This window comes from Mastigoproctus giganteus, chromosome 14 (genome assembly GCF_048544385.1).
Source record: "Mastigoproctus giganteus isolate SK-2022 chromosome 14, ASM4854438v1, whole genome shotgun sequence".
NCBI classification, from domain to species: domain Eukaryota; kingdom Metazoa; phylum Arthropoda; class Arachnida; order Uropygi; family Thelyphonidae; genus Mastigoproctus; species Mastigoproctus giganteus.
This window is the reverse complement of record NC_143588.1, coordinates 111057159-111129247: the sequence shown is the minus strand read 5'-3', so window position 1 is coordinate 111129247 and position 72089 is coordinate 111057159. Positions and strand designations below refer to the sequence as shown.

At 37.7% G+C, this 72089-nt stretch overlaps 2 protein-coding genes across 3 annotated transcripts; both read left to right on the top strand.

Annotated features, from left to right (window-relative positions):
* Positions 1-36161: 36161 nt before the first annotated feature.
* LOC150075558 (uncharacterized) lies at positions 36162-37802 on the top strand. Its single transcript, XM_090388357.1, has one exon. It carries the CDS (start codon positions 36184-36186, stop codon positions 37462-37464), a length of 1281 nt encoding a protein of 426 aa, XP_090244483.1. The 5' UTR covers positions 36162-36183; the 3' UTR covers positions 37465-37802.
* Positions 37803-54628: 16826 nt separating this feature from the next.
* LOC150075557 (uncharacterized) lies at positions 54629-63420 on the top strand. Of its 2 annotated transcripts, none has more exons than XM_090388724.1 (2): positions 54629-54738; positions 62019-63420. In XM_090388724.1, the coding sequence occupies exon 2, from the start codon at positions 62149-62151 to the stop codon at positions 63193-63195; it is 1047 nt and encodes a 348-aa protein (XP_090244850.1). In that variant the 5' UTR covers positions 54629-54738; positions 62019-62148; the 3' UTR covers positions 63196-63420. The 2 variants fall into 2 exon arrangements, with proteins under 2 accessions (XP_090244850.1, XP_090244849.1); XM_090388723.1 differs by having other exon boundaries at positions 54629-54897.
* Positions 63421-72089: the final 8669 nt, after the last annotated feature.

Sequence of the window (72089 nt, the reverse complement as noted above, 5' to 3'; positions counted from 1 at the left end):
TGTTTAACTTAAAATTGAACACTCATCGTTCAGAAAGAGTGTTTGGTGTAATTTTTGTGTGTTTCGTGATAAACATGGCAAGGAAATAAGGACCTAAGTTTTGAAAAAAGAAGTGCTATTATAACTCTGTATAAAGAAAGTTATTTCATGCAAAATATTGGCCAAAAGCTAGGCATTTCATTTAACGGAGTACAAACTATCATTCGATGATTCCAGGAGACTGGCAGTTTAAAGGACAAACCATGCTGAGGATGACTGTGTGTAACAGTGGAAGCATAAGATAAGGCTAACACAGATTTCTAAATGCAACCAATGATTTACTGCACCTGAAATCTGACCTGAGTTCAATAGGAACAGAGAAACTTCATGTCAGCATCCTCTGTAAAACTTCATCTTAAGCATGTGGGACTTCATGGTTGTGTAGCAGTCCAACAGCCCTTATTAAAACCGGAAAATCAAAAAAAAAAACAGTCGGCTTGGACTAAGAGCCATCAACATTGGACAATTGAAGAGTGACAAAACATACTGTGAAGAGATGAATCTAAATTTGAAATTTTGGATCCAAGCATAGAGTTTATGGGAAATGATGATCTAAAGAAAAAATGCTGCCAAATGTTTAGTGCCTAAAGTCAAGATTGGTGACAATGCCATCATGAACTAGGGTTGCATCTGTTTTTCTGGAGTGGATTACATTGTCAGATTTGAAGAAATTTTAAGGAAAGGAGGCTATAAAAACATTCTTGAACATAATGCAATATCCTCTGGACTCCAACTTTGTGGGAGAAATTTTATATCACAACAAGACAATGACCCAAAGCACAGCTCTAAGCTATGCAGGGTGTTTCTTGTAACTAAACAAGGAATGGGTCTTGCAAATTATGGTGAGGCCACCTGAATTGTTCGACAAGCTAATAGAGGTTTCTGGGATCATCTAAACTGTGAAGTCCATAAAGTCTACCCACCTTACAAAAACTTGCAAATCACTTGGAATAATATTAGCCAAGACACTATTATATAATTAATCACCGGATTACCACATCTGTGTAAGGCAGTGATAAAATCTCTTGAAGGATATTTTGAGGAAAACAGTATAGTTGTTAATATTAATTAAATTTTTTTTTTGCTGTAATTTTTCAGTTAATAAAAAAAAATCTTAAAACAGTTTGTATTTGTTTTTTTTTTTTTATATATTAAACCTTACATATCATAGCTAATTTGAAAAAAAAAAAAATAATGAAAACTGTTGTGATATGCTGTGATTCCAAACTATTCCATATACTTCTCTTTTATACAGTAATTATCCTGGCTGAGGCAATTGAATCTGTTTCGGGCTTATAATTTGTCTAGACTGACAATATGAAATTATTGCCAAAATTCAAATTAAAATTTAAAAAAAAAAAAAAAAAATTGACAAAAATCACAGAAACAGAAAAGGCCCATTCTTACTTTCTTTGGTGTAGTAATATTCTATACATTGATTCATTCATGTATCATTTAATTCAATTTCATCAACGTGTGTATCAGAAATCCAGAGAATTTATTCTATTTAGTCTTTTGTAAACTCAAATTAAAACCTGTATTGTGGCATTACTTAAAAACCCAGTTTGCAGTACTGTACCAAACAGGCAACAAGGAATGGCTTGCTCTCATAAGCCATTCCTTGTTGCCTGTAATCAAATGTTTGACTGTAATCAAAGCCTACTGTTTTACACATAGCATCAACTACAAGTGACGTTACGTTCACTACTGAGCTTGTAGGTTTTGCTTTTGTAGCCTTCTATATAATAATAATAATAATAATAAATTCTGTTTATTAGTTATTTTCCATTTATTAGTTATAAATTCCATACAATACATTGAGGCAACATAAAGACAAACAAATCACTGGTTGCAGGTTTGTCCAGAAGCATACTGAACAAAGTGACAGAATGACCTAGCCTTATCTAGATGTATCATATATAATGATCAGAATTACACCGACAATGACAAGTGTGCCCCGGGACAACCAATGAAACAGCTATGGGGGCCTAAAAGATAATAATTTTGTAAGCCCCTATATATAATAATCTAAGTGCTTACCACTTTCTTTACAAATTTCTATGCAGTGTAACCTTTTAAAGAAAGCTGAAATAATTGAATTTAAAAGTACAAAAGTAGACAGTTCTTCGTGTATATATTGCTATATAAAGCATAGTATGTGAAAGATGACTGTAAAATGGGATAGGGGAATTGATTTTTATGGTAAATATATGATTTTTATAAAAATATAAATATTAAGCGTTGATTTTCAAGACAAAATGGAAGTCTATTTGTACGTCTTATTTTGGATAGACATAATGCACATGATTTTGTATAATAGAAATAATTTTTTTTTAATTGTATGCTGTGTTTATACACTAATTAAATTTTTAATTTAAAAAAAAATCCTTTTAAACAAAAAAAAAAAATTAAAAAAGTGAACTATAGAGTTTGAGCTTAAACAAGTATTCGGGAAATAAAAGAAAAATTTCTTGTTTCATAGAGATAATGATATCTTAAATGCTGTGTGTCTTATAGAGTATTTTGATTTTTCTTGATATTGCACAAGTTTTCTTTTTCTGTTTAGTTTTTATTAAAATAACAGAAGTGAATGTAATTTATGACTAGCGTGAATTGAGAGTGATTAATCAAAGAAACATTGATTATAGAAATAAAATTAGTAATTCTGACAATGCACAAACAAGTAAGAAATACTGATCTAGAGAAATAACCTCTGAAATAAATCTGTGATTTGGTGTGGTGAGCAGCATTACCTTTTTCACAAATTTAAAACCCTTTAACCTAGCAATAATATTGTCCACTTATGGAAAGCACTATTTAACCAAAAGTGTGTGAGCAAGCAACTTGTGAAGGATTTCACAGTTTGAGCATATAATAATGATGCCAGTTTTGTAATCTATATGATTAGAGTGCCATCATCCAAAGGTGCCATCTGTGTTGCAACACTCAAATCTTGCAAAGATGGCATCGTTATTATAATGGCTTATATCATGAAATCCTTTGTGACTTATCTGATCATGCACTTTTGGATAAATAATGCTTTAGATAAGGCTATTATTCACAGTTTTGAGTGCCACTACCCAGACAGCACTGTTTCAGTGGTGGCACTCAAAACAGAATAAATAACAGTTTTTTCTACTGGGAAAGTATTGTTTATTCAAATGTGGCCGACTAGTCAAACTTATAAAGGATTTCACAATTTGAGAACTTATAATTGTGTAATGGCATTTTTGCAAACTTTTTGTATCTTGTAAATTTACTGTATGATGAAGTGACACTTTTAAACTACGGAATACGTGTGTAGAAGCATTAATTGCACAGAACATTGGCATTACTCCAGCTATGTCAATAATTACAAAAAAAAAAAAAAAAAAAAAAAGAAAACCTCTGAAAAAAATAAATTTATTAATTTTACCTGGGTATTGTGACGAATATTATAAACATGAAATAGTGATGTAAATACATATCCTTTTTTTTCCAAGTATCTTGTGGTATTCACTACATGAATATTCTGCACAGCTAAAATACAAAAACAATTGAAGTATGTTCCTTCTTGTGCCCATCTATTATTGTGAGCATTTTTATTTTTCTTTGCATATTACCATCTCTATATCACTTGCAAATTAATTCATCTAAATTCAGCAAAAAAGTCACCGCGGGACATCCTATAGTATTCCAGGTAATATTCCAACTATATCATTCCCCTACCCCATTGTAGAATTGTAAAATAGGAAGATCTGTTGGTTTTTTTGCATAATTTTCTCAGATCTTGTAGCAATTGCATACCCTGATTACTGTCATCAACCATCTTGCCAACCATTGTGTCATCTATGAACTTAGATGTTATCACATTATCAAATACAGACATTAAGCCTGGGCACCTCCGTAGCCAGGTGGGAAGGAGCAGCAGTGCATAGCACACGCTTCTTGATTAGACCGGGGTTCAAGTCCATCATCACCAAATACGGAGGATGTGGAAAGGTCAGGGAATGATCACCGCATATCCTGGAGCAATATGGCCTTAGTTGCTAATGCTCCTAAAAACCAAAAAAAAAATAAAATAAAACATTAAGCCTGATATGCCTTCATGAATATGATAAATACTGAAAAGAGCTATCCACACTATAGCCCTGAGGGACTACTAATATCAGTCCAAGAAGAACATAGCCCATTGATAATCTTCTCTCTTAACCATCCCTTTATCCTTACTGTAATGTGCCCCTAATGCCACACTGCTATTTGTACAGCAGTTTTTATGTGAAGCAGCATCAAAAGATATTCTGATGTCTTAGTATGTAATGGAAAAATTACATTTTGCATCCAGATCCTTTGTTACTACATCAAAATATTCAGTCAGATTGTTGAGACAATTTTGTTCCTTAACAAATCCATGCTGTCATTTGTATAGCTCCATTCCTGTGTAGAATGTCCTATATTACTCTTTTAACCAGTAACTATTTTCTCCTGGAACAGAAGGAAGGCTTACAGGTCTATGTGAATATAGATGCAAAATATTTATTTAGCTTGTCAGCAACCTGAACAGAATTATCAATAGTTTACCATTCATATCTAGAGGGGCAATGTGGTTCAACACTTTACTTCTAGTGTTAACATGAGGAAAGAAGTATTCTACTTTTCATTGTATTCTTAGCCAAAGACTTAATAATCTTCCTTGGCTTTCCTATCCTCCCCAAGTAACTGGAGGGACCTTGTAGGTGGCACACTTGCTAAAGTCACAGTCCTCCCCATATTGGGTGGAAAAGACAGTTCAAATCCCCTCAATGATGCAAGGAATTTTTATAGGCATTTTTCACAGTGTGGCTGAGTTAGTGGGTCTTGGGCAAACAGTGTAGCTTGGCTTTCTCTCCTGGAAACTCAGGGTTTTTTGTCCAGCAAATAAACCACAGAACACATAATTTACAAAAATATTGTATTCATAGTGGTAAGGCTTAGGTGCCTGGTTTCCCACAGTTGGGCCATCAGTACCCTTCTGGAGGAAATGGTACTCTGTAAATGCCGGAAGTGTGTTGTTGATATAGAGTTATATATGGGTGGAATCCCATGTTTGGCCTAAAACCCTACAGCAACCAACAAAGGAATTTTAATGCTGAACAGTTTATAGTTTATACTTAGTGTAGTCCTTTATCTGCCAGATGATTTATAATCATCCCATGCATTTTTTTTTTTTTTTTCTCAGCAAGTAGCCCTATCAATTCACCTGGCAACCATTTAAGTTTATATTTTGAATATGTTGTGCTAACTGCTGATTTTGGCAATAACTGCATTTAGAAGTTACAGTTTGTGATGTCATCAGTTTGTTCTATTGAACCAAATTTAAAAATTGTTTGTGACCAATGTAGTCTCCTTTGCACAAGCAAAAATCCCTTGATGGTAGTTATACCTTTAAGAAGGTCCCACATCAGTATATCATGATCACTGCTATCTAGTGGCTTATATGAATTTTCTTAAAGCATAAGAGCCACTGCAGATAATCATGTAAAGTGTTGATTTCTCTCAGTGTGCGGAGTACATGAATTGCATGAGTAGCACGATTATAATTGTCCTTCCCACCCCAGGCGAGAATTTGAACCCTGTCAATGTGAGGACCTTTTTATGGGCTTTTTTCACTCTGGCTGGCTTAGTTGGTCTGGCATAGATACTCCTTTATCCTCCAGAAACTCAGGTATTTCATCCAACAAAATAGGCAAATTGACAACACACAAAATTAGTGGACCTAATACACAATGGCATATAAGTGAATTCTTGGGTGGCCCTAATGTGACAGGCTTGGTTTTTTTTTTAAATCAACGTGGAGTATGTGCTAGACATTAGCAAGCATGAGATATGGCAGTTGATGGGCACCCATACTTACTGCGATATACAAGAAACTGAACCATCCCTGGTCAGATGAGCACCAATACTGGGATACCAAATGAAAATATTTCTTGCCTGGTCTAATGAGTCCTGTTTCCAACTATCTCATGCTGGTGGGCACATCTACATTTGGAGAAAAGGCCTGCCATCGGAATGCACTTTTGGTGTTTGACAGGCTGAAGTACCCTTGTGAAGTGTTTAGTTTTCAGGACCTGTTTTCCCGGTGTGCTGTGGTACTCATCACGGGCTTGATGAGAATGCCTATCGTTGGCGACAAAATAGATCCTTTTGTGTTGTCAGTGTACCCAGACAATGCTGCATCTATTAACAATGTGCCATCCCACAAAGCCTTGAAGGTTGCTATCAAGTTTTAAGAACATGAATGAATTTTTCATCCTCCTATGGCTGCCTGACTTGCTGATCTCAACTCAATTGAGTGTGTCTGAAACCTACCCGGAAAAGGACATTAGATGCTATGACCATTAACTAACAATGTGAAGGAATTATTTGAGATATTGTAGAACACATAACAGTACTGTAGGATACTCTGCAATATCTTTCGGTTATTCGGAGATGTGTACAGGTAGTATAAAATGTGCCCACGGTTGTTAGGTAAAGAAAACCATCTATACAGTACAGGTAGTTCTTGACTTTACGAGTTAATTCGTTCCTAGCACGTGCACTCGTAAAGGGGAATTTATTTCCCATAGACTTAAAAATATGGGTTACCTTATCAACAACGAAATTAGCTAATTAGTTTGTTTAAACAATGATTGATTTATCCAAAGGAATGAAAACGTAGCCTGTAAAATCAAGCAAATTATAATAAATTATTTATTAGCATTAGCATTAGTAGAGGCATATGATGCAAGAAAGCAAGCTTATGCAGCATCAGCCAAAAAAAAAAAAAAAACTTCCATTTCACCCCTCCATTCGAAATACCTGTCCAGCTGAGCCTTAAATTTATTTAGGCTATCAACTTCCACAACAAGGGATGGAAGTCTGTTCCACCAACCAACTACTCACTGGCCATAGGCAAATTTCTGCACATCTATCCTACATCTTTCTTTCCTCGATTTGAATTTATGCCCTCTCAGGTGATTATTCTGAACAAGAGGCAGAATCCCATCAGCATTGAGCATGCTCAAACCATTCAAGGCTTTATACACCTCTATCAGATCCACCTCGCCGGTGCCTAGTCTCCAGACACTGTAATTTGCAAAACTTAAGCCTTTCTTCGTAAGAGCAACCCTTTGTTCCATTCACTAATCTTGTTGCCCATCTCCGTACTTGTTCCAGCAGCTCTACATCCTTCTTGAAATGAGGCCTCCAGACTCCTCATATCTGCCTGCACAATTACCCCCAGGTCTTTTTCATTCTCTACCACTGTCAGTGTGGTACCACAGAGTTGATACATTGCTCTGGGGTTGCTGTTTCCCATATGTAGTACTTTACATTTGTCAATGTTAAACTTCATTTGCCACCTCTCAGCCCATCTGCTCAACCTTTCCAGATCCTGTTGCAGCAGCATAGCATCACTAGTGTCCTTAACAGCCGTGCCAACCTTTGTATCGTCTGCAAACTTGGACATTAAGCTTGATATACCATCATCAATATTATTTATAAATACAGAAAACAATAATGGACCCAACACTGAACCCTGAGGGACTCCACTAATATCATTAGTCCACAATGAGCAGTGTCCATTGATTACCACTCTCTGTCTTCTCCCCCTCAACCAGCCCTTTATCCATAGCAGCAATTTGTCTCTAATGCCACACTGCTCCAATTTGAGCAGCAGTCTTCCATGTGCAGCAGTATCAAAAGCCTTTCTAAGATCCAAGTATATAATATCAAGTTATTCCCTGCATCCAGTTCTTTTGTGACTGCATCATAGTATCCAATCAAATTGGTCAGGCAAGACTTCCCCTTAAGAAATGAACAATGACGAAGAATGTTTATTCTTCATCATCATTGATATTGGCTCGGCACTGGTTGATTTGTTACACAAGGAGTCATGTTCAGAAATGCTTCAAGAGGCGTTTATTTCCAAGATAATCTCTTTTTATAAATTTCAATAGCATGCATAAGCATTTTGGAACGCACAAATTGGATTAACAAGTTTACGAATCTTAAAAAAAAAAAAGGAATGAAGAGAAGATTCTGAAAATTTATGTTTTTTATACGATTGAAGATTTCAGTAAAGGGCAAACACATTTCACCATAATGTCTGTATTTTCGCAAATGCAATAACATCGAGTTTACTACCCGTGTATAATTACTTGCAATAACAGAAAAGCCCAATAAACCGGAAAGTGCAAATTGTTTTATGGCCGTGACTTCCAGAAATGTGCTTTAGAAAAATATCACAAAGCCATTCAAAATTGGTTTTTATAACATATGATAATGATGAAAGTGTAGTGCGTTTATTGATTTGAATTGGTAACTAATACAATTTTCACTGTTCAAAAAACGACCTTGTAGGGAGTTATATAGGAAAAATTTTATTTGAGGTCGCGGAATGAATTATTATTACTATAATTAGCCATATTGTGCAAGGAAGCCTGAGACTTATGCTGCACCAGCCAAAAAAAAAAAAAAAACAGAATTACCCTGGAGAGAGAGAAGTAGAAGGGAATCACCAAGAAGGAGAAGAATAATGATATCCAGCTCTGGACCCTAGGTGTGCCAAGCCCATACTCATCAGATGTGAGCCCCTGGGGATGTGTTATTGGGTTCACATTGCAATATTTTGGCGATACGATGGTAATGGATTAATATTGTAAAGCGGGGTGTATTGTATAGCTACGCGCGTGGTTTTAAATGCGGTATTTAAGAATGTTTATCATTCATTTTTCGCAATTAATGGTCATATTTTCGATTTTGTTGATACTTGATACTTGAAAGAAAAAAAAACTAAAGCGAGAACCGCCTGTACATGCACACGCTGACTTTTTTTCAAGCTATGCTATCGCCAATAGCTAGTAGGCCCCTTTAGTCCCTTAAAACTTCTTTCTGGTATTATCTCAATGAGGAATCAAAAGCATGCCATAGGAAGTGCTGGTACCATTTACAATGTTTACTCCGTTTTTTTTTTACAGTTTTTGAAAACTGGATGGTTTTGAATCTATACCTCAAATAGCTCGTTCCACTTTTCAGTTTTAAATTACGTTTTGATTTGACTGGGAAGGTCACCATAATAGACTAAATTCACTCTCGTGTTCCTGATTGATTGATTTATGAGTTCTTGGCGGAAAGGCTACTGTGTCTAAAATGCACCTTGAAGGTTTTATACGACAGTTCTCTTTGTGCTTGTGTTTTGCTGGAAATACTTTAGAAGGATCAAGAAGTGGGATCATTTGATTTCATATTTGGTTATAGAAGTTTATTTCCTTGAGGAACTGACGTGTTCCTGGAAGAATTCTACCACATCTAGTCTTGTGATGTGGTAGATCATGTTGGAAGAAACATTTCAGATGATGCACTAAAACAATGAAATGATGTACCTGCTTTGTAAAAATATCCAGATAACCTTCAGTCCAATGGCTTACGATGTTTTGTCCATATGATCTTCCCATCAACATGAAAAGCAAGAACCAGGATTCGTCAGGCCATGCACTGTTTTTCCATACTTCCATTGTCCAGACTAGTTCCAGAACGTGTTGTTTCTTACCAACAGGAGTGTTTGGTGAAAACCGGCTGCGACAATACTTTGACTAGGTATGACGAATTGTAAGTTATTATTATAAGCCCTACGATGCAAGGAAGCCTAGGCCTTATGCTGCACAAGCCAGAAAGAAAAAAAAAAAAAAAAAAAACAATTCCTGAGTTACTGAGAGAGAGTCAGAAGTAGAAAGGAATCACCAAGAAAGAGAAGAATGATGATATCCAGCCCAGGACCCTGGGTGTGCCAGGCCCATACCAGATATGAGCCCCTAAGTTCTGAAATAACTCTTAATTTACCACTTGCACTGGGTTGGTATTTGACAGTAGTTTTTGTGTTATGTAGCACGTTTTATCAGCTGTTGATTTCAAAAATCTACGAACTTTTCCAACCACAGGATTGTCGCCTCAATGTCATTAAGTTGTTGACCAATTTAAATACACCCAGGACAGTCGTAATTTCTTTCCAAGATATTTAAAGAGGGATTTTATACTCACTTTATACCTTTGGGTGTGACAGATGGCCACCATGATTGGTGAAGGGAATAGTCTGGTTTTACCAAGAAAGGATTTAGCAGTTGCAAATGATACAAGAAAGCATGCTTATCTAGCAGCAGCCAAAAAAAAAAAAAAAAATGACACACCTCTCATTTCACCTAATCATTGTTCGCTCCAATAGTTCATCTAGTTCTTTAATTTATTTAAATTATCAACTTTCACAACAGATGAAAGTTTGTTCCAACAATCGAACACCGTTTGCTAAAGGCAAAATTCCCCACTTCTATTCTGCAATTATTATTATTGTTAGCCATAATTGCCCTTCCTCAGTTTGAATTTGTGCCCCATCATGCATGTGGTCTGAGCAAGAGTAAGAATCTCGTCACGCTTTGAATGGTTTGAGCATTGAGTTTGATCAAACCATTCAAAGCCTTAAACAACTCAATCAGGTCACCTTGCAGACTGCTAGTCTCCAGATACCGCAATTTGCCGAACTGAATCACTTCGTGGTAAGAGCACCCGTTTGTTCTGCCCACCAATCTCATTACATTTCTCTCTACTCATTCCAGCAGTTCCACATCATTCCTAAATTGAGGCCTCCAGATCTGTATGCAGTACTCAAGAGTATGCAGTATAATGGGAAATTTACCTTATCTCTGTCTGCTAGCAAAATTTCTGTATATCACTGACCAAACTCCATGAGCTCTCCTGGCTGCATTTCTTAGGGAACTTCATATCTGACTGCAAAATTGCCCCAGGTATTTTTCATTTTCTAATACCGTGAGGCAGTACTACACAGTTCGTACGTTACTCTGAGGATACTGCTACTCATATTTGTAATGCAGTACTTTGCATTTATCAATGTTAAACTTCATTTCCATTTCGGAGCACATCTGCCCAACTTTTCTAGTCTGCTGTAGTAACTTACTGTTATTAAGAACCCTGCCAACCTTTGTATCATTTGCAAACTTGGATATTAAGCCTGATAGGCGTTCATCAATATCATTGATAAATATGGAAAACAACAATGAGCCCAACACTGAACTTTGGTAAGTACACTAATAACAGTCCAGGAAGAGCAATGTCCGTTGATCACCACTTTCTGCCTTCTCCCACTCAACCATTCCTTTACCCATAACAACTTTTCCTTAATGCCAACTGCTTCAATTTGTACAGCTGGCATTATGTGCAACAATATCAAACGCTTTCCTGAAATCCAAGAATATGATATCAAAATTATTTTTAGCAACTAATACCTTTGTAGCCACATCGTGTTGACGACGATGATGATTTTTGGCGCAAAAACGTTGAAGGTTATAATGCGTTCCACATCGCAATAACCAATCAAATTGGTCAAACAAGATTTCCCCTAATCAAACCCACGTTGTGTTTGAAGCATGGGTTAGATAAAGCGGCCTTGTCGAGATGATCCTGCATTACTTCTTTTACCAGCGACTCCATTATTTTCCCTGGAACAGAAGTTAAATTCTTTGATTCGTACATCACCAGTACTTGTGGATCTCAGGGACTGGAGATGCTCTGTAGATTGTAGCGTCTCAAGAATAAACACACCCGAGTGATCTGATTATGGTGTTTAAGACTTTGAATAGATTGAGCAAGCTCAATGCTAATGCAATCCTTCCTCTTGCTGAGATTACATACATTAAGGGGCATAAATTTAAGTTTAAAAAGGATGGCTGTAGGATGTGTGTGAAAATTTTCTTTGCAGTCAGAGCAATTGATTGTTGGAACAAATTTCCATCTGTTTTGGAAGTGGGTAGTTTTGAATAATTCAGAGCTCAACAGGAGATGAATGAAGGATTTTTTTTTTTTTTTGCTAATTTTTTGTAAGTTTTGGTTCTTGCATAATTTTCGGCTAGTAATACTAATAATACCTTCACAGTCACTTAAATCTCTCGTCTTACAATGAATTTTGCATACACCGATGAGCCAAAACATTATGACCAGTGAGTCGTTATGCAAATCGAAGCAACTGCAGGTAAACTACAGCACATGCGTGGGTCAGGACACGGTTTAAAAAACACCTGATACTGAGCTCCGTAAATCAGTGTTACTCTTGTTCTTCAGATGGGAAAGGCAGTGGGCTTAAGCGAATTTGATTGTCACCTCACTGATGGCTGTGATTATTCTGGTAACTCTCTTTTGGGTTTCGTTTGGATCAGTTTGCAGGTTCATTGCAGCTAGATGTTGGGCTGCTGCCGGTGCAAGCAACTCAACAAAGAGCTCCCAGTTTGATTTATTAACTGCAAACCGGTTAAGCGTCTGTTTGAATATTGGTGTCCTGATAAGGGATCGTCGGATTTCATAAGTAATTACTCTGTGGTCGGTGTGGAGTAAATAACGTGACTGATCCCACCAACACAGTAACATCTATGCTGTCGTGCTGGTGCTTCCGTTGGATCTCAGCAGCAGGCAGTCAAAAGAGAATATGGGTACCCTTTTCTACACACTAGACTGCAGCTTGGCAGGTTTCTGTTAGAGTACAGTATACTGAAACATGAAGTGCCCTTTTCTAAATATGCAAATTAATGCAGAGTGAGATAGAGGGAGAATGCTGTCTTGACCCTGGTTTAAAATTGGGTAATGAGATCTCTTCAGTGCTGAGTTTAAATCAGAAAACAATTTCAAACTAGCACCAAGGTGGGACTCATTTCCGGCTTTAAAACCAGCACCAAGGGAGAGGAACTAGTTATCGGATTTAAAACCAGCACCAGGAGGGGACTCATTTCCCAATTTTAAACCAATGCCAAGACAGCATTCATTCTCATTTTCAGAATCATTTTAAAAGGGTACCCGATGTTTCCGTATACTCTAATGCAAACTTGCAGACTTTGTTTGTTATTTGGTTTTTAGGAGCATTAGCAACTAAGGCCATATTGCTCCGGGGATATGCGGTGGTCATTCCCTGGACCTTTCCGCATCCTCCGTATTTGGTGGTCACAGGCTCGAACCCCGGTCTAATCAAGAAGCGTATGCCCCTGCCCACCTGGCTACGGAGGCGCCTTTGCAGACTTTAGTCAGTGGAAAGATGGTATTCACTCTCTAACACAAACCTGGCGCCTCCGTAGCCAGGTGGGAAGGAGCAGCAGTGCGTAGCACATGCTTCTTGATTAGACCAGGTTTTGAGCCTGTGACCACCAAATACGGAGGATGCGGAAAAGTCAGGGAATGACCACCGCATATCCCGGAGCAATATGGCCTTAGTTGCTAATGCTCCTAAAAAAAAAAAAAAAAAACCAAACTTAACACAAATCACAAGGAATTGGCATCCTGTCAGAGCAATAGTGGGAGGAGCTACACTTGTCTATCATTGCTGGTCTTAAAGATCCATGGAATGTGTACCCGCTTGTAAAGATTAACCTAATATTCTTGCCACTTTTGCTATTTAAATAGAAGAATGCTGCCATCTTATATTTTAAGATAGGTAACACTACTGTAGTCCTAGAAAAATCAAACTCACAGCTGTGCAGTACATGAAACAGTTTCACCTGAGATTACAATGAGGAAGCACTCGTTACAATGGTAAGTTATTTTTGTTATTACTCTTCTGCTTTGTAAATAAGCTTTTTGAACTCTACGTGAAAAATATTAATTTTAAACTGCAAAACAAGTGCCTTAGTTGAAAATTTAGCATACGCTGCCCTACTATTAATATCCGGACAGTAGTGCCAAGAATGCCGTAATTCGACAGTGGAACGTTATAAGTCACGTGGTCACAGTGATACTCTTGCGGAGTTGGGAATCGACCATTACTGTTTCCAAGACCACGATCCAATGAACCTTCCTCCATATGGGCCACTGGAGTAGGCACTCAGTCAAAGTATCCATTCTAATGGGCACTCACCACCAATGATATCAAAAGTTTGCCTCTGAATGGCTTGATTGGACAACTGGTATACTTGAAAATGATTCATCGGAATTTCCTTTTCTGACGAATCAGTTTCTATTATGTCCTTTGAATGGCAGATAGAGAGTAGTGTCAAACTGCAGAGAGGAATCACTAATGTTGTGATTCAGAAAACAAGACGGTGGTGGCTGGGTTTCCGAACAGAGGATGTTCTCTTAAAATTTTCTTGGAGCACTCATACCCCTAGATTGCACTGTGAATGCCAAATATTTTCTATCCATTGTGGCTAATCAGGTACATCCCTTCATGGTGACTGTTTACCCAGAAGGCACAGGCATGTTGAGGCATGATAATGCGCCCTGGGACATTGGCCGCCGAATAAGGATGTCGTAGATCATCTCAGGGGTTACATGGATTTAGATCCTGTTGGGAACCTTCACCATGGACTGTTGCAGATCTACAAGAGACAATCCCGGTGAAAGGATACAACGTACGACTTTGCAGTGTTCAGAGACCTTATAGAGTCCATGTTGTGTGGCCATGATAATGGTATCAAGACGTGGACACACCTACTATTAGTTAGGTGGTCATAATGTTTTGTCTACAAGTGTATATCCAAAGTAGTTTCTACAAACTTGGTTATTGAAGTATTCTCACATAACCTTACAATTCTACAAAATTATGTTTGTTTTCGTAACTTTTAATTTTATAAAAAGAAGTGATAATTCTATTATGAATTTCAAATTTTATAAATTTCTCTGTCTTTCTTTTGTTTTCCTTTTTGCAGATTTCAAAAATATAGTTTTTGTATCCTTAAAAAGGAAAACAGAACCTGGAACAACATGCATATCAAGAATCCTTGACGCGTACCCGAGCATAATTGGACAAACTGGAGAAAATCTCATGTCTCAATCGACAATTCAGTACAGTTCCATTCTTGAAAAGGATATTAATGAAAGAAAGAATTATAAAAGACCATTCTCAACTGATAAATCTCTACCAACAAGAAGAAAAATTATAAATCAGCAGAACTGTACTTGTAGAACCTGTGGGAAGATATTTTTCAGTTCATGCGCAGTCAAAAGACACTCGAAAAGATGTGGTCCAAAAGGGCATTCATTGCTTCACAAACCCTATTGCTGTTTAATATGTGGCAAGGAATTTTCACAAAAAGGCCATTTTAAAGATCATTTAAGAGTTCACACCCAAGAGAAACCTTTCTCTGTGATATATGTGGAAGGCAGTTTTCCCAATCAAGTACTCTAAAAAGACATCTGGTTGTTCACACTGGCGAAAGACGTTTTAGTTGTGATATATGCAAGAAGACATTTTCTGACTCAACGAACCTGAAAAGACATTTATTGATTCACACTAATGAAAAACCCTATGCTTGTGAAATATGTGGGAAGACGTTTACAGAATCAGGTACCCTGAAAAGACATTTGTTGGTTCACAATAACGAGAGACCCTTCACTTGCGAAACATGTAGAAGAGCATTTTCGACATCACAAAGTCTAAAGCAACATTCGGTAGTCCATTTTCAGGAAAAGTCCTTTCCTTGCAATGTATGTCAAAAGGCATTTAAAAGATCAACTGATCTTAAGAAACATTTGATAGTTCACACAAAGAAAAAAAATTCTCTTGTGAAAGATGCGGCAAGTTGTTTTCAAGAAGTTCGAATCTAAAAGACCACTCAAGAGTTCATATTCGTGAGAGGTTGCTTTCTTGTGATATATGAATGTACAAAATGAATATCGCTCAAACACAGTGCCTTGTTCACTTGATCTGTGTATGGATTAGTATCCCAATAAATATTTATTACTCAGCATTTTATATCTTCTTTATTTTTAAATATATTTAAAATAATTTTTTTTTAATTTTTACATCTAACTGTAATCGTCTGCTTACATTCTACTGGATCAAATGAATCAGAAAAATAGACTTTCACCTGCTATGAGATATTGTTCACTTCTTTGCTGTTATACACTCGCTGCCTATAAAATTAGAAACTTATATAGTGTCTAGCGGGGGTGCCTTTTGCCTAAACTACAGCCTACAAACACATTGTGTCATGGATTCCATTAGGTGTTTACATCTAGCTCCGGATTGGACAATACTTCCATCAGGATATTTGTGCTGCATTGTGGTTGGTAGAGAACTGCGAAACCAAACTGCCCTTTCCAACTAATCCATGACATTCTCAATTGGATTCAAATTTGGAGAATTAGATGGGCCGGGGTACATGTTGGAAACTTTGGGAATATTCCTCCAACCATTCAGATACAATTTTGCACCGTGGGTGTGGCCTTGTCTTCCTGAAAGAATCCTGGTAAAAATGAAACATCGCAGGAGAAGTTGGCCCAATACAACAGAAACATATTCATTGGAAGTAGCATGACCTTATAATGGTATGAATGGACCCAGTCTGTACCACCTCCAGCTGCCTGGATGGTGGATACCAGACAGTCTAGATGCATGACTTTATGAAGTTCTTGCCACGGTTTCATTCTACCATTGGGGCAGAAAGTATAAATTCAGACTCGTAAGACCGCGAGCATTTTCGAGTATTAATCAGTTCACTTGTGGTGACACTATTTCAGTCAAATATTTTGAGTTTACAGAAAGAAATGGCTTTCATATATGCACACGATCGCGAAATCCTAGATTCTTCAACTCCTGCTGCATAGTTCGGTTGAAAATGGGTCTTTCTTTGTATAAATTAAATTTTCAGTCATTTCCTGCACACTGGACTATTCTGATGCATAGTACGTTTGAAATTCAATCTATTCAGTTCTGCTCAGAGACAATTGACCTTCCTTTTAGAGCTGCATTCTTTCATCTTCCCATTATTGTTCACTTTGAAATGTTTGCTTTCTAGACACCAGTGATTTTCCTTGTTTTCTCAATTGTGGCTCCTACTAAATGTGCGCCAACAATAACACCTTTCTCAAAATCTGAAAGATCACTTGTCTTCTCTATGATTGGGTCAACTAAGACGACTTCAGAAAGGCGTAGACTATTTATCTAATATAAAGGAACTTTTGATCGTACCACGTGACAACTGATATTTGCATAACATACCTTTATTAGTTGACGCCAATTGCAAAAAGGTTTCTAATTTTTTAGCTAGTGGTATTTTTAACATATGTAAAGATTAGCATAATATGAAATATTTCATTAATAATAACGAAATAAAACAACATTAACCTCTAAATCATACAATCTAATCTAAAGTATAGAAATGATTACACTGAAGGTAATGCAATGGTTCAGAGAACTGCTATTTAATAATGAGCATAAGAGACAGGTCGCAATGGATTATTGCAAATGATATCGTGATTTCGATTATTAGCATTGGCATTAGTACAGACATATGATGTAAAAAAGGTTATACAGCATCAGCCAGGAAAAAAAAACCCTTCCCATTTCACCAATCCATTTGCTCCAAATGTTTGTCTAGTTATGCCTTGAATTTATTTAAGCTCTTAACTTCTACAACGACAGATAGAAGTTTCATCCAGAAATCAACCGCACGCTAGCTAAAAGCAAACTTGGGCACATCTATTCTACAACTGTCTTTACCGAGATTTGTAATCTGAGCAAGAGGAAAGAATCCCGTCAGCATTGAGCCTGCTCAATCCATTCAAGGTCTTATACCCTTTAATAAGGTGCCTAGTCTCCAGACACTGTAATTTACAAAACTTATGCCTTTCTTCATAAGAGCAACCCTTTGTTCCATTCACTAATCTTGTTGCCCTTCTCTGCAATCACTTCCGCAGCTCTTAATCCTTCCTAAAATGAGGCCTCCATACCTGTATTTAGTACTCAAGGTGTGGCCTGACCAAAGCCTTATACCATGGAATAATCACCTCCTTATCCCTGCTAGAAAAATTCCTGTATATCATTGAAAAGACACCATGAGCTACTCTTGCAGACCGTCTACACTGCTCAGAAAACTTCATATCTAACTGCACAATTACTCCTGGTCCTTTTCATTCTCTACCACCCTGAATGTAATACTACACGGTTGATAATTTATTCTGGGATTACTGCTACCCATGTGCAGTATTTTACATTTGACAATGTTAAACTTCAATTACAACCTCTCAGCCCATCTGCTCAACATTTCTAGATCTGTTGTAGTTGAGTACATTAGTGTCATTTTGTGTCATTAACAACCCTGCCAACCTTTCTATCGTCTGCAAACTTAGACATTAAGTTTTATATATTGTCATCAATATCATTAATAAATATAGAAAGCAATAATGGACCCAACACTGAACCCTGGGGGTCTGCACTAATAACATTAGTCCACAAAGAGCATTGTCCATTGATTACACTGGTTTACAGTGTATTTGGGGTTTGAGTAAAAGTATGTGGCAGTTATTTATGCATGTTTACTGATTACTAAACCGAAGTCCGTTTGTGTCTAAGTAAAGATTTTTCACAATTCATTAACAAAATATTATATACAAAACCATTTCAGAAACTATAGTTTCTGAAATGGTTTACAAGTTTTATTCCCCCTATATTCGTAATCAGTATGAAATATTTGCCTCAAATACAACAGATTGTGCATGTTTAATCCGTAACTACACACACTGCAAGGTCATATTGCAAGGTAGCCGACCTTGACCCAGGAAGATAGATGGTCCCCCACCTTGCTCTTCCGGTCCATCAGTGATTCCCAGAGTTTTATTTTCCGAGTGAAGTCTGGGAGACTCCTGTGTGTAGTTAGGGGTTAAACGTCTGAGAATGCACTCACTTGTACAAACTACTTAAATCCACTCAACCACAGAGCTTATATAAGTGGCACATCCCTTATGCGGTCAGAGTACTCCTGTAAAATCCGTCATGAGCTCTCATTGTGTGTTAGTTTTCTTTTAGTATGGTGCATCGGCTTTAATGGCCATAATGCACCTCCCAAAGTTATTGCATTTTACTCTGATCCAAGCCCGAGGCGGGATTTGAACCGGCGACCTTCGGGTTGCCAGGCAGGCACTGTCCCCACCTAGCTAGCCCAGTCGGCACCGATTTTGTAAAAAAAAAAAAAAAATCTATTACTATGCATACTTTGACATAAAAATAGGCGATCAAGATAAATCGTGGGCACCACATAAAATATGCCATACATGTGTCGAACATCTTAGTATCCAGATCTACCATCAGCCATAAGACCGGTTCCACATGGACCTGATCTGCATGTAAAACCTCCACTAGAAATTTTGCAGTCCACACCTTCTTCTACTGAAGCAGAAGCTAAAGAGGTTAGTGAAGAGGAATGTTATCAACCGGAAAATATTTTAACACCACAGCAATTCACACAGGTAGAACTGAACGATTTAATAAGGAACTTAGGTCTTCTTAGCATTAGCATTAGCATTAGCATAAGCACATGATGCAAGAACGCAAGCTTATCTCCATTTCACCCCTCCGTTCATTCCAAATACCTGTCCAGCCAGCGCCTCCGTAGCCAGGTGGGAAGGAGCAGCAGTGCGTAGCACACGCTTCTTGATTAGACCGGGGTTCGAGCCCGTTCCCACCAAATACAGAGGATGCGGAAAGGTCAGGGAATGATTACCGCATATCCCGGAGCAATATGGCCTTAGTTGCTAAAATGCTCCAAATAACAAACAACAACAAACCTGTCCAGCCCAGCCTTAAATTTATTTAGGCTATCAACTTCCACAACAAAGGATGGAAATCTGTTCCACCAACTAACTACCTGCTGGATAAAGGCAAACTTTCACACATCTATCCTACATCTGTCTTTCCTCAATTTGAATTTATGCCCTCTCAGATGATTATTTTGAGCAAGAGGAAAAATCCCATCAGCACAGAGCATGCTCAAACCATTCAAGACTTTATACATCTCAATCAGATCACCTCGCAGGTGCCTAGTCTCCAGACACTGTAATTTGCAAAACTTAAGCCTTTCTTCGTAAGAGCACCCCTTTGTTCCATTCACTAATCTTGTTGCCCTTCTCTGTACTCGTTCCAACAGCTCTACATCCTTCTTAAAATGAGGCCTCCAGATCTGTATACAGTACTCAAGGTGTGGCCTGACCATTGCCTTATACAAGAGGATAATCACCTCCTCATCCTTACTAGAAAAATTCCTGTATATCATTGACAAGACGCCATGAGCTACTCTTGCAGACCGTCTGCACCTCTCAAAAAACTTCATATCTGCGTGCAGAATTACCACCAGGTCCTTTTCGTTCTCTACCACTGTCAGTGTAGTACCACAGATTTGATGCATTACTCTGTGGTTACTGCTTCCCGTATGTAGTACTTTTCATTTGTCACCTCTCAGCCCATCTGGTCAACTTTTCTAGATCCTGTTGCAGCAACATAGTGTCCTTAACAACGCTGCCATCCTTTGTATCATCTGCAAACTTAGACGTTAAGCTTGATATACCATCATCAATATCATTTATAAATCCAGAAAACAATGGACCCAACACTGAACCCTGAGGGACTCCACTAATAACATTAGTCCATGATGAGCAGTGACCACTGATTACCACACTCTGTCTTCTCCCATTCAAATATCCCTTTATCCCTAGCAGCCATTTTCCTCCAATGCCACAGTGCTCCAATTTGTTCAGCAGTCTTCTATGTGCAACAGTATCAAAAGCCTTTCTAAGATCCAAATACATGATATCAAATTTATTCCCTGCTTCCAGTTCCTTTGTGACCACATCATAGTATCCAATCAAATTGGTCAGGCAAGACTTTTCCTTTAAAAAACTATGCTGTGTCCGAGCTATAACTGAAGTCTTATCTAGATGATCCTGCAGTGCTTCTTTTACCAGTGCCTCCATTAATTTTCCTGGAACAGAAGTTAAACTAACAGGTCTATAATTACTTGTGTTGCCCTTTGATCCTCCTTTGTGAATTGGGTTCACATTTGCACATCTCCAGTCCATTGATAACTCACCAGATTCCAAAGAAGCTCTTATTATTATGGCTAAGGATTTGCTTACTTCCTTTGCTGCGTCCTTTAATAAAACAGATAGATCCTAAGATCAAACCTAGATATTTAAGCTCTTTTAATTTTACTGTAACACCATTGCCCTTGATTTGGGGTGGTCTTCTCAAATCAAGGGTACCTTTTACTAGGATCGAATTGATTTTCTCTGGGGAGATCTTTAGGTTGTTATGCTCTGCCCAACCTTGAAGGGTGGAGATGGCCTGGTTGGCAGTTGCTTCTAGTTGGGCTGTGTTATTGGCAGAAAAGAGCATGACCAGGTCATCTGCATCGGCCTGGGTCTGTACATTGTTGAGTTTGGTGTTCAAGAAATCATCCAGCACCAGATTCCAGAGGAGAGGCCCCAGGACAGATCCCTGAGGGCATCCCCTGAAGACTGGTCTGGAGACACTGCAGTTGGGAGCAGAGACGACAACTTGCCTGTCCTGGAGATAGATCTTGATGCATCTATATAAGTTTTCTGGGACTTGCGCCCTCCGGAGCCTGCCCAGGATACTGGGCCACTAGCAAAGTCGAGGGAGATTAGTATAAAGTATTTGGGGTTGCAGTTGGTAGCAGCTTCAATAATTGTTTCCAGTGCATCTACCGTGGAGCGTCTTTTCCGGAAACCGTACTGGTTAGGTGAGGAGTGACCAGCGTCATTGTAGTGGGCTTCTATTCTATAGGAGATGATCCGTTCGAGAAGTTTGCTGAAGACTGGCAGCAGTGCAATGGGCCGGTAAGATTGTGGCAGATCATGTGGTTTGGTTGCATTCTTCAATATAAATCTAACGGTTGCAGTTCTCCCGTCTGTGGGGAAGAATCCTTGGTGGAGACAGTGGTTTTCGGCTGTGCTAGTAGGAATAAGTTCAATAGCTTTCTGGACGATTTCTGGATCGAGCATGTCTCTGCCCGGAGCCTTCTTGTTTCTGATTCTAGATGCAGCTAAGTTGAGCTTGGTTGGGGTGAAGGGTTCTTCAATTGCAGTTGTGCGATATGTTTCATTTTCCATGCTGTAGCTGTTCCGTTGTGTGTGGGTCAGCAGGCTGCTGGAATGTAGCGTGTAGAATATTATTGATAGTGTCTTGCCATGATCTGGTGTAGAGTCCGTTTGGTAATTTTGTGGTTGATGCAACCTGGCTTCTGGGGAGCTTGTTAGTGGTCACTTTGTACACAACCCCCCAGGGATCGGCGTTCCCTTCAGTGCTTCCCATGAGCGCCTTTTGGGCTGTTTTATTGTTGTGATGTACTGGTTCCTGGTCACTCGATATTGCTGCAGTAAAGCCTCTGTTTCTTCTGGAGGCCATTTCTTCTTGCACGTTGATAGCGTTTTCGTCGGTAAATGACTTCGCGTTTAAGAGCCTGGAGTTCTGGTGACCACCAGGGGACAGCATCAGGTATGAATCTCTTCTTTTTGATAGCCTTGTTTGCAGCATTAGTGACGAGCTGTGTAATTGCGTGTTGATGCTGGTGTGGGCTGAGGTCGATAGGATTGAAGCGGCTGGCTGCACTGGTCAATTCCTCTTTAAAAAGGTTCCTGTCAGCCTTATTTAGGGCATATCTTCTTTGTTCAGTTCGGCTGAGTGACTAGTGAACGGTGTAGTTGGAAAGTTAGTACCCTGTGGTCAGAGGTGGTCCAGTCCTCACGGACTGTCCAGGAAGCAAGGTGCTGAGTAATGGAGCTTGAGGCTAAGGTGACATATATTGTAGCTTCCCACAGGTGTGTTTAGAATGACCAGGTTGCTGTTAGACAAGTAGTCTCAAGACGTTGGCCATATCTATTTCCTCTGTGATTTTGAGTTCGGCTGTACCAGGCTGGGGACCTGCATTTAAATCAGGCCCTATAATGAGTTTTGCATTTGTAGCTGGATGGTCTGTAGATATCGGGTGGCAGGAAGAATATCTTCCTCCGGTCGACAGTATATCGAAACTAAGTAGAATTGCCCCAGTGGTGAAATTTCATGGGCGCACACAGATGAGTGATTTTAGTGACAGGCAGTTCGGGATTACGAACGACGATCGCAGCCCAGGGTGTGTCACCATCAACCTGGACCACTTTAAATCTCAAGGGGTAGCCTTTTACCTCCTTGTTATGAGTGTGTGGCTCCTGAAGAAGCAGTACATCTAAGTTCTCTTCATCTGCCTTTTTGACCAGTTGTGCAGCAACAGCTTTGGACCTCTGAGCGTTATGTTGTGCTATTTTCACCGTGTGGATATTCAGGTTTGGTCTGTTACTCCCCATATTCTATTCTTGATTGTTGAGCACTTCTGGCTTTGAGATAAACTGGGCAACTGCTGTCACGGAGTGAATGGTTGGCTGGCACCTTTAGGGCCTTGCAATTGGCACATGTGGGAGGTTGAGACTTTTTGGGGCATGTAGCGTATTCATGCCCCATTTCGGTACAGTGGCCACAGGTGGGCAGATTTTGCCTGCACGTGTGCGGGGTGTGGCCGAAACGGCAGCACATGAAACTATTGGGGACGGCTACATGCTCCCTAAAGCGGTGGCGAATCGTTATCTTCGGTGGTATCCACCGAAGATAATGATTCGCAGAAACTGCTACTTAATGATGAGCATAAGCGACACACCATTAGCATTAGTTGAAGCATATAATACAAGAAAGCAAGCTTATACAGTCAGCCAAAAAAAAAAAAAAAAAACCCACTTCACTATCCGTTCACTTATAATGTTTGTCTAGTTCTGCCTAGAATTTATTTAAGCTATCAACTTCCACAACAACAATATCATAATCGAATATAGCAAACCATTTGGTTATTTCAATTATAGCAAATCATTCGATCATTATTCAGGTTATAACAAATCGTATGATTATTTCGATTGTAGCAAATCAGAATGATTTTGATAGAAAATGATTCCCTGTATAAATACCACCGAAAATAATAGTTCAGAGAGACTATTGCTTTATAATGGGCATAAGCGACAGGACATTAGTATTAATAGAGGCACACGAAGAAAGAAGCAAGAAAGCAAGCTTATCAGCCCCCCCCCCCCTCAAAATCCTTCCCATTTCCCCCATACGGTCACTCCAAATGTTTGTCTAGTTCAGCCTTAAATTTGTTTAAGCTATCAACTTCCACAACAACAGATGGAAGTTTGTCCCAGAAACCAACTACCCGCTGGCTAAATGCAAACTTCTGCACATCTGTTCTACAATTGTGTTTCCTCAGTTTGAATCTATGCCTCCTCAGGTTTGTAATCTGAGCAAGAGGAAGACTCCCATCAGCATTGAGCCTGTTCAATCCATTCAAGGCCGTATACACCTCAATTAGATCGCCTTGCAGGTGCCTAGTCTCCAGAATCTTCAATTAGCAGAACTTCGCCTTTCCTCATAAGAACATGCACCCCTTTGTTTCCTTCACCAGTCTTGTTGCTCTTCTCTGTACCCATTCTAGCAACTCTACATCCTTCCTAAAATGAAGCTTTCAGTCCTGTATGCAGTACTCAAGGTGTGGCCTGACCGTTGGCCAGACTCTGGGCTGGCCAATCCAACTTTTCCACACGCATGTCCTCAAAGGACACTTATGATCCAAGCAGCATGGCATGGCATGTTTTCTTGCTGATACAGCTATGGGCCTCACCCGAAGTATTGCCATAATGTTGGAAGTGCATAATTGTCCAGGCTGTCCGGGTATATTGCACAGCATTCATGGTTTTGTAATACTACAAAAAAAAACTGTAATAACGACTGATGGGCCTAAACCAAACCATGAAAGGGGCCCCAAACCCTGCCTCCACAAATCTTCATTGTTGGGAGAATACAATCAGGAAGGAACTGTTCCCCTGACATTCTCTACACCAAGGACCTACCATCATACTGGTAGAGTGCGATCCTCGACTCGTCTGTCCATGAGACTGTTTTTCAGTCCAGGATTCGTGCTTCTTACACAACGTTAATCGACATCTAGCATTTGTTGAGGTGATCAATTCTGTTGAACATGTCATCTTGCATGCCCACTTTTGCAATTGTCTGTTCGAAGCCCAGTGTGCATATTTATAGTAGGTTCTGTGACCTGTTGCATGCATGTTTCCCCATCCATGGAGGGGTATCCGGATAATAATGGTAGGGCAGTGTACTTACTAATCCGTGGCTTTCTCTGTTTACTCATCTCAAGATTTTACATATTTTCGGTAATTCAGAAAGCATTTGAAAAAAATTATTTTTAAAACGTTTTCACTTTTATTTTTCTGAGGCATGGAGTAAGTCGGACGAATGGAGTAAGTTCCAAATAGCAGGTTTTCACAAAATCAATCTGGTCGGAGTAATCAGTCACGGGTCGGAGCTGATGTGCTAATAATGCTCATATTTCCTGACAATAATGTATAGGACTACCGAATTAAATTCCTTTCAAATAAATACTTACGAACTTTCGTGATGCAGGATTCTCATCCTCCAACATGAAATGGCTGATTTCATTTGTCTGTATTCCCTTGAAACGAATGGATCTTGCATGCATAACTACGAGATAGGAAACAATCGATACACATTACCCCATAATTTCCATGACATTTAAATGAAAATTTTATATCTATTTTCACAGAATAATCTTGAATGTGCACAAAGAGAACTTACCTTCACTCTATACCTTTTATTCTCCTCTTCTATCTCTCATAAGTTGCATATCTTTTGCGCCTAATACATTCCAGTTACACAGGTGTAACAGCTGAGGTTCTTTAAAAACATGCAGCGCCACCAACCGTGCTGCGGTGAACATTGTAAATAGCCACGTTGTGATTTGAGACTAGCATAATGCAGGTAGGGCACGTAACGAACAGTGAGTAATGAGTACGATACAAGATAACAAATATAATTAATAATAGCAGTATGATATAACGGAAAATTAGGAATATCACTGAAGGCAGGTATATATAAAAAGATTGGCAATTTTAGTGCATAAACGGAGTTCAACCGTTTTTGAATGTAATCCTAAGGAAGCGGAAGTTAAACCGAGTTTAGTCAAATTACATGATCACAGCACTGGTAAACAAGCATATGTCGCTTAGGAAAACAGATGGAGGTAAGAAGTTAAGTAGTTCTATTAATCTGCAAAATTCTAATAGAATATTCTACAATATAAGTTTAACAGAAAACTAGAATCACAAGTTCAGACAATGGTCATTCTTAGGTATTGTATAGCATCCCAGCATTCCTCGCGCATCAGCTGTGACCCGTGACTGAAGCAATGATTGCCCTTGCCGATTCTCTGACAAAAAAAAGAAAGAAAAACGTTCTACCCGGAGTTGGCTTGGCTTGTCTACTCTCTGGCCGCCGCCATAGTATATGGCGTTAAATATTTTAAGTTATTCAGAATTTTATTACTTTTTTTTTTAATGTATGAATAGTTTTTTAACTACTGGCCGTGCTTCCTTTTTTACACCAGATTTCTTCACAGTGTGTTAATCATGCATTGTATTTTATCACATTACCGAAAATAATTGATAGCATTCATTAACACCACATGCTGATTATAACAGCTGGCACACAAAATAAGTGACACGCCAGTTCCAAATAGCAGGTTTCGTAACAGCGATTCGCTCGGAACAATCACAGCTTCAGTCACAGAACTTTTATGCCCTATTCGGGCAGAATTTATTCATATAGATTTCTAATACATTGGACAGATCGAGTACACTCCAGAAAAATGTTTGTGAGGCTTGAAAACTTGTTTAAGTTCTATACAGCACTTTATACTTCAATATTATTCAATGTTCTGTCTCTTCTTAATGTGGCTGTGTACATGCATGCACTAAGAATTTATTTACTTTTTCATTATACAAACATTTTAAATGTTTTTTTTTTTTTTTTAAACAGTGTTCAGTGAGATTCAGTACTATTCGCTATTAATCAAGTGCCGTGAAACCCGACAATAGAGTTGTAATTTTTGCGGTTCGACATTTCTCGGGTCAAGAACTGTTTATATGCTCGGATTCTGTGAGACATGGCAGCCGCACCATTGTGCCTTTTAAGGACTTTTCTAGTCAGTGCCGTGGGAGAACCAGAATATGATTTTACCCTGGAGTAGGCTGCTTTATTGAAAACTCCCTTTTTATGTTTCCTTCTTTATACAGTGAACACTATATGACAGTTCTGAAAAATATAGTAATGCAAATATAATAAAGCATATTTTGAACTGATAAGAAAAAAACTCCGAAACAAAGAGAAATTTTTACATTTTTAAAAAATCTTTTATGTTCATATAAATGGCCATATTATTGTTGTATTTATGTAAAATTTTACATTGAAAAATTTTAAAAATTATAATAATGTTGGAGAAACATTGGTTTTAAAAAATTGATTTTGAATTTTCATCATATGAATAATTTAAGTTCAAAAATTAGGCACCATAATATCAAAAAAAAATAAAAAAGTTGGTGGCTCTGGCTCAAAGCATCAGTTTTTCCTCTTTAATATTGGTATCAACAATTTTTTTTTTTTTTTTTTTTCCTTCAGCCAAAACTTCTTAAATTATAAATTTTTAAAGAAAATTTGGTTTGATAGAAATACTTATTTATTAAGTTGCTAACTGGAAGCCTTCTCATTCTTTATTCTTCAATCCCTCTCTTCATACAGTTTTGTTAATGGGAGTCCTGTCCAACCAATTTGATTGGATACTATGATCTGGTTGCAAAGGAACTGGATAAAAAAATAATAATTTTGATATATACTGTACTTGGATTTCAGGAATGCTTTTGATACTGTTGCACATAAAAGATTGCTGTACAAACTGGAGCAATGTAGTATTAAGGTGAGTATGGGCTTGGCACACCTAGGGTCCTGAGCTGGATATCATCATTCTTCTCTTTCTTGGTGATTCCTTTCTACTTCGGGCTCCCCCCCCCCCGTCTCTCTCTCAGGGTAACTTGTGAATTTTTTTGGCTGGTGCAGCATAAGCCTCAGGCTTCCTTGCACCATATGGCTAATAATAATAATAAAGTTGTTTCTATGGATAAAGAGATGTTTGAGTTGGAGACGACAGAGTGATAATCGATGGACACTGCTCTTCGTGGACTAATTTAATTAGTGGAGTACCCCAGGGTTCATTGTTTAAGTAATTCTTGGCCCAGTTGTTTTCTATATTTATCAATGATATTGATGAAGGTATATCAGGCATCATGCCTGAGTTTGCAGATGATATAAAGGTTGGCAGGGCTGTTAATGACAGTATGTTACTGCAACAGGATCTACAAAAGTTGGGCGGATGCGCTGAGAAGTAGCAACCGAAGTTTAACAGTGACAAATGCAAAGTAGTGCATATGGGTAATAGTAACCCCAGAGTAACGTACCAACTGTGAGCTACTGCACTGAGGGTAATAGAGAATGAAGAAGACCCGTTGGTAATTGTGCAGTCAGTTATGAAGTTTTCTGAGCAGTGCAGACATGCGGCCAGAGCAGCTCATGGGGATTCCTGTATATCAGTCAATGATATACAGGAACCTTGCTAGCAGGGATAAGGAGGTGATTATCCCTTTGTATATGTCAGTGGTCAGGCCACACCTTGTTAGTACTGCATACAGGTCTGTAGACCTCATTTTAGGAAAGCTTCTGGAATGAGTACAGAGAAGGACAGTGATAATGGTGAGGAAATGGGTGCTATTACCAAGGAAGGCTTAATTTCTGCAAATTGCAGTGTCTAGAGACTAGGCACCTATGAGGTGATCCTGATTGAGGTATATAAGGCCTTGAATGGATTGAGCAAGCTCAATGCTGATGAGATTCTTCCTCTTGCTCAGGTTACACATTTGAGGGAGCATAAATTCAAATTGAGTAAAGACAGTTGTAGAATAGATAGTTGATTGTTGAAGAATAGATGGCTGGTGGTTGATTGCTGGAACAAACTTCCATCTGTTGTGAAAGTTAGCTTAAATAGATTCAAGAAAAAACTGGACAAATTTTTTGAGCAAATGGATGGGTTAAATGAGTTTTTTTTTTGCTGATGCTGTATAAGCTTGCTTTCTTGTATCATATGCCTCTACTAATGCTAATATATACCAGGTGGTTATAAAATAGGTTTCTATATTCAGGAGACCCTAGTGTCAAAGCTGTTAGAGATAGCACTGAAAATCAGTGGGTATGTCATTTAGGGAATGGGGAAGCAATTTGTAGAAGAAAAAAAATTAGTTGAAATTTCAGCCAGAAGGGAAGAAATTGGCACTGTAAACATGAGACGGAATACTTCATTTAGGATTAGATTTTAATATCAGAGCTTAGAAATCTACAGATATTATTCTATGTGCTTTCCTTCACTTGAGATGACATTCTGAAAACGGAGGACTGCGTGTGAAACAGTTTCACTTAGCATCTCATTGGGGATGTTGACTACTTGCTGTTTAAGGCTTGCTTTCAAATCTCCAAGCATCTGTATGCTGCCACGGTAAACTGTGTCTTTCAGGTATCCCCATAGCCAAAAATCACAGGGATTGAGATAGATCTCAATTCCTGTGATTTCTGGCTGGCTAGAACTGTGAGAAGTCTCTAGAAATGAAGCGATCATTTCCAGATGTTGCATGGAGCAGTTCCTTCACTTGTTGACCAACGTGGGGAGGGGTGCCATCTTGCATAAACACTACGGTCTCCAAAAATTGCCTTTCTTGCAGAGCAGGAATAATGTTGATCTCTTAGAAGAGTGCACTAGTTACCATACACCTTACAGGGCTGTGAGGTGTAGACTCTTCGAAAAAAAATGGTCCGATTATAAACACTGCTGTGAATCCACACTATACTGTAATACAAAGTATATGGACTTTGTGATGGTCTTTCATGATGGACGAGAATTTCCCCATATTCGGCAGTTTTTTGCATTCACAGCCCCACGAAGAGTGAAATTTAATTTAAGCTATCAACTTCCACAACAACAGATCTTCCATCTGTTTGTTCCAGAAATCAACCACCCTCTGGCTTAATGCAAACTTCTGCACATCTGTTCTACAACTGTCTTTCCTCAGTTTGAATCTATGCCTCCTCAGGTTTGTAATCTGCGCAAGAGGAAGAATCCCATCAGCACTGAGCATGTTCAATCCATTCAAGGCCATATACACCTCAATTAGATTGCCTCGCATGCACTTAATGGGCCTAAACCATTAGGCACCTGCGTGAAATGTGCCTCATCAGATCTCAAGATCATTCAAGCCCGTGTATCGTCGTTCCATACGAGTCAGAAATCGTAGAGCAAAGTCTATTCGTTGTTGCCGATCACAAGATTTTAGTTCTTGTACAGGAGCCAGTGTAAAATTATTTGAAGCACTTTACGTACAGTAGACCAAGCAAGGTTCGTTCCTTGATACACCTCTGGCACTACTGACTGGTAGTGTTTTACATTCTGACCATTGCAACCACTACTTCATCCACTATCACCTCTTTTCTGATACGTAGTTATCCCCCGCCTGGAATTACAATTAACTCCCCAGTTGCTTCAAATTTATTTATTAGTTTTCGAAGCCCCACTGACAAGGTCAAAGGTCCTTTACGCAAATCTTTAAGTTTCCAATATTCACGTAGTGCTGCATTAGCATTACTATTATTCTGGTAGAACAGTTTTACTAAAAGAGCACATAACATTTTTGTAAGAGCCATAATGGTTATTGACATTTGGTGCTGACCTTTCTGCTTTTATCTAACAGGATGTCATTTGCGTAAGCAATGTGTCTTGAAGTAAATGACAACTTTTACATGTGCAGCGCCCTTTACCCCTGGTGTTGGAAATTTGAACTAATTTTTTTACTTCTACAGATCGCTTCCCCATACCCTAAATGTACCCACCGATTTTCACAGCCCTAACTCTAACCGTTTTGACACTAGGGTCTCCTGAATAGGGAAACTTATTTCATAACCACCCGGTATGTGTGTGTATATATATATATATATATATATATATATATATATATGTGGTAAAGGAGAGGGGTGTAGGATACAAGATTTTTTTGAAGAAAACTGTATTGTCGATTAACTGATTAAGATATATACTGAGATACTTTAAAATTAAAAGTTTTGAAAGCATTATAGCGACAAGTCTGTCAAAAATTCTAAAAAAAATATATTTTTTTTTCATAATTTAGCTAAAATGTTAGAAAGACCTGGATTTGATGGTAATATTTTTTAACATTTCTTATACAAAATAGTTAACAATAATGAAATTCAAAAATACATTTAGCAAAAAGATTGCTTTTTGTGAATCTAGTTATACCCTTAAATATTATGCATTTTGCAGTTATATTTTTTAAATATGTTATTCTCAAAAAAATGCATTATATATGATGGTTGATTATAAACATTCTGCATCAGTTTATAAATATATAAACTGATGCGGAAAATACTTTACCGCAAAAGTGTTACTAGTAGAATTTTTTTTTTATTCTTTAAAGGATCGTGCAATTGATTGTAGTCTTCCTCTTCTATCTGTTCTAACTGTGTTGATTAATTGCTATCTGCATAGTGGTTGCTATCCTCCAACTTATAAACACATAATTCCATTTAACAAAAATAGGAAGTAGAGCTGATCCAGTTAGCTATCATCCCATCACCACACTCAGCAGTGTCATCAGAATCTTTGAAACTTTAATTATAATTACCAAGGTAGGCTTAATTTCTGCAAATTATAGTGTCTGGGGACTTAAATACCTGCAAGGTGATCTGATTGAGGTGTCATCATCATCGGCCATTATCAATCCACTGCATGAAGGCCTCTCCAGCAACTTTCTAATTCCTTCTGTTTTGTGCAATGGCCATCCATTTACTACCCACAAACTCATGAATTTCAGTTGTCCATCTCCATCATTGTCTTCCAGGTTTTCTTCTAACTCCTCTTGGATACCATTCTGTTATTTTCTTAGTCCATCTGTCATCATGTGTTTGAGCTATGTGTCCTGCCCAAGACCATTTTAGTTCTTTAGTTTTGATAAGAATGTCCTTTACTTGAGTTTGCTGCCTAATCCACGTGTTTCTCTTCTTATCTAACAGTCTGATTCCCAATATAATTCGTTCCACTCTTCGCTGTGTAGTTCTCAGCTTCTCTTCCATTCTTTTGATGAGTGCCCAAGTTTCACTTCATAAGTCATGGTGGGGAGTATACATTGGTTCGTTATTATGTGTTTCAGACAAATTGGGATATTGCTCCTCAGTATGTGACTATATTTCCTGAATGCTATCCATCCGAAATTTATTCTTTTCTTGACTTCCAGCCATTTATCATTATTACAGCTAATGACCTGTCCCAGATAAGTATATGACTCCACCTTTTCAATTACTGCTCCTTCAATCATCATATCCCTTTCTGTGGCATACTTGTTCATCATTACTTTTGCTTTAATCATATTCATCTTTAGTCCAAAATCCTTACAAACTCTGCATAACTGATTAAAATTTTCCTCTAATTATTTGGAATCGTGGCTTATGACCACAATGTCATCTGCAAATCATAAATGGTTTAGGCACTCTCCTTTCTGCGATCAGTCTAATCTTCTGAAAGCTTCCTCGAGGGCAGTTGTAAACAACTTCAGAGTTATTGTGTCTCCTTGTCAAACTCCTTTCTCAATTTTAAATTTGCTACTGTCTTTGTCTAGTCTAATAAAGGAGGTAGCATTCTCATATATTTTCTTCAAAATCATAATATCATCATTCTTCTCTTTCTTGGTGATTCCCTTTTGACACTCTCTCTCTCTCTCTCTCTCTCTCTCTCTCTCTCTCTCTCGGGGTAACTTGGTAATTTTTTTTTTTTTTGGCTGGTGCTGCATAAGCCTCAGGCTTCCTTGCACCAAATAGCTAATAATAATAATAATAATAATAATAATATATGGGGTATCTATGCCTTGCCTTTTCAGTACCCGAAACATTGCTTTATGGAGTCAAATTCCTTTTCATAATCTACAAATGCCATGCATAATGGTGTTTTGTATTCTTTTGCTTTCTCCATTGGCTGTGATATTGCGGGAAGGTGATTCGTAGTTGAGAATCTTGTCCTAAAGCCAGGATTCCAGCTTGCTCTTTCTGTTGATTCTCATCAAGTATTCTTTTTAATCTGTTAGTAATGACCCTTGTGAACAACTTGTAGATGTGGGATAACAAGCTAATTGGTCTATAATTTCTGATTTATCTCCTTTCTTATGCAGCAAAATTATGATTGCATTATTCCACTCCTTAGGTATCATTCCTTTTCTAATGCATTTTGTGAAGAGTCTTGCCAATTTTTGTGTCACGTCTCTTCCTCCCAATTTTAACAACTTTGCACTAACTTTATCTTCCCCTGGAGCTTTCTGATTCTTCATTTTCTTCAACGCATGTTCTACCTCATCAGGAAGGATATCGGGTGTGTTGTATGTGTTACTAATTTGCAATCCATCTTCCCCACTGCTGGCACCATTCCCTCGCTCCTTGTACAATTCTCTATAGTAGTCTTCTGCTATTTGAATTATGCCTTCTCTGCTATTTATAAGTACACCATTGCTATTCTTTAGTTTCAGTATTATTTGTGTTTCTGTATTACTGCTATTGGCTGCTGATTTAAGTCCTTTGTTTTCTCTTAATGCTTGTTCTACTTTTCTTGTGTTAAATCTTATGTCCTCTCTGAGTCTCTTTCTAATGGCTTTGCATAACTCAGTATACTCAATTTTCTACTTGTCAGTGTTTATCTTGCTCTTCACTTTTCGTCTTCGGTTCATCATGACAAGTGTATGTTGACTAATTTTTCCTTCTTTGGATTTCTTTTTACCTATAGGTTTCTTGGACTTTATCACTTTCAGAAAGTTGTAATATTCCTTGTAAATATCTTGGTACTGTGCAGTCTGCAGAAACTCCAACTTGTTCTTAAGTTCCAGTATGTACTGCTTTTTCTTCTCTTCTGTTATCTCAAAGCCTTTCATATTATTTACTCAAGTCAGTTTTTCCTTTCTTTTCTTACATCTATATCAAGTGTGCATCTTACCATTCTGTGATCACTTCCAACATTTACCTTGTTCAGGATGGTAACATCATTCACGATATCTTCTGTTCATGAGGATGAAGTCGATTTCGTTAGTTGCTAATCCATTTGGGCTCTTCTATGTCCACCTTCTGTTCACCCTTTTCTTGAAAAAAAGTGTTCGTTACTTACGATCCTCGAGATTCTACAAATTCCACAAGTCTTTCATTTCTCTCACCAATTCCAAAATTTCCTATAATTCCCCTTTCTGTGCTGTTTTGTCTCTTTCCAACCTTAGCATTGAAGTCTCCTATAATGATACCGTAGTGGGTTTTCTGCTCGTCTAGAAGACTCTCAATTTCTGTGTACATTTCTTTAGCCTCTTTATCTTTTTTTTTTTTTTTTTTTATGTTAGTTGTTGGCGCATGGCTTCTGTGGCCATAATGCACCTCCCAAAGTTTTTGCATTTTACTCTGATCCAAGCCTGAGGCGGGATTCAAACCCACGACCTTTGGGTTGCCAGGCAGGCACTTTACCCACCTGGCTAGCCCAGTTGGCGCCTCTTTATCATTGTGGCTTGATGTTGGTGCATAAATTATTATAACCTTTAGCTTTAGAAATCCTGAGTAGTAGCCTTGAATTCCAAAATGTTTTTTTATATCTTTATGGACCAGAAATCCAACTCCACCTTTGCTCCTTTCACTGGCGTACATTGGTATACAGCAGATTTCCACTTGACAAACTTATAAGTGATTCATTTCTTTTTCTTCTTTCAGCCAAACCAATGATATTCCAATTCACATTTTCTAATTCCTTTTCCAGCTCTAATATCTTCTCTTCACCGATGAGTGATCTTTCATTGTAACAGGCCAAGTTCAGTTTCCGTGCATGGCCAACTTGTCATACCCAGAGATTCTTTGCTTCCACTCTGATCCTCTTGCTGCCATAAGAGGGGGAAGTGAAAGATGCTGGGGACTGAGAGGATCGTTTGTTTCATCATGTGCTGGAGGGTTTGGTCTTTTCCTCTTCACGCTGACCAGATTGAGGTGTATAAGGTCTTAAATGGATTGAGCAAGCTCAATGCTGATGGGATTCTTCCTATTGCTCAGATTCTGCACCTGAAGGAGCATAAATTCAAATTGAGGAAAGATTGTTGTAGAATAGATGTGCAGAAACTTGCCTTTAGCCAGCGGGTGGTTGATTGCTGGAACAAACTTTCATCTGTTGTGAAAGTTGACAGCTTAAATAAATTCAAGGCTAAACTAGACAAACTTTTGGAGTGAATGGATGGGTGAAAGGGTTTTTTTTTTTTTTTTTTTTTTTGGCCGATTCTATGTAAGCTTGCTTTCTTGCATCATATGCCTCTACTACTTGCACCTTAGTATCTAGCTTAATCTTGGTCACCAATATGGTTTACCGTATAAAATCCATTTGCACTGTGTTTAACCACTGTAAATACAACCCATTCTTCATTTTAGCAAAATTTATTTTTGTAAACAGATTCATCAACATAGCTCATGCATTTCACTGTATTCATTTCTCATTATACTTTCAGTCTAGGGGTGGATTGATTGTTACAAGGAAGCCTGGGAAATATCTTTTAGTAGTCTCAACCTCTTTTTAACTACAGACACTGCTCAATTACCATAGAATTAGACTCAATGGAAAATGGCAAATATTTAATGTATTGGAAGAATGGGAGTTGTTGAAGGCAAGTTGGGGTTTTGAAAATACAGAAATGCAATTTATAAACAACAGAAAAAGGAAAGATTATCTTTGGTTGAACAAAAATGTTTCTAAATTGTCTGACATTTTCTCTCAAATTAACATACAAATCTATAAATGTGTTGACTTATCAATATAAACCTATAAAATATTATTGTAGTTAATGGTAGCATATTATAAAAGCCCACAATTAAAATATACAGCTGTTCCCATACCCCATTGCTAACAATACATTTAATGCGAATATAAAGGACCTTTATTTGCAGTAAAACAGTTTACTTTTTTTATTGGGAAAAACATGTGATAATGTGCAGTGCAACCACACAGTTTCAATTGAGAGCAATATCTTCAGTTCTGTAGTTCATAACATGTTGATTCATTGTTCAAGTGTGACTTTGGTTGGTGAGAAATTTTAACTATTATTGTCATAACTTATTTTTTCAAGAAGAAATTATGTGACTCCTCTGTTTTTAATTTTTTTTTTTTCCCCTCTTTTTAGATTCCAAATAAATCTTCAGTGTCTTTCTAGTTAAGAGAAATGCAAGCAGTCATAAAAATCAAGCTCTAGAAATCATCGACAAGTATCGACAAGTAATCACAGTGAGTAATCAGTAATTTCATCACCAGTCAAAAAATGTCTCTTAATGAAATTAACAAGGAAAATGATCTTCAAGAAGCTTTTCCAAACAAAATAAAAGAATATGAGGAAAATGGCATGTCCCAGTCTACAGTTATTTCACATTCCAACCTTCAAAGGGAAATTATCGAAAGAAAGAATGACACAAATCCATTCTTGAATGATGAATATTGTACAAGAGGAACAGAAGATCAAAATAAACAGAACTTTCCATCCAGAACCTGCAAGAAGATAGTTTTTGGTTCAAGTACACTCAAAAGACACTTGAAATCAACTGTTCTAAAAGGACATTCATTAGTTTACATTCGTTACAAACGCACCAGGCATAAAATATATGGCAAGGCATTTTCACAATTAGGTAGTATAAAAGCACGCAGAAGTAGTCACACCCAGGGAAAAGTAGTAGCGACACCCAGGTTTATTTGTGAACTATGTGGAAAGGCATTTTTGCGCTCAAGTAAATTGAAAAGACATTTTTCGGTTCATACTGGAGAGAAACCATTCACTTGTGAACTATGTAGCAAGGCATTTACCCGACAAGATATCCTGAATAGACATATGTTGATACACACTAGAGGAAAATCTGTCTTTTGTGAGATATGTGGAAAAGCATTTTCCACCTCAAGTAATCTGAAGAGACACTTGTTAATTCATGCTAAAGAACAATCCTTTACTTGCGAAATATGTAGTAGGCCATTTAAAAATCCAGGCGATTTAGAAGACCACCTAATACTTCACACAAATGAGAACCGCATCTTTTGTGAAATATGTGGCAAAACCTTTTCACAATTAAGTAATTTAGAAGTACACAGAAGAAGCCACATTCAGGATACCCTGGAGAAACCCTTTTTTTGTGAATTATGTGGACAGGTATTTTCAGGATCAAAAAAATTGAAGAGACATATGCTGGTTCACAGTGGAGAGAAACCCTTCACTTGTGAAATATGTGGTAAAGGATTTACACGAAAAGATACACTGAAAATACATTTGTTGGTACACACCAAAGAAAAACCAGTCATTTGTGAAGTATGTGGAAAAGGATTTTCATCATCACGTAATCTGAAGAAACATTTACTCGCTCATACTGAAGATAAACCTTTCTCTTGTGAAATATGTTACAAAGAATTTAAAAGATCAACTGATGTGAAAAGACATTTAGTAATTCACACAAAGGAGAAGCCATTTTCTTGTGGAATATGTGGAAAGCTCTTTTCAAGAAGATATACTTTAAAATTACATTTAAGAGTCCATAATTGTGATAATCCAATACCCTCCTAAAAAAACTTTATTTTGGTTTCATAAGAAACCAGAGATGCTGCAAAAACCAGCCTTAGCACTTACCAGAATCACTGCAGTTATCGGCGCCTCCCTAGCCAGGAGCAGCAGTGCGTAGTACACGCTTCTTGATAGACTGGGATCCACCAAATATGGAGGATGCGGAAAGGTCAGGGAATGACCACCGCATATCCCTGGAGCAATATGGCCTTGGTTGCTAATGCTCCTAAAAACCAAATAACAACAAAAACTGCAATTATCCTTAGCAATTACTAGAGACACTGCAACTAGCCATAGCACTTAAATTATTTTCTACTGTGGGCAGCTTCCAGATGGAGAAAGAGGATGCAAGTTCAGCTTCTGTGAAGTAACAGCTGTTAATTTGTTCTCATGGGAATATTTGCACATAAATTTTTCATGAAATATTAATTATAAGAAATGTATTCATTTTTCACAAGAGAAATAATAGTACTTTGATTTTTTTAATTTGTAAATGAGTATAAATAAATAGCCATTAAGTCCATTTACCATGTGATCATTAGCTTGGTTATCCGGCATTTAACTGGAAAGCTGTAGTTAAATCGCATGTTTAAATTCTAGAACATGGTCGCCAATTATGTTACCTCTCTTTGTGGTCCATTTTCGACAAAATATATAACTCAGTTTGGATTTTATTTTGGAATAAAATTAATAAAATATGAATTATATATCAGATACTTTTATTTCATTTTCTTACTGAACATCCGCTTATTACAGTGGTTTTCAAACTAGTGATAAGAAGGCTTATTTTATTACGAGAAATTATTTTCTGACCCCCCCAGGGTCTGCACACCACAGTTTGAGAAATGCTGAATTATTACATATATACATTCAATATAACATTCAGTATAACACCAGTGTAATGGTTGAATGACCTACCTCGTGCCCTCGCACAGCTCACTGCATGCACAACTCTGTGTCCGTCAAAATAATTTTTATCTCTAAAGTATAATTAAAGATATTTTTACTGGACATATACATTATCATCATTTCATATTTTACATATGATTGATTTTTTTTCTTTTAATGATTAAGGGAAATTACCTAAATGAAAAACTAGCATGATTATGAAATACACCTATGAGTCAGTGGCACCATAAAATATGTGCCATTATGATTTCACCACAATAATTACATTTTTATTATTTTTTAATAATATAAAGTTAAATTTTACTTCTTTCAGTTGCTCTATAATTTTTGTTGTTAATAATAATATGGCTGATATTAGTTTTATATATTATTCATACTTTTAATTTTACTGTTGTAAACTGTTCAGTTTTCCTAGGTTTATGGGATGTCTTATAACTGAAATGCCCTAAGCCCCATGGGTGTTAGATAAGCTTTTCTTATTACACTGACTCCCAATACTCTCCTTATATTCAAATGTTTAATCATCAAATAATGCGGCTCAGGAGTTAAAACTTTCCATATTGTAATTAAGTGTTCACCAAACTTTTCCACGTAATAATAGTTGTAAGGTGGGAATTATTTAACTGTACTTCTTAAGGGGGAGAAATCAGGAAAATTGCATTAATGTATTGATAAGAAATTTTCTATAGAAAGGTTGATGAGAATATTCTAAATACTTCTGTGTTGAAATTTCGAAAATGTTCAGAGCTGTTCCAAATTTAGAGCACTGTTTCTTATTAGTGGAAAACTTGTGGTGCTATGAAATGATTTGCATCAAAAATCTTTCCGGAGATCTAACAAAATATCCTAAAATTCAGTGTGAACTATCTTTTCCTTAGCTAGTATTGATCAAAAATACCTATTCATTAACATTAGTCTTCTTCATGGACCAGTGTTATTAGTGAAGTTCCCCATGGTTTGGTGCTGGGTCCATTGTTGTTTTCAGTATTTATTAATGATATTGATGAAGGTATATGAAGGTATGTCTAAGTTTGCAGATGAATCAAAGGATGGCAGAGCAGTTAACAACAGTCATTAGGGTGAGCAGATGCAACAAGATCTAGGAAAATTGGGTCAATGGTCTGAGGAATGGAAGTTGAAGTTTAACATTGACAAATGCAAGGTATTGCACATGGGTAGCAGTAACCCCCAGAGTAACTTATCAACTGTGTGGTACATACTCAGGGTAGTGGAGGTTGAAAGAGACCCCAGGGGTGTGTAGTCAGATATGAAGTTTTCTGAGCAGTGCACAGGCTGTCAGAGTAACTCAAAGGATCAACGATATATAGGAATTTGCTAGTAGGGAAAAGGTGACTATCTCTTTTTATAAGGCCATGGTTAGGCTGCATCTTGAGTACTGTATACAGGTCTAGAAGCCTCACTTTAGGAAGGATGTAGATCTCCTGAAATAGGTGCAGAGGAAGGCAACCAGATTGGTGAAGGAAACAAAAGGGTGTCCATTCCATACCTTGAAAGGCTTCAGTTCTTAAAATTGCAGCATCTGAAGACCAGGCACCTACAGGGAGATCTGATTGAGGTGTTTAAAGCCTTGAGTGGATTGAGTAAGCTGAATGTTAATGGCATTCACCCAGTTGTTGAGACTACACACTGACACTGATGTGGGGGCATAATTTCATGTTGTGGAAGGATAGATGGTTGATTGTTGGAATAGGATTGTTGTGGAAATAGAGGAGTTAACTGTTTTATTTTTAATTATTTTTATTTCTTACTTTATTTGCTTATATAATTTTAGGCTAATATTAATCATCATTGTCCTCTTTTAGGACAGTGTAAAATTATTTTCCTATTTTACATTTACCGATAGCTCAAATTTCCTATAAAAGATTACAGCTAATGGCATAACGATGTCAGGTTTTTACTTCCAACCAGGGATATAAAAGATATAATTCTGTTACCAGCGCCAAAAGGCATGATAATATTAATTAATCGGTTGTTATAATGAACTTTGACTTTCTCAGGCTTTGCCCTCTGAGATTATAATGACATCATTTATTTCAGTGCAATCTCCCAACTAGAATACTAACAAGTCAATGAAACCACTAAACCCAATGGTGTTCTGGTTGGAGATTATACACTGACATAAATCCAGTTAGCCTGAAATCAGTGTTCAATTTCCAAGCTTGTTTTGCTGGAAGTGCTGTGGCCAAAATATTTAAGGAGAATTGGAGGAAATTATCAGGACTTTTATACTGTAAGTAATTTTTTGGAATGTAATTTTAAAAATTCCACTGTATTCTCAAAAAATTATAGAGTCCTATGAAATAAAAGAATATAATGTAATGAGTGCTATCAAATGAATTGTGTTCAACTTTTAATTCTGGATTGACTAAATGAAAATAATTGTAATTTACTATAGATTAATGCAACAAAACTAAAGTATACTACAAATTTCCATTTTGAAAATTTTAGATGTTTCCCTGTCGTAATTTTTGTCAAATCCCGATTGTATCATAACAGTTTTTGAAATAATCTGCTGTCTTTTCTTATCCTCTCCATTATGTCCAGTAGCGAATGCTTCATAATCAATTCTCTCAACATTGTTGAAAAAATATTTTATTAAATTTATAGCAAGTTACTGGCATCATACCGAAGCCTCTGCATATTTAAAATTCTACCAAGAGCTTTGCAATGGGATCATTTCCTTAGACCTTGTATAAAACATGTAGACATGCAAATTATTCTATGCTTGATTTACAGTGATGCTTCACAACTTTAGTAACTTTAATGCAACATCAGTTAAGAACAATAATTAGGACATTGTGTTGAAAATGCCAGATTTTAGGAATATATTCATTCATGGTGAAATTTATCTTGTGGGTTCGTTTCACTTTTGATTAGCAATTTTGTGCTAATCAAATCCTGTTTTCATCCAGTTTCATCTTAAAATATTTACACTGGCCAAAAATATATGAACCTTCATTCGGGCCAACTTTGTGTCGAACAAAAGCAATCCCTTAACTGTTAAAACACCTTGGATTTTGGCCTTTTGAATGTTGCATTATCCTGTTGAAGCCACTCAAATACATACACTGAACCCATGAAAGGATGTGCCTTGTGGCTGCCTCTCAACAACAGAATCATCATAGGATGGTTAAATCAAGATGCACAGAATGACAGTAGTCGACGCCTCCATACCAGGTGGGAAGGAGCAGCAGTGCGTAGCACACGTTCCTTGATTAGACCGGAGTTTGAGCCCGTCACCACCAAATACGGAGGATGTGGAAAGGTCAAGGGAATGACCACTGCATATTCCCGGAGCAATATGGCCTTAGTTGCTAATGCCCCTAAAAACCAAATAACAAAAAAAAATAACATGACAATAGTCTGATTAATGCATTTAATAATATACTTCAGGAAAAACTGGTTAAACACATCTATCTGCCCAATGATTGCTCATGCCTGTCTGTCAAATGAGAGCAGTTTACCAAGGGGCCCTGGAAGGTAGCCTGGTAGGTTGCAGCAACTCTACATCCTTCCTGAAATGAGGCCTCTTAGACCTGCATACAGGTCTGGAGGCCTCATTTTAGGAAGGTTGTATAGTTGCTGCAACGAGTACAGAAAAGGCAACAAAATTAGCATAGGGAACAAACGGGTTGTCATACCAAGAAAGGCTTAACCCAAGCAGGTAGTTGATTTCTGGTACAAACTTCCATCTGTCGTTGTGGAAGTTGATAGTTTAAATAAATTCAAGGAGGTACTGGACAAACATTTAGAGTGAAAGGCTGTGTGAATTTTTTTTTTGGGCTGATGCTACATAAGCTTGCATCACACATCTATTACTACTACTAGCCGAAGACTCATTTTGTATCGTTTTTACTCCTCAGAATCTAAACAAAGAAAAAAAAAAAATTTAAAACATATAAAGACATTTATATAACTTAACCTCGCATAAAAGAAACGTTTTCTTCTTGGATAAATTAAAATTATAAACACTAAGAATTGAAAACAATTACATTACAAAATTTCCATATATCTAGCAATTGCTTTTGAAAACTCTTAAACCACACCAGTCTATATAGAAAGGGAGTAAACAGTTCAGTTCGAGTTAGTGGCATAATAGGGTGAGGTAGGTGGGGCACGTGCCCTGGGAGCCAAATTTGGGGGAAGCCTTTTTATCTAAAAAAAAAAAAAAAATGCAATTTCCAAATGAACAATTTTCAGGGAGTGCCATTTTTTTTAAATTTGCTCTGGGCACCATCAAACCTAGTGTTGCCACTAGTTTGAGCAACCAGAAACCATTAAATTAATCTAAAATAACACAAATTTCATTCCTAAAAAGACATTGCCATATAAATCAACAAGTTACCTATATAGTAATGTTTTTGTTGATTTTTAGGAGCATCAGTTACTTAGACTTGTTGCTGTGTTGTGTATTGTCTAAAAATGTGTTCAAGGATAAAAACCATACTCCCTACAGATTGGCTAACTACAGCCCCAATTGAAGAGATCTTTAGAAATTCCTCTACCCATCAATGGAGTCGAACCCAGACCTCTCTGAACAAGTGGTAAAACTACTGGACCGTCACAGAGGACACGGATTTTTTTATTTATTTTTAATTTTTAAGTTTGTGGTGTGCAACACCAACTAAACTACGGAAACTCCTCCTTTTGTGTGTAGTTACTGTACAAATAAACGCCAGTCAGTGTAGTGGCATAAATATACCTTACAGTAGCACTTGGTAACGTTATTCAAGTTGAGTGACTCACCAAGTAGCCTAGCTGGTACTATGCCCATCGGTAGCACAGTTATTACGATAGCCCTCCTTCCCACACTGGGTGGAAAAGACCTCAGTTCGTGTCCTGTTGATGAGGAGAGGAATTTTTATGAGCCTTTTTCACATGGCTGAGTCAGTCTCAGGTGAGGGTAGCATCGTTTTTTTCTCCCAGGAACTCAGTTTTCATCCAACAAAAAGAGAAAATCGATCTCAGAACACAATTTAAAGACAGTATACACAGAGCAATATGGCCTTACTTGCTGATAGTCCTAGAATCCTACAAGGACAACAGCTGCAAGCTACCGCAGGCTAATTTCCATCCATGACAATGTGGAGCCATGTCATGGACCTGTTTAGTTCTGTTCCTATCAAATAAACCAAACATTAGTATTCCCCCCCCAAAAGAAAGGATCAGTCCCAAATTGCAGAAATGTGCAATAATCTCGAATAAGTTTGCCAAACAACCAAGAAGATGTAATTTAACCATGCTGAACAGCTGTCCCAACACCTTCAGAGACAAAATACTGCTCATGCCTGTTATGAAGGACCAATCCATCCAATATACACCAGGTGAATACCAGAAGAGTACACTCAATGAAAGGTATATCCAAGCAAAGGTCAAAGGTACAGCGGCCATTCCCCCACCAACCTAATCAGCCACCGGTGCTCCCCCAGAACTCATATGTGAGCCAGATAGGTCATGCAGCAACTATCCGATTTTAGTCATGCCATACCTGATCCAAAATGCTACCATAAGTTGGACCCATCCGCATCAGAAGACTGCATGTCAAAGAACAGCAACACTATATCGAGTGCAGAGACCTAACGTGACCAAAGCTGGACAAGATATCTATAAACAGCGTGAAGAAATCCTCAACATCAACTGTTGTAATAGCAAAGCAGACAACTGTTTTTTTGTCGCGGAGGACATCTATATAGTAAGGAAGGAACTTAAAAATCCAGAATCAAGATATTTGCTTCACATTTTAAACACTCCCCTGGAAAAGTTGTTGTTATAGGGTTTAACCACACAGTTGGTATGTCTCTGGGGTTACTTCTACCCATATGCAGCACTTTGCATTTGTCAATGTTGAGCTTCAGTTGCCACTACAAAACAGCGGGCCCAACACCAAATCCTGGGGGATTTCACTAATAACATTAACCCACGAAGAACAGCGCCCATTGATTACCACTCTGTCTTCAGCCACTCAATCACGAGTTTATTCATTGTAGCAACTTACCCTTAATACCATTCTGCTCCAGTTTGTACAGTAGTCTTCCATGCACAACATCAAAAGATTTCCTGAATCCAAGTATATATCAAAATTATCTTTTACATCCAGTTCCTTTGTAACCACATCATAGCATCCAATCAAATTTTTCAGACATGATAAAAAAAAAAAAAAAAATAGGTAAAGTGCAGCCAATATCAACCCACTGCAGGATGGAAGCCTCCTCAACAATTCATGCTGAGGGAAATGTACCATAATCTGCCACGCTGGTCTGGTGTGGGTTGCAGATCGACCGTATTCAGCAGTCAGGGGCTTGAACCCCGGTCTACTCAAAGAGCGTGTGCTACTGCTCTCCCGCTCCTTACCACTCGGCTACGGAGGTCAGGCATGAATTTCCCTTAACAAACTCATGCTGTCTGAATTTTTACTGGTCTTGTCTAGATGAGCCTGCAATTCATCAGCCCAAAAAAAACTGACATCATATCGAAGCCTCAAAATTCTACCAAGAGCTTTGCAATGGGGTCATTTCCTTTGTATAAAACATGCAAGTTTTTTTACAGTATTATTTTTCCTGGAACAGAAGTTAAACTAACAGGCCTGGAATTACTCGTGTCACCTTCAGATCCGTTTGTGAATTGGGGATACATTTGCACAACTCCAGTCTGTGGGGTCTTCCCCTGAGTCGGAAGATGCTCTCATAATTATGACTAATAAGTATCGTAGTGAGTGATCAGTAATATTTTCAGACACTACAAGATGTCTTAAGGAGGAGGAAGGTTTTCTGCAAGAAAACCCACAAAATAGAATAACAGAATTTGAGGAAATGTCCACTTCCCAATCTGAACAGTATTGCAACATTCTGAAAATATCAAAGGACCTAAAAGGATATTCATTTGTTTCCGCTAGTAAGAATCTGTTCTCCTCTGAAATATGTGATTACGTATTTTGCAAATTACCTGGTGTTAAATGACACTTGGCGATTCATACCCAAGAGAAGCGATTTTTTTGTGAACTGGGAAACCAATTTATGCCATCGTCTAAACTGAAAAGACATGTTAGTTCATACTAAAGACAAATCGTAAACTGTGTAGAATACAACATTCTTGACGTTGGATAAGTTGGAAAGACATTTTTTGGCGAATGCTAAGGAGAAACATTTCACTTGTCATGTATGTGGTAAGTCATATTTGCAATAAGCTCACCTAAGAGAACATCTCTTGGTTCATAAAAGTGAAGAATCCACTTGTAGTGAAACATGTAAAATATTTTCGACATTGCACAATCTGAAGCAAGATATAATAGTTCATTCTCAAGAAAGACCCTTCTCTTGTGAAATATGTTAGAAGACATTTAAAAGAGCAAGAGTGCTAAAAGTACATTTGCTGGTTCACACCAAGGAGGTGGCGGCCTCTCTTGAAATATGTGGCAAATCGATTTCGAGAAGATTCAATCTAAAATCCCATTAAAAGTTCATAATCGGGAAAGGCCATTTTAGGTAATTTTTTTAGGCATTTTCAGAATTGTATCACCCAAAAGAAATATTTGAAGTTTTATCTAGAGGTAGCAAATGTTTTTGTGAAATACACTCATGAGCAAAACATTATGACTCTGTATCCACGAATGGATGCATTCCACAGTGTCCAGGAGTTAAGTAACAGACTAGCAAAGTATATATAGTGATAGCACGAGTAGTGCCTGTCAGTTTGTTACTTCGAGGGAGAAAGGGAAGGACTAGATGAAGTTTTAACAGGGAATTATTTGCATCTGTGGGAAGATGGGGCCACTGTCTCAGTAAAAGCAAGCATTGTGGATACCTGAGCACCGTTCCAGGGTAGTGGATGACTGTAAAAGAATCTCCTGATCTGGTTCGTTTCTACCTCCATCATGGCGATGTAGGAATATGTATTCAAATTCTTTCAGGTGCACCAGAACACAGGCTGTTGGTAGTGGTATCATGGCTTTGGGGATGTTTTAGATATCATTTGAACATCTGAGACCTCATGTATAGCAGAGTTGGTAGAATCATCCTCCCCACACTGGATGGAAAAGACCTGAGTTTGAGTCCCATTGTTGATGGGAGGAGTTTTTTTTTATTGGCTTTTTTTACAACCTGGCAGAGTTAGTCTCAGGCAAGTGTAGCAGCATTTTTCTCCTGGAAACTCAGGTTGTTCATCCAGAAAACAGAAAATCGACCACAGAATGCATGCAATTTAAAGATAAAATACACAAGGGAAATATGGGCTTAGTCGCTGAGCTCTTAAATACTATTACAACAACAACTTACTGCCAGATCCTACCCAACTGATTGTTAAATGAAGTCGATTCAATTTTATTAGTGTTGGATCCTGACAAAATGTCAATCTGCTTTCTGTGCAGGACTCGCCTTTCACGTTCTGTCAACCTTGTATGTTTCCTGGGTCTCGTTTTGTCGTAATTTCAGCATAAGTCCGCTTCTATTTGCAGACCACATAAATTCGACCTAGGCATCTTCAGTTCCTTGCAATGTCACTTGCAGACTGACTACATATGTGTAGTGTCGTAACTTGGGTAAGTCAGGTGGGGCACGTTCCCTGGGCACCAAATTTGGGGGACTTCTTTTTATGGTCAAAAAATGCAAAAATTCCTCCAAAAGAACAGCTTTCAAGTAGCGCCATTTTATTTGCCCTGGGTGCCATCAACCCTAGTTACGCCACTACGTGTGTGGCACCCTATTATCATTCCACCTTGGAACTCTGTCGATCCCGGTATCTATGAGCTTATTTAGAGTTCTGTCCCACACGTTGGGCAGGACGTGACGACTTTCAATGGAAGGATGTTCGGATATTATTGGTAGTGCAATGTATTTCTGTTATGTAATATAAATATTTGGATTTTGTAAAATTCCCTCTGTTTAATTTTTTTAGGTTTGATAAAAGGGTCGCTCATTGTTTGAAGATCTGCAGGAAAAACAACACAAAAGATCTTTAACAAGCAGCGATATCACACTAAGTGATCAGTGTTTTCATCGAAAATGAACACCTGTGGAGATGTTTCCCCATATATATTCCACATCTACTTTAACTACAAAACAGGGGGCATATATATCTTAAAGCTACATGAAATAATAACACAATTCCAAAGCAAATCAATAGAGAAACTTGGTAATGTTAATTACAAGAAGCAAAAATAAATTAAATTAATGAATAACCTTAAAAGAAAAGGAGGGATCAGTCTGACTGGCATATACAGAAAGGAATATACACTAAGTGATCACTCCATGACTACCTACCTAATACTGTGTTGGGCCACCATTCTCAAGAATAGCAACCGCTATTTGCCTAGCCGTTGACTCCACTAGATCTCGAAGACACTTAGCAATCCAGTAAGGACCGAAGACTTCCTTAGGGACCTTGTAGGCAGCCATGCTTCCTACAAGGCTTTCCATAATGTCGGAAAATAGATGACTGTTGCGACTCCATACGCCTCATTTCCCGTTCCAAAACATACCACATGTGTTCAGTTGGATTGATGTCAGGCCAATCAAGATGGGCGATATCTTCACTGTGTTCCTGTAAACATTCGTGTGCGGTAATGGCCCGATTACATGGCCATTATCGTATTTAAAGATCCCGTTTCTGTCTATGAAAAATGCAACATGACAGGGTACACATGGTGTCCTAAGGTCTTCCAGTAGACCTCACTAGTGAATTGTTGGTCCATTCGCAACAGGCATCCTAGTTCTTGCCAGCAAAATTTTTCCCATATTAAGCAACCACGGCCACCTGCCTAAATAGCGGGAACTACACGTGATGGGACCATGGGTTTGTATTGTTTGCGGCTTGTTTGTTGTTTGTTATTTGGTTTTTAGGAGCATTAGCAACTAAGGCCATATTGCTCCGGGATATGCGGTGGTCATTCCCTGACCTTTCCGCATCATCCGTACTTGGTGGTGACGGGCTCGAACCCCGGTCTAATCAAGAAGCGTGTGCTACGCACTGCTGCTCCTTCCCACCTATTGTTTGCGGCACATAAGAAGGCGTCTGTCTGCGTGTTGCACCAGATATTTGGACTTATTCGATTAGTACACTCAGTTGCAGTCCTCCAGTGTTCAATGCACTCGTGGGTAGCAGAGTTGGTAAAATTACCGTCCTCCCCGCACTAGGTGGAAAAGACTTTAGTTCAAGTCCCGTCAATGATGTGAGGAATTTTTATGGTTTTTCACAAAGTGGCAGATTGTCTGTCTCGGGTGGGGGCTGCATGGTTTTTTCTCCTGGGAACTATGGTTTTCGTCCAGAAAACAGATAATCGACCACAGTTATTATTTGTTTTTTTTTTTTAGGAGCATTAGCAACTAAGGCCATATTGCTCCGGGCATATGCGGTGGTCATTCCCTGACCTTTCTGCATCCTCCGTATTTGGTGGTCACCGGCTCGAACCCCGGTCTAATCAAGAAGCGTGTGCTATGGACTGCCACGGAGTCGCCGATCGACCACAGAAAACCCAATTGATAGATAGTATACATGGTGCCATATGGCCTTAGTCGCAGATGCTCCTAAAACTATTACAAACATGACAGTGTCCAACTAGCTTGTTTTTGACACAAGCATTCGCCGTCGACGATGCTCAATGGTGAGGAGGCACCTCCGTAGCCATGTGGGAAGGAGCAGCAGTGCATAGCACACACTTCTTGATTAGACCGGGGTTCGAGACCGTCACCACCAAATACGGAGGATGTGGAAAGGTCAGGGAATGACCACCGCATATTCCCGGAGCAATATGGTCTTTGTTGCTAATGCTCCTAAAAACCAAATAATAACAACAACAATGGTGAGGAAAGAGCCTCTCCTGAGTTGTTTACTATGGAATTCCATAATTCTGATTGTGCGGGCATATATCATTTCAGATATTGTTCTTGTATTCCCCATATTGTATTGCAATATCAACTGTTGCACAGTTATCTGCCCTTGAGCCCATACAACGCACTTCACCACACCTTGCATAACCCTTTATATACTTGTGTGCAAAATTTAAGGACCAGTCAGGTTTTCACCTGTAGCTTCTCATAGGAGTGGCCTGGATATGGGAAAAGCACACCAAAGGAACCTCGTGAGGTACAGAAATGATGAAGGAAACAACAACGGAAACAAAACGGTACAGAGGGACTTTATTCAAAAAGGGCAACATATCACTGGCTGCCATGATACAGATGCATCACTGCCAAAGATGGAACAAAGGGTCGTCAGTAGGAGATATGGCCACCCCTAATGTCGATGCAGGCTTTGCATCGGCTATCCATACCTAGAGCAATGTTGTTGATAAGTTCTTGCAGTAACATCGTCCATTCCTCTGTCAGCACCATCTTCAGCTGGTGAGCATTTTCTGGTGGGTGTGTACGTGACGCTAGGCGTGTCTCCAGAGTCTCATATGTGTTCAATAGGTTTAGATCGGTAGAATGGGCAGGCCAATCCATACGAACAATGTCCTCACTTTCCAAAAGGATATCAGCAGCTGCAGTGCATGGGGTGTGGCGTTATCGTCCATAAACAAGTATTCGAGGCAATGGCACCTCGGAACAGACGCATGTGGGAAAAATTTCCTCAGTACAGTACCACCTTCCAGTATCTGAAGTTGTGTACGTCCATCCAAGATAACTCCTCCCCAGACGAGAACGCTTCCACCGCCATATCAATTCCTTTCATGATGTTTGTGGGGTGATACCGTGTGCCACCTCTCGCCAAATTAGCTGCCTTCCAGAATCGCTGCTGAGACTGAATCTACACTCATCAGTAAAGAGATTTTGTGGTTGTAACCTTTAGAAATAATGTTGGTCCTTGAGTTTTGCACACCAGTGTAGTTCTTCCGGCAGGAGGTGGTTTGACGCATTTTACAAAACGTTTTGCACACCTGAATTGCTGTGAGCAACCAACATGACGTGTCTTTTTCCGGATATGGAGGCATCCATTCGCACGATGTCTCACAATGATGCCCTTTTGAAACTCAAATATACCTTTACTACATACCATAACTACTACTATATCACTTTTACTTTCACGACCAGAAGAAAATTACCACTCCTCTAATGTAGGGAGGTGTTTGGTTTTTTATACTACGAGCTAAGCGATATAATCCATTATGGATTGGTTGTCGGTCATAATTCAGTGATCACTGATTGTAATTTTAGTTTTTCTTCAATATGAGAAAAACAAACAAAAAAAAAAAGAGATATTAATAAATTTAAAAGCTCAGATAACAGATGTATTTAGAGATATAAATTGTTTTTTGAAGAAAATTCACATCACTCTTCATATATCTCATTACGTTATAATTCACTCTTAAAACAAAGCTACTGTATTGCTCTTTTTAGGACATTTTCTATTTCTAATTTTTGTTACACTGCATAGGAAGACCAAACCTGTAAAGCTTGTTGATGGGTTTTAGGTGCATCAACAACTCACATCATATTTCACCTATGTAATATGTCTGTAAGTTGCGTGTGTTCTGTGGCTAGAGGAAAAACCCGAGTTCCTGGAAGGGAACCATGCTGCCCACTGCTGAGACCGACCAATTAAGCCACATTGTGAAAAGGGCCCATTGAAATTACTCAAGTCATGGATGGGATTCAAACTCGGGTCTTTTCCACCCGGTGTGGGGCTAACTGATTATACCCGGGAGCTCACATCTTGTGAGTATGGGCTTGGCACATCCAGGGTCCTGAGCTGGATATCATCATTCTTCTCTTTCTTGGTGAATCCTTTCTACTTCTGACTCTCTCTCTCTCTTTTTGGCTGGTGCAGCATAAGCCTCAGGCATCCTTGCACCATATGGTTAATAATAATAATAATACTGTGTGAGAAAGCCATTTCCAAAAGGTTTCTTATTTTTTGGCAAGAGAGGTAGTAACTTTGTATAGGAAATTTGATTTCTAAAAATACACGTATGCAGTAAAAATGTACTTTTCTTTACTAGTCATTAATTTCCTTTGAAATGAAATACTTCCTTAAAATTACTTTTAATAACAATCATTAATAAATGTATGATAAAAATACTATTTTCGTAATTAGCATAATCGTATATCATGTCATAAAATAACATGGAAAATAAATGATTCAAAATTAGAAAGGAGCTTTTTTTTTCTTATCCTCTTAAAGTAGTATTTTAAAGGACGAATTTTACCAGTTCATATTTTTCTGAAAAACAGAGTGAAGTGTGAATGTGTCACGTTTAAAACGTCATGGAGATTTTAAATATATTGCTCAACAAAATTAACAGAACATGTAGAAACCATGTAACCGCTTTCCTAAATTAACTAGGCCACGTTTTGAAAAATATTAAAAATTATGATAAAAAATACTCGTTGCGATATACAGTGCTCGACAAAATTAACACACAGGAAACGACGTGGTGTAACTCGTGCAGCTTACAATGAAGCTCGTAAAAATTTGCTATGGTGGAACATAGAATAACGATGAAATGAGAGGACAGAGGAAAACGGCGGACAGGTATGAGGGACAATTATAGGGGTTGTATAAGAATTACTAAAAAAGGACACCTTACAGAAGTCGATAAAAGATGCTCGAAAATATGGTCACAAATCATCAGTACAACGTATGGTCCTCCAACCGCTAAACAGACCTGACAACGATAAATCATGCTCGGTGTAAGGATACCTATAATATTCTGTGGCAACAAATCCCATTCTTCCATCAACACAGACTTTAACTCACCAAGTGACCAAGGAGTTTGAGCATGCTCAATGCTGATGGGATTCTTCCTCTCGCTCAGAATAATCACCTGAGAGGGCATAAATTCAAATTGAGGAAAGACAGATGTAGGATAGATGTGCGGAAATTTGCCTTTAGCCAGCGGGTGGTTGGTTGGAGGAACAGACGTCCATCCCTTCTCGTGGAAGTTGATAGCTCTCGTGGAAGTTGATAAATAAGTTTAAGGCTCAGCTGGACAGGTATTTTGAACGAATAGAGGGGTGAAGTAGTGGTTTTTTTTTTTTTTTTTTGGCTGATGCTGCATAAGCTTGCTTTCTTGCATCAAATGCCTCTACTAATGCTAATGCTAATGCTAAAGGAGTTAGCTATCGACACCCAAAGGCGTTCAGCTCACGTTCGATCGGATTTAAGTCTGTGATCGTGCTGGCCACGGTAGTCGTTGGATAACTTCAATTTCAAGATATTTCTCCACCATTTGAGCTCTATGTACTGTGGCGTTGTGTCGTGAATGAAAAGAAAATTCCTGCCACCCGCACCCCTAAAAAGGAACACATAGAGTTTAAGGATCTGTTCTATCAAAAAGATGAACAGAACTGTGTCCGCTGATCATTGCTCCGCCCCAAACGAGAACACCGCCTTCACTGTAAGTGCCCCTTAATCTGATATTGGAGGGATTACACTGCGTTCTTCTTTGTCTGCAGATGAAATAACGTGTAGAATCGGTTTATAGGCTAAATTGGGACTCATTAGAGCATTTTTATACTCCATTTGCCAGGGCTCCAAGTCACACGTTCATAACACCACTTTCGACGAACTCTGCATGTTTTCGGATTAATGGGATAGACATCACTGGCTTCCTTCCATAGAGTCAAATTGAGTTGAGCCTTCTTAACACAGTCCGGTTGGAAATATTTTCACCTGTGGCTGCAGCAACCTCAAGAGACCGTTAATAATAGGATATCGTACGGTTCCATCTTCTTGTTAGAGCCAGATAGCAGTCTGTTGGGTTCCCATAGTCCCTGGGCGACATTGACCAGCTCTTAAAAAAAAAAAAAAAACCCAAATTATGATATAAGCGTCCACCGTAAATGATTACATCTACCCATATTGTATTTATTTTGTCTGTGTTCTCTGGTCGATTTGCCGGTTGGCTGGACGAAAATACCCCAGTTTCTGAGGAAAAAGTTTTGCTATCTACGCCTGAGACTGACTAACTCAGCCAAGGAGTGAAAAAAGCCCATTAAAGTACCTCGCGTCAACGACGGGATTCCAACCCGGGCATTTTCCACCCGGTGTGGGGAGGACAGTGACGATACCACTGAGCTACCCACGCAGACAACCTTTTCTTGTAATGGTTCCCGTCTCCTGAAACTGCTTCAATAGGGCTGAGACACGATACATTAAGCCACCCACGTGCCATCTTTAAGTCGTCCAATGCCCTGCGATCTCAAATAATCATCTAAATGCGATGACTTTCTATCCCGAGTACTGAAGATGTGACTGTCCCACTGTGCAAGCCAAAAAAAAAAAAAAAAAAAAGAAACGAAGTGATGTGATTGTAAGTTTCAACCCATGTTTTTATAAACATGAATAATTTGCATAATGAGTGACTTTGTAAGGTTGTGTAGCTTGATTTCTCTTGGATACTCGGAATTTGCATGTTAGGAAGCTTATTATATCAAATATTCGCCTTCGGCGATACTGTTTATAATAAACTATTCATGAAAAACATTTTGTTCTGTTAATTTTGTCGAGCAGGGTATGACACAGGGTACCCTCTAAAACTAGAATTCTAGTGTTTATTGGTTCCTAATGCTTTTACGTGAAAAAAATATCAATATCCACAGTGAATGATCGCAGATACCGTGATTCAATAGATCGAAACAACTTGCTAATCTGTGGCTTTCTCTATTAGTTCATCTCGAGATTTTTCATATTTTCAGTAATTTGAAAGAATGAAAAGAATATATTTTTAAACGTTTTCACTTTTAATTTTCTGCACCTTAGAGACGGGCAAATAGAATGAACTCCGGATAGGTTTTCATTAAAGCAAATTGGTTTCAGTGATCATAGGTTCAGTTCCAAGTCGGAGCTGATGTACTATTATTTCTGAGATTCTCTGACAGTAAGTTATAGGATTACCGACTTAAATTCCTTTCAAATAACTACTTACGAATTTCATGCTGCAGAAATCATATATTCCAGCACGAAATGGCTGATTTCATTTGTTTACATTCCCTTTAAACGAATGGACCTTGCATCCAAGACTACGAGATGGGAGACAATCAATATACATTACCCCATAATTTCCATGACATTTAAAATGAAAATTTTATATCTGTTTTCACAGCCTAACCTTGAATATGCACAAAGAGAATTTACCTTCACTGTGTACCTTTTATTCTCTTCTCTCTTTCTCCAAGTTGTATATCGTTTGTGCCTAATGCGTTCCAGTTACTACAACAGCTAAGGTGCTTTAAAATCATGCAGCGCCACCAACCATGCTGTGGTGAAAATTGTAAATAGTCAAGTTGTGGTTTGAGATATAATGCAAGTAGAGTACGTAACGAACAGTGAATAATGAGTGCGATATAAGATAACAAATATAATTAATAATACCAGGATGATATAACAGAAAATTAGGAATATCACCGAAGACAGGTATATATAAAAAGATGGGCAATTTAAGTGCTTAAACAGAAAGTTCAGCAGTTTTTGCATATATTGTTAACGAAGCGGAAGTTGAACCGTCTGAGTTTAGTCAAATTAGCATGCTAGCACTAGTAAAGAAGCAAATGTCTCTCAGGAAAACAGATGAAGGTAAGAAGTTAAGTAGTTTCATTAATTTTCAAAATTCTCATAGAATATTCTACAATATAAGCTTAACAAGAAACTAGAATCACAAGTTCAGACAATGGGTCATTAGGTATTGTATAGCATCCCAGCATTCCTCGCGCATCAGCTGTGATCCGTGACTAGGGCTTACAATACCGGTCAAAATCTTAATACATGTACCGGTATTTCGGTATTTTTAATTTATGATACCATTATTCCAAAAACAAACGTTTTTCTCAATAAATTTTGATGACAATTAAGTGTAATGAAGTAAGGAAAAAAACAATACTGTAATTACTTGAATTCATGTTTCAAATAAACTTTTATTGCAATAATAAATATTCTGAAAAAATTCATTAAAATACAGTTATTCTAAAAACAAAGAAATACATATTATTACCGCAAAGTTTAGTCAAGTTTAAGCATCCACACTACCTGTCCGAATAAAGTGAGCTCTTAAGAAACATAAGTAATCAATAGTATGATCGTTTAAAATGGATCTAATTTTGGTACATACAGTATTTGATTAGCGGCAGAAAACGCTCTTTTGGATTCTATTCTGGTACTGAGATAATTGCAGACGAACTCAGTCCATATTTTCTTCTAGGCTTTGAACTTTTTTTAGTAAAAATAGTTAAAAGTATTTCATTAATTTCCGACTCAAGTTCATCTTTTAAAATCTCATTGGAGTCAGGCAATTTCTTATTTTGGAAAGAATTTGCGTAACACTGATGTTCTGTTCCATGGTTGAATTATGTTCATCATTTTCTGAAGGAGAAAGACGTTTTGAAGTATAATTTTCACTATAGTATCTTTACTGAGTCTGGGAGAGAGCAAAGAGTAGGGATAAAGAAGAGAGCAAAGAGTGCAGTTAAGGAATTTTTCACATATATAAATGCAAAGAACAGAAGGACAAATCAGATTGGACCCTTATGTAATGGACATGGGATAGTATTAGATACCATAGCTGAAGTTGCAGATGAACTCAACAGTTACTTTGCATCGATATTCACATAAAAAAAAAAAAAAACTTTTGTCAATGAGATATTATGGAAGTGAAGTTGAAAAAATGTAATTAATGATGTTTGAATTTCAAATAATTATTTAATGAGAAAACTTTCGCGCTTACGGGCAAGTAAGACTCCTGTGGTAATCCTTTATGTTCCAATTTGTGGTAAAATTGGAACATAAAGGTAACCACCTTTATGTTTCAATTGGCGTAAATTGGAACATAAAGGTGGTTCTAGGAGTGTAATGGGAAATTACCGACTGGCCAGTCTAACTTCAGTAGTAGGAAAAATCATGGAGGTAATGATCAAGCATCAGGATCATTTAGATGTCATTGGAATTCTGTAGGATACACAGCATGGTTTTGTAAAGGGAAAATCATGTTTAACAAATCTGGTCACTCATGAGCTGGATTTAGGGAATAATTTCAACATTGTTTATTTGGATTTCGGCAAAGCATTTGACTCAATTCCACATGAGTGGTTACTTTATAAGTTGGAGAAGGCTGGAATCATAGGGAAAATCCTTAGATGGATAGCATGATGGTTTGGGCACCAGGCAGAGGGTCGTGATAAATGGTTATTCCTCAGATTAGGTTAATATAAGAAGTGGGGTTCCCCAAGGATCAGTATTGGGACCACTGCTGTTTTGGATTGTCTTAAATGACATCTATGAAGGGATGGAGGGCATGAGGTCTAAACTTGCAGATGATGTAAAGATCAGTAGAGTAGTTAATGATCGCCTCCAAGCAGAGCTTCTTCAGAGTGACCTAGATAGACTTCCAGGATGGTCAAAAAAGTGGCAGCTATGCTTTAATTCAGAAAAATGCAAGGTCTTACACCTGGGGAACAGCAACCCCAAAATAACTTATACACTTGGTGCAGTTGAACTAAAAGTCAGTAGTGGAGGAACGGGACTTGGGAGTTACGATATGGTCAGACATGAAGTTGTCCGAGAATTTTGGACAGGTTGCAATGTTGCATGGTGCCCTATCGATGATTTATCGAACATTTGCTAGTAGAGATAGCGACGTCACAATCACATAAAGGTAATTTATAACCTTTATGTGATTAAATTATAAACAATTATTTTTTTTAAATTAGTACCGAAAAATCTGTATTTTTTGTATTAGTACTGGTATTTCAATACCATAAAAAAAATTACCGGGATCCCGGTATTGTAAGTCCTACCCGTGACTGACGCCTTGATTGCTATTGACAATTCTCTGACAAAAACAGAAAAACCCTATTCATAGCTGGCTTGTCGCCTACTCTGTTGTGACCGCCACAGTATATGTCATTAAATATATTCGGTATTTTCAGTTAATCAGAATTTTATTACTTTTTAATAAATGAATACTTTTTTATTTGATTGCTGGCTTTGCTCCTTTTTTACACCAGATTTCCTCACAATGTTAATTATGCATTGTGGGTTCAGTCACAGAACTTTTATGTCCTATTCTGGCAATATTTATTCACATAGATTTCTAATCTGTATAATATCCGTGTAAATACACCATAGATAACTCTTAAAGAAAACTACCATAGTAGTGTGAAAGGCATAATTTTGTCTGAAACTCATTGTGCTCATCCTTCACAATGAGCTTTCAGGTATTGCACTACCTCGAATAAGCAACACTTCACTAATACAGAAGACTATTGTTACTTATTCTCATTGAGTACCACCACCCAGACAGCACTGTTTAAAAGCTAGTTGTATGTGTGTGGGATAATAACTCTACTATCCACTTTTCCCTATTAGACTTAGAAAAGCAAATAGTATAGGGAAAGTTATAGTAGGATATTGTTGTTATTTGGTTTTTAGGAGCATTAACAACCAAGGCCATATTTCTCCGGGGATGTGCCGTGGTCATTCCCTGACCTTTCCGCATCCTCCGTATTTGGTGGTTATGGGCTCGAACCCCGGTCTAATCAAGAAGTGTGTGCTACGTACTGCTGCTCCTGCCCACCTGGCTGTGGAGGCACCGTATAGTAGAATAGGAAGAAGAAAAGAAACAGTGTAGAAGAATGAAAGGGACTAACTCCTTCAACTCACACCACTCATAAACTCCTTGAGTTTATGAGTGGTGTGATTAATATTATCATGTATTATAATACATGATAATATTAATTAATTGGTTGTTATAATGGACTTTCCCTTTCACAAGTTTTACCCTATGAGATTATAGTGACGTCATTTATTTCAGTGCAGTATAATGTAAATATTTTTTATGATGAAATAAGGTTAGCATTTTGTAAAACTCAAAATTCTTATCTTTCAACTCAACTACAGCGATAGGATTTTGCTGCTACATCAAAAAATCAAAAATAAAATAATAATAAAAATAGTTTGGTATGCATCATGTGATTTTCAATTTCACATACTCCTGGTATTAACTGATTTTAAACTTGCTTTCCTATTTCACACTTACCAATAGCTCAAATTTCCTACAAAAGATATACAGCCAATGGCAAACCCAAGTCCAGCATTACTTCCAGCCAGGGATTTAAAAGATAACAATCATTGTTGCCTGGGGCAAAAGATGTGATAATATTAATTAATCCGTTGTTGTTATGGACTTTCCCTTTCTCAAGTGTTATCCTCTGAGATTATAGTGATGTAATTTTTTTCAGTGCAATCTTCCAACCAGAACACTACAAGTCAATAAAACTACTAAACCCAACAGTGTTCTGGTTGGAGATTGTACTGACAAAACCAGTTTTATTCCAAAATCGACATTGAATTTTCAAGCTTGTTCCTGTTTGCTGGAAGTGCTGTTGCCAAAATATTTAAGGGGAATTGGAGAAAATTATCCAGACTTTTATACTGTAAGTAAATTTTTGGAATTTAATTTTAAAAATTACACTTGATTCTCAAAAACATTAGAGTCCTATGAAATAAAAGAATATGTAATGAGTGCAATGAAATGAATTATGCTCAACTTCTAATCCTGGATTAAATAAATTAAAATAGTTGAAATTTACTGAAGATTAATGCAGCAAAACTACAGTTTACTGCTGATTTCCATTTTGAAATTTTCAGATATTGTTTACCAGTCTTGATTTTTTGTCAAATACTGATTGTATCACAACAGTTATTGAAATAATCAACTGTCTTCCCATATTCTCTCAACATCGATGAAATAATTTTTTATTAAATTTATAGAATAAATGAGATTATCTCAATCTAGATCGTAGAATACTTCAGGATGATACTCTCCAAATGTAAATGGATAAAATAATTAAATGAATTTTTGAACTCGCAGAACCATGAATGATCTGACCTATTCTTGAATCGAAGGCCAAGAACCCCAACATGTCCTGCAAACTATATCAAACAAACCCCACAAAAATATGAGTGTGAGAAAACATTGTGTCAAATTTGATTATGGCATCAAAAAAATTAAAATTAAATCACTGCAATGAAATAAATTAAGATGAAATGACTTAAACAAATTAGAAACTTCCCTTCCTGAATCTGGAGTATGTTGGATCATTCATGGTTCTGTGAGTACAAGAATTCGTTTAATTATTTTATACGTTTACATTTGGAGAGTACCATCCTGAAGTATTCTACGATTCCGTTTGCAGTAATCTCTTTTATTCTTTTAAATATCGTTACAACGTAGAATTTATTGAGCCTTGCAGTTCTGACTTATATTAATTAATTTTATAGTGAGTTACTGACATCACACTTCAGCCTGTATATTTCAAATTCTACTGTGAGCTTTGAAATGGGGTCATTTCCTTTGACCTCATATAAAACGTGTAGACATGCAAGTTAACCTATGGTCAATTTACAGTGATGCCTCATAGCTTTACTAACTTTGACACAACATCAGTTAGGAACAATAATTACGATATTGTGTCGAAAACACCAGTGTTTAGGAATATATTCATTCACAGTAAAATTTATCCTGTAGATTTGTTTCGCATTTGATTGACGAAGTTTACCCTGTTTTCATCCAATTTCAACGTAAAATAATAGATACACTTGACAAAGATATACAAACCTTCCTTCGGTATGGAATCTGGCCGCCTTTGTTTTGAATACTAGCAAATGTGCAGCACAGCACAGCATGATTGTTGATGTTGCACTAGGGTTTTAGGAGCATCGGCAACTAAGGCCTTATTGTTCCCTATTTACTGTGTGTGTGTAAATTGCTTCCGTTCTGTAGTCGATTTTCTCTTTCTGTGAGAAAAAACCTTGCTATCCTTGCCTGAGACTGACTGACTAAGCCACTTGAACATGTCATGGATTCTGTAAGGTCTTTTAGTGCATTTTAGTCTAATTGTAGCCACTTCTCCAGCTGAATATTGCCTGGCTGCGATAAAGTTGAAGGAAGAGGACTTCGTTGCTGAATAGGTGTAGCCATATTCCACACATTCTGAAAAGGACTGAGATCAGATGAATCTTGCCATGTCACATTCTCCAAACCATTCTGGCACAATGCACTATTGTCTCATCCATAGAGTGACCATCCCCTTCAGGATAAAAGTGTAACATTGCAGGGTGCAGTAGTTCTGATACAAAATTGAGGTACTCCCTGGATGACATTCAACCTCCCACCTGTATCAGCAGACCCATCTATGCTAACAGAACATTCTCTACATCATGACACCACCTACAGATGCTTTGGTTGCCTAAAGGCAAGGAGGGGTCCATCACTTTATTAGGTTCTCACCACACTCTGCCTACCATTAGTGCAAAACAAAGCATATCATGATTCGTAAGACCACATAACTTTCTTTTATTGTTCTCATTGTTTCACTGAAACAAGTGAGTTCTGATTAGGAAGGTGACAGCCAATGCCCAATTTCTTCAATTCCTGGCATGTTACTGGTGGAAATACAGCAGTTGTGGTCTTTTTGAATTCAGATGTTATTTGCTGCACACTGGATGTCCTATTTTCCCGTACAGTCCTTATATATGTGATGGCTTCTCTCTCTCTCTCTCTTGCAATATGTTTCTGTCATATTTATGCCTTTCAGATGTGGAAAAACCTCTTGATTTCCAATTATTAAAAGCCTTTGAGATGGATGCTATTAAGAAACAACTACATGGTTCATTTGTTGAATCATGGTTCCTGCCAAACATTAGTGACATAATTGTTAATGAGGTACATTTTATCTCATGATATGCTTGTTAATGAGATAGATTTTTACACATTCTTTTCATACTGTTTGATAAATATCACACCTTGGAAAATTCTTAAAGGAAAATAGTTTTTTTTCCTTTAAATTCCATAAAACTTCATACATGTAAATCTGTATTTCTGTTTCTCCAAATAATTTTTTTCACTTCTCTTTCACATTCATGTGAAATAATTCTTTTTTTTTAGTAAAGTTTAAGATTTATAATATTCTTTTTTATATGCTTTATTGCAATCTCTAAAATATGAATAGGGTGCATTTAATTCACATTTCTTGCAGAATTTTATTTTCATTCATCAAAAGACAATGTTTTCAAATAATAGAAATATTAGTTGAAAAAAATTGTGTTTTTATAAATTGAACTAATGAAACAATTACAAAACAAAGCAATTTCAAACTTAGATCTTAATGCACTTTATCCAATTAACAAATTTGAAATAAAAAGTGAAAAGGAGATGAAGTAATTGTGCACATAAATGCATTTTAAGTCTTTTTACTGGGTAGGTTCAACTACAAAATAACACCAAAAAATGTTGAAGATTATAATAAAATAAAAATGAAATTAATTTATAAAGGTATGGGAAAAAATATAGCTTCTATAATTGATTTTGAAGCAGAATATATGAAAAAATAATAAATTTGTTAAACAGGGAGATGTTTTAATTTTTTGCTTAAACCGACATTATTTTCTTCAAAATGTTAATAATTCAGATTTTTCAATTTTTATAGTTTATTTTAGGAAAATGGACGATTTTAAGGGAAATAGGGGTGTTTTAAAGGTTTTTTTTTTTTCGTGTGGCAAAATCCCCATTTTCTATAAATGGGATCCTGGTTGTATTAACATATGTAACTATTTCTTTGTTGTATTAAAGTATGTGTCTGTTTTCTGGCTGTATTAGAAATTTAGAAATCACTCTTCTTTAAATTGCTTCCTTCTTTTTTCAGATTCCAAATAATTGTTTTGCCATATTGAAAATCACGGAAAACAGAACCAACTGAAGACCAATTTTACCATAAATCATTGGAAGTATCCATTTCGAGGTGAGCAACCAGTGATTTCATCCACATTCTAAAAATGTCTTCTGAAGAAATTAAGAAGGAACATGTTTCAGAAAAGGAAAGTTTTCCAAACATAGCTAATGAATCAGACCAATGTGCCATGTTAGAGTCAACAGTTAAGAAGATTTCTGTTTTCCCAAAGGTAATTGAAAGAAAGTATTACAAAAAGCATTTATCAATAGATAAACCTCTTACAACAGAAACAAAACCCCAAAATAAGCAAAACTGTCCAAATGTGTCTTGCGAGATTAAACTTTCTGGTTCGAGTATGCCCGAAGGATACTCTAAATCAATCGATCTAAACGGACATTCATCTCTATGCATTCCGGAAAGACAGTGCGAAATATGTGGCAAACTATTTTCAACATCAAGAAATCTGAAAGTACATTTTAAAGTTCACACCGGGGAGAAATTTTCATGCAATATATGTAGTAAGTCATTTACTACCTCAGGTAGTATGAAAAGACATTCATTTATACACTCTGATAAAAAGTCATTCGTCTGTGAACTATGTGGAAAGGCATTCTTTAATCCAAGTAACCTGAAAAGACATTCATTAGTTCACACCCATCAGAAACTATTCACTTGTAAAATTTGCTGCAAATCATTTTGGTATTCAGATAACCTAAGAGTTCATTTATTGGTTCATACCAAAGAGAAACCCTTCCGTTGTGAAGTGTGTGGGAAAGCATTTTCAATTTCTGGTCATTTGAAAGAACATAACAAAATTCACGCTGGTGAGAAACCATTTATTTGTGAAATATGTGGAAAAGGTTTTTCCCAAAGAAGTAATTTCAAAAGTCATTTCTCGGTTCACACTCGTGAAAAACCATTTATTTGTGAAAAATGTGGAAAAAGTTTTTCCCTTAAAAGTAATTTCAAAAGACACCTGTTAGTTCATACTGGTGAGAAATTGTTGATTTGCGAAACATGTGGCAAAAGATTTTCTCGTAAAGATCAACTTAAAATGCATTTGTTAGTACACACCAATAATAAACCCATCTCTCAAATCAAGCAAACTGAAGTAACACTAGTCCATACTGAAGAAAAACCATTTCCTTGAGAAAGAAATCACAGGTTGCCAGAAGATCAAAATGATCGGAAAAATATTTTTTCACAAAAATGAGCCCTTTTCTTCTGAAATATGTGACAAGCCATTTAGAAGATCTAGTGTAAAATCACATTTAATTTTTCATACTCGAGAAGCAGATGCCCTAAGGAAAAAAATTATGATTTCACCTTCAAAGAGGAGGGCACAACTTCCCTTAACACTTAAAATATTCTACATCACAACCAGCTTCCAAATAGTTTCAAGTTTAGCTTTAGATTCAGTTACAGGTGAATTATTTGTTCATAAATATTCATGTATTAATTTTCCTCTAGCTCGATGTTTTTAGTTTCATTTGATTCCTGTTGGTTTTATGAATAAATCTTAATTTCACGAACATTTGTTGTGTTGTTAATAAATTTTAAATTATAATTAAATTCCTATTTTTGACATATGCACTGCAAAGTTTCATTACATATGATTGCATAGAAGAAATGACAGGAATAGACCCATATGGCAAATAGAGAATGGATTTGTTAAATGCCGATCATCCTCACGATCTGATTGGCTACTACATTGCTCGACAAAATTAACAGAACAAAATGTTTCTCATGAATATTTTATTGTGAATAGTATCGCCAAAAGCGAATACTTGATGTAATAGATATCCTGGAATGCAAATTCTGAGTATTCAACAAAAATCAGTGTACCACCTTACACAGCTACACATTATGCAAATTATTCGTGCCTATAAAAACAAGGGTTGCGGATACATCCTAGTTTTCAGCTTGTTCATTGGGATACCCCTTCTCCAGTACTCATGATGGAAGTCATTGCCATTTAGATGATTCTTTGAGAAAGTGGGCTGTTGGATGGCTTGAAGCAGGGAAGTTGCAGGTGGATTGGGTGTGTTTGTTTAATGTGTCACCCAAGGAGATTGGAACCATTACAAGAACTGGCCAATTTTGCCTGAGCGCTATAGCAACCAGAATGGACCAATTTCTGTTTGTAACCACAAGATGGGACACTGCGATATCCTGTCAACTGTCTCTTCAGATTGGTGGGCCACAAGTGAAAACTTTCCAACCGGACTGTGTCAAGAATGCTCAATTCAAATGGACTCTATGCAAAGAAACTAGTGTTTTGTATCCTATTTATCCCAAACAACCACCAAATTTGTCCAAACTGGTGCCATGAAAATGTGATTTGGAACCCTGAATAAAGGGGTTCAGTTCTGTTCTGTTCTGTTGAGTCCCATTTACACTATAATGAGATCTAGATGGTATTTCATCTGAAGACAACGGGAATGTGTTACCAATCCTCTAACATCAAGGCCTTATTTTCGAACAGCTTGTAGCTACTTCTGAAATGTGACCTTTTTGGTAATTCTTATGCAACCCCTATAAATGCTCATTATAACTGTCCGAAGTTAGTTGCTGTCTCATCTCATTATTCAGTGTCACACAGCCATATACCAAATTTTGTCCCGTTTCACTGTAAGCTGCACAAGTTACACCGCGTTTTCTGCGTGTTCTGTTAATTTTGTCTTGGAATGTATTTCGACTTGCCTGTAATCTGAATCCAGTGGAGGTGTGTGTAACGGTGGTTTCTACTTAAAAGTATTAGTAACTTTTATCATATTAGTGACAAAATCACTCTGAGTGGAGTACGGATTTTTTATAAAAGAAAGATATAGTTAACTGGGTTTCATACTAAGCAAATTTGTCAGCGGTAACACTGTAAATGTTATTGAATATAATGTGTACAACAAACGAGGCAAAAAAAAATGTTTTGTTTGAAAAATCAATATACAAACAATTAATCACTGTTCATCATAAGTGATAATTCATTATATGATTAAAGTGATTTAGTATCAGACACTTTTCACAGATATCATAAACAGTTTCAGTGACTAGTTATTTGACAAAGCAACAGATACGTGATTTTTGACTCTCTCTAGATTTCAGGTATTCTAAATGGAATTTCATATGAGAGATATACTATAATATAAAGTAAAAAATTGATAATTTAATATTAATATTTTTAATTTAGTTTTTATGTTATTTATAATCATTTAAAAATTAGATCTGAAAACTGATTTTCTTGTTATTACGTTGAAATATGCACTGCCCTACCATTAATATCTGAACACCTGCTTTTAGACAAAAAAAAGTGCTTTTATCGTGTCATTTAATATTTTGTGCTGAAACCTTTTGCTTTTATGATGGCCTTCAATCTTTGCGGCATACTCTGCAAATTTTTCCCAGCTTGGTCTGTGCTTGTTAACAGGAGAGATTGCTTCTACAGGGATGGGATACACTTAAATGGAAGGGGTGCAAGAATATTTGCTGATGTTATCGAGGTAACGTTAGGTGGGTTGAAAAACTGCTAGCTTGGGGGAATTCACAGACTAATAGATTAACGGTAACTGCAGGCAGAGGTGGAAATGATTCTTGCACTGCTTCTATTGGAATGAGCAGCAGCCCAGAAAGCCAGTTGCTAGAGATTTCAGGAACTGTTGGGGGTCATGAAACCAGTAAATACATGGGCTGTGTTAGAGTAACTAAGAGTAAGAACAGGTGCATGTATACTTGCATGTACAGCAATGCAAGGAGTATAGTAAATAAATTTGATGAATCTGAAGTGCTGGTTAAGACATCGAAGCCAGATATTGTTGGGATATCAGAGACGTGGTGCCACTCAGATATAAGGGATGCAGAATTGGAATTTGAGGAGTACAATGTGTAAAGAAAGGATAGGAAGGGAGCATGGGGTTATGCTGTTAGTTAAGAAACAAAATCTAAGGAAGTGCATCCAGTTGACATAGATGGACAGTGCAATGTTGAGTCTGTTTGGTGTGGCATAAGCACTGGGAAAGCAAAAATGAGGGTAGGAGTTTGTTATAGGCCTAATGACTGATGAACAAAATGAACAATTATACAGAGAAATAGTGGGCCAGTAAATTAGTGTGTCTTATAATGGGGTATTTTAACTTCCCACATGTAGACTGGAACTTGTGGATTGGTCACTCGCACACTAGCAAGGCTTTTGTGGAATTATTGGATGATTGTTTTCTACAGTAGGAGGGGGTAACATTCTTGATCTGATTATCAGCAGTGATTATTCATGCATTAAGAATTTACAGATAAAGGAACTACTAGGTGGCAGTGATCACAGTGTACTGAGTGGGATTTACTTAAAGATGTAGCTACCACCAGAGCTAAAGGGAAGGGTTTTTGCTTTTGTTCTAAAAGGGAAGCATTCAATGAAGTAATTTTGGAAGCTACTACGCTTTTTGTTCCAACTAAAAAAGACTACTCTATGTTCAGACCCAAATGGATGTCTGATGAACTAATGAGACTTGTGGCAGAGAAGAAAAATGCATGGGATGCACATAAATTATCAGGCGACACAGAAGCCTATGGTAGATGCACGCTAGTCTCTAATCAAATCACAAAGGAGGTTAGGCAAGCAAAGGCAGATTATAAAAAATCTTGGGAAAAGGATGCAAAAAAAAAAAAAAAGCACCAAAGACTTCTTTACTTATATAAACTCTAAAAGGAAGGATGAATCAGATTGGTCCACTTGATATCAATGGTTTGACTGTAGATAATCATTCTCAGATAGCTGCTGAACTAAATGAGTATTTTGCTTATACATTATTCAAAGAGGAGAGGGCCAGATGTTTATCAAACTCTAACAGGGAATTAAATGATTTTGTAATAACAGAGCAAAGTGGAGGAGAAATTGTTGAAGTTAAACATAAGAAAGGCACCTGGGGTAGATGGGATCTATTCAGTTACATTAAAAGAGGTGGCAAATGAACTAAGCAAACTCTTAGCCATAATTATGACAGCATCCTTGGACTCTGGTAAGTCCCCACGGGCTGGAGCTGTGCAAATATATCTTCAATTCACAAAGGGTGACACGAGTAATTACAGACCTGTTAGTTTGACTTCTGTTCCAGAAAAAAAATAAGGAGGTCGCTGGTTAAAGAAGCATTGCAGGATCATCTGGACAAGACAGCAGTAATAATTCAGACACAGTATGGGTTTGTCAAGGGAAAGTCTTATCTGACCAATTTGATTGGATACTATGATGTGGTCACAAAGGAACTGAATGCAAAAATTAATTTTGATATCATTTTCAGGAAAGCTTTTGATACTGTTGCATATGGAAGACTACTGTACAAATTGGAGCAGTATGGCATTAAGGGCAAGTTGCTACAATGGATAAAAGGGTGGTTGAGTGGGACAAGACAGAGAGTGGTAATCAATGGGTATGCTCTATGTGGACTAATGTTATCAGTGGTGTTCCTCAGGGTTTGGTGTTAGGCTGATTGTTATTTTGTATATTTATGAATGATATTGATGAAGATATATCAAGCTTAACGTTATAGTTTGCAGATGATACCAAGGTTGGCAGGGTTGTTAATAATGACAGTATGCTGCTGCAACAAGATCTGGAAATGTTGGGTAGATGGGCTGAGAAGTAGCAACTGAAGTTTAACATTGACAAATGAAAAGTACTGCATATGGGTAGCAGTAACCCCAGAGAAATGTACCAACTATGTGGTGTTACACTCAGGGTAGTGGGAAATGAAAGAGGCCTGGGATTAATTGTGCAGTCAGATATGAAGTTTTCTGAGCAGTGCAGACAGGCTGCCTTAGGGGTTGTGGGGTTTTGTCAATGATATTTAGGGATTTTGCAAACAGGGATAAAGAGGCGACTATCCCCTTGTACAGGGCAATGGTCAGGCCACACCTTGAGTACTGCATACAGGTTTGGAAGCCTCATTTTAAGAAGGATGTAGAGTTGCTAGAACGAGCACAGAGAAGGGCAACAAGATTGGTGAAGGGAACAAAGCGATGCTCTTATGAAGAAAGGCTTAAGTTCTAGAAATTGCAGCTTCTGGAGACTAGGCACTTGCAAGGTGATCTGATTGAGGTGTATAAAGCCTTGAATAAATTGAGCAGGCTCAATGCTGATGGGATTCTTCCTCTTGCTCAGATTACAAACTTGAGGGAGCATACATTCAAACTGAAGAAGACGGTTGTGAATAGATGTGTGGAAGTTTGCCTTGAGTTAGCAGGTAGTTGAATGCTGGAACAAACTTCCATCTGTTGTTGTGGAAGTTGAGAGCTTAAATAAATTAAAGGTAGAACTAGACAAACGTTTGGAATGAATGGATCAGCAAAATGGAAAGCGTTTTTTTTTTTTTTTTTTTTTTGCTGATGCTGTATAGGCTTGCTTTCTTGTATCATGTGCCTCTACTAACAGTAATGCTAATACTCTGAACTAGATTTTTATAAATGTCAGGTGATATGTTCCTCAACTCTGTCTTTAACGCATCCACCATTTTGGCCTTATTCTTTGGGCGATCTCAACATGCAAGTACCCGACGATCCAATACATCCCAAAGATGATCTATAGAGTTCAGATCAGCACTCTGGGCTGACCAATTGAACTTTTCCATACCCATGTCTTCAAACCATTCTGTTATGACCTGAGCAGAATGGCATTCAGCATTTGTCTTGCTGATACAGGTATGGGCCTTCCCCAAAGTATTGCCATCATGCTGGAAGTGTATAATTGTCCAGGCTGTCCTGGTATTGCACAGCATTTGGTTTTTTCAATAATGACTAATGGGCCCAAGCCAAACCTTGAAAAGAGCCCAACAGCATCGCACTGCCTCCACCAGACTTCATTTTTGGAAGGAAGGAACTGTTCCCTTGGCATTCACCACAACCAGGAATGGCTGCCAGAATAGTAGAGTGCGAACCTTGACTCATCTGTCCATAGTACTGTTTTCCACTACTCTGCAGTCCAGTATTCACACTCCTTACACCATGTTAATCAGCATCTAGCATTTGTTCAGGTGATAAATTCTGTTGAAGTCATCTTGCATGCCCACTTTTGCAATTGTCTGGTTGAAGCCCAGCATGCATATTTATAGCAGGTTGTGTGACATGTTGCATGCATAAGACCTGTTTTCCCATCCATGGAGGGGTGTCCGAATATTAATGGTAGGGCAGTGTATATTCGGAAGATAGGGAACTGAACCGTATGAAAGATTTATTTTATTTTATTTTATTAAAAATCACATTAAACGTTATGGAATGTAGGTGATTTGTAACTTGATCAGTTTCCTCTAATCAAGTGATTTGCATAAATTATACATTTTTGTCAGGTTTTTGAATTTCATAATCCTACTTAAAAGGAAAAATCCGAATATAAATTTAAATTAAAATTTTAGGATGAGAAAAAAAAAATTAAAACTTCTAAGAAAATGGGAACACAATGTGTGCTAAGCATGTAGTCATGGTCTGTGAAGTGTGCAGATTTCAAAACCAAAACAGTCACTTATGCTTTGAAATCTGTTGGATAGATTTTCATAAAATTTTACATTTTGGCTCTCACAGAAATATTTGTCGTGCCTCGTCAAATATCCTTAAAATCAGACCAATAGAAATCCGACAATTCTTATTTTGATAGCATAGGCCATCTTATAGCGAATAGTGCACCTGAAATGCTGGATAATGTTTATTCCTGTGCACTGGTTGGAGGAATGAATGAAAATATCAGGATTAGCACATGGAAGTTGCTACATCTTGTTCTTTTTTAAAAGATAGATCATGAATTATTATTATTATTATAATATGCAGGAATTATAACTCACTGAAATTAAGAAACTAATCGTTTAGGAACAAACCCAATATAAAGTTAAATGAAAATGTTAGAAATGATGATAAAATTAAATAAGTTAAAAACATGTCTCCCTTTTTTTCATACAAGAAGGGCTGGTGCTAACGTTTGTGAAACCTTGTGAGGGTGCCTAATTTATTTATTATTTTTTTTCTGGCCCTTTGTTCTGGGCAGTGTAAGTGCAGGATGCTGGCACCCACCTGTATTGCACTACCTGAGGTGGTTGCGCGATTAGTGTTTTCACATACACAGTTAATTGAATTAAGGCCTGCACCTCATAGCTAGTGGCAGGAACCAGGCAGCAGTTGCCCAGGTGTTGACTGCTCCCTGGTGGCTATGAAGTCTAAACCAACACATACAACACACACATTTGCTACACAAACATAACACAACATATATTCAGGCCCATTTACATAGTTTGTAAATAAGACAGTATCACAGGTGGAGATGGACATTAGTCTAGGAGCCACTCAACCACAATTATACATATACACTGATGAGCCAAAACATGATCAGTGAGTCGTTATGCAAATCGAAGCAACTGCAAGTGAACTATGGTGTGTGCACGGGTCGGGACATGGTATAAAAAACACCTAATGCTGAGCTCTAATCAGTGTTACTCTTGTTCTTCAGGTGGGAACTTAAGCGAATTTGACAAAGGCCAAATTGTAATGGCCAGACGACTTCGTCAGAGCATATCCGAAATGACATGGCTGGTGGGATGCTTGCTATCAGTTGTGGTTAGTACCTACCGAAAGTGGTCTGGGGAAGGGAAACCCAGAGACCACCGATGAGGTGTTAGACGACCACAGCTCATTGATGCTTGAGGTGAGGGAGGTCTCTCCCAGATGATACGTGGCAACAGAAGGGCGACTGGCACAACTTGTTGGTAATTTGAATGCTGGTGATGGGAGTAATGTGTCATAACTCACAGTAAATTGAACCCTGCTGAAAATGGGGTTGCGTAGTTGCAGGCTGCTCCGAGTTCCCATGCTAACTACAGTTCACCTACTACCTACAATGGGCACGTGAGCATCAAAACTTGATCTTGATTGATTGGAAGAAAGTTGTCTGGTCCGATGAATCACATCTTTTTCTTTTGCTGACATCTTATAATTGCTGAATCAGCCTAGATAAGCGGGAGTTTTTTTTCTTTTTTTTTTTTTTTTTTTTTTGCAGGCAGAAGGATTTTTTTAAAATTTTATATTTTTTTAATTATTTATTTATTTTTATTTATTATTTTTTTTATCTATTTATTTATTTTTTGCTGGCATCATGAACTGATGATGTGGGTTTACTCCTGACTGCTTGCATATATATTTTTTCTTTTTTTTTGTATTCCTGGTGCAGCCAGGATGCGGGGAAGATGACACCTATCGGTATTGCATTTCATCTGATGGGTGTGGAGTTCGTGCATTGTGCACAGACAGGAATAGTTGACCCAGACTCGGCTCTAGGGATGGGCACCGGAAAGCAATAGCCAACTTGGTGTTTGCTCCTCGATTGCAGAGTGACTTTTTTTTTTTCTATTGGTAGATGTTCTGCTTGATACTGATTATACGGTGGAGATGGACTTTAAGTCTAGGTGCCACCTTACACACATCAATATACTATGACTACTATGTTGCATCATGTGGATAGCCAGGTATGTGTGTGTCGTTTACCTGGGGAAGTGATAGCGCCCGGATGTACCGTGGGATGAACACAAGCCAGTGGTGGCAGTGTCATGCTTTGGTAGATGTTCTGCTGGGATACCCTGGGTCCAGTCATCCATGTGCCGGGTACTCTGACGTTTACCTAAACATCATTGCTGGCCATGTACACCCTTTCACAGCAACTGTCTTCCTCTCTGGCAGTGCCATCTTTCAGCAGAATAATGCGCCATGCCACACCACCCGGATTGTTCGAGACTGGTTCGCGGAACATGAGGAAGACTTCGAGGTATTGCCCTGGCCTCCAAATTCCCCAGACATCAATCCCATCAAGCATCTGTGGTTTGCATTGGAACAGCAACTCTGATCTGTGGCATCTCAACCACGGACCTTACAGCAGTTAAAGGATCTGCTGGTTATGTCTTGGTACTAGATACCACAAGACATTTAGAAATCTTGTGTCCATGCTTCACTGGGTAAGACTGTTTTGGCTGCACGTGGAGGACTGACATCATATTAGGTAAAAAAAAGTAAAGTGCAGCCATTATCAAC

What these genes read in the sequence shown, in the direction of transcription:
- LOC150075558 (XM_090388357.1), top strand. Translation starts at nt 36,184, where the DNA reads ATGTCTCTTAATGAAATTAACAAGGAAAATGATCTTCAAGAAGCTTTT.
- LOC150075557 (XM_090388724.1), top strand. Translation starts at nt 62,149, where the DNA reads ATGTCTTCTGAAGAAATTAAGAAGGAACATGTTTCAGAAAAGGAAAGT.